This window comes from Lolium perenne, chromosome 4 (assembly GCF_019359855.2).
Source record: "Lolium perenne isolate Kyuss_39 chromosome 4, Kyuss_2.0, whole genome shotgun sequence".
Taxonomy (NCBI): Eukaryota; Viridiplantae; Streptophyta; class Magnoliopsida; order Poales; family Poaceae; genus Lolium; species Lolium perenne.
In genome coordinates, this window is record NC_067247.2 from 296,826,296 (window position 1) to 296,898,069 (window position 71,774).

At 46.4% G+C, this 71,774-nt stretch overlaps 4 protein-coding genes across 4 annotated transcripts; all 4 read right to left on the reverse strand.

Annotated features, from left to right (window-relative positions):
* Positions 1–28,843: 28,843 nt before the first annotated feature.
* LOC127295849 (rhodanese-like domain-containing protein 10) lies at positions 28,844–29,947 on the reverse strand. The gene is made up of 2 exons (XM_051325847.2): positions 29,432–29,947; positions 28,844–29,269 (listed from the first exon to the last, which is right to left on the reverse strand). Exons 1-2 carry the CDS (start codon positions 29,869–29,871, stop codon positions 29,077–29,079), a joined length of 633 nt encoding a protein of 210 aa, XP_051181807.1. The 5' UTR covers positions 29,872–29,947; the 3' UTR covers positions 28,844–29,076.
* Positions 29,948–30,078: 131 nt separating this feature from the next.
* LOC127295847 (phosphoinositide phospholipase C 2) lies at positions 30,079–34,139 on the reverse strand. The gene is made up of 9 exons (XM_051325843.1): positions 33,628–34,139; positions 32,335–32,531; positions 32,076–32,211; positions 31,748–31,999; positions 31,434–31,660; positions 31,184–31,301; positions 30,823–30,975; positions 30,664–30,750; positions 30,079–30,521 (listed from the first exon to the last, which is right to left on the reverse strand). Exons 1-9 carry the CDS (start codon positions 34,057–34,059, stop codon positions 30,231–30,233), a joined length of 1,893 nt encoding a protein of 630 aa, XP_051181803.1. The 5' UTR covers positions 34,060–34,139; the 3' UTR covers positions 30,079–30,230.
* A 9,714-nt stretch (positions 34,140–43,853) lies between these two features.
* Positions 43,854–45,107, reverse strand: LOC139830192 (uncharacterized). The gene has a single exon (XM_071818195.1). The coding sequence runs from the start codon at positions 45,045–45,047 to the stop codon at positions 43,854–43,856; it is 1,194 nt and encodes a 397-aa protein (XP_071674296.1). The 5' UTR covers positions 45,048–45,107.
* A 5,525-nt stretch (positions 45,108–50,632) lies between these two features.
* LOC127295848 (uncharacterized) lies at positions 50,633–54,202 on the reverse strand. Its single transcript, XM_051325846.2, has 2 exons — positions 53,004–54,202; positions 50,633–51,978 (listed from the first exon to the last, which is right to left on the reverse strand). The coding sequence occupies exons 1-2, from the start codon at positions 54,136–54,138 to the stop codon at positions 51,719–51,721; spliced, it is 1,395 nt and encodes a 464-aa protein (XP_051181806.1). The 5' UTR covers positions 54,139–54,202; the 3' UTR covers positions 50,633–51,718.
* Between the last annotated feature and the right edge of the window lie 17,572 nt (positions 54,203–71,774).

The following is a 71,774-nucleotide window of genomic DNA, read 5'->3' on the forward strand; positions in this document are numbered from 1 at the left end:
ACTTAGTGATCGATTGAACCATTTACATACGATGCCAATTCCCTTTGTCACGCGATATTTTACTTATCCGAGGTTCGATCATCGGTATCTCCATACCTTGTTCAACCTCGTTACTGACAAGTACTCTTTACTCGTACCGTGGTATGTCATCTCTTATGATCCAATCATATGCTTGCAAGCTAATCAGATGACATTCCACCGAGAGGGCCCAGAGTATATCTATCCGTCATCAGGATGGACAAATCCCACTATTGATCCATATGCCTCAACTCACACTTTCCAAATACTTAATCCCATCTTTATAACCACCCATTTACGCAATGGCGTTTGATGTAATCAAAGTACCCTTCCGGTGTAAGTGATTTACATGATCTCATGGTCGAAGGACTTAGGCAACTATGTATCGAAAGCTTATAGCAAATTGAACTTAATGACTTGATCTTATGCTATGCTTATTTGGGTGTGTGTCCATTATATCATTCACCTAATGACATAACCTTGTTATTAATAACATCCAATGTTCATGATCACGAAACCATGATCATCCATTAATCAACAAGCTAGTTATACAAGAGGCTTACTAGGGACTCCTTGTTGTTTACATAACACACATGTATCAATGTTTCGGTTAATACAATTATAGCATGGTATGCAAACATTATCATAAACACAAAGATATACTATAATAACCATTTTATTATTGCTTCTTGGGCATATCTCCAACAACACCTTCACCAAGGAAACAGAGCACCCATGCATCACCTTCACAAAGCTTTCCCTCGGAACCACAACAAGAAGTGGACAGAGGTGCCTCTCCAGAATCATGCCCCAACAAGGTTTAATGACCCCAATCTAGTGCCATCATGGTCGGCTCAGACACAAACCAGAGCAAGGATTTCTCCAGGATATGCACCTCAATTGTTAGCCGCAAGACAAGACAAGAAGCTGCATTCCACCAGAGGGGAGGAGCTGTAGGACCGCGACACAACCGGGTGGAAGGCCACCCACGGAAACTCACCCTCGTGCATCAGTGAGGGATGGATCTGGACTCATGGCCCACAAAGCATACCCGTGGTGGAATAGATAGGGCCCCTTGGCCGTGTGTAGCCGGACCTAGGGCAGGGATCTCATCTCCGGCTTGGGATCTAGGAGTGCGCATAGACCAAGGAGCAGTCGCCGGCTAGTGTCCATGAAGGAGATAAACATTGGCCTTCCAAAGATGGGTGTGGTTGCCGCAGACACACGCAGAAATTTGGATCTCTGGGAGGCTAAGTTTGGAAATACAGGGCTATCTCACTAGGATTCCCTGTGACCTTCGGCAATAGGCCCGCCACCACCACGGCGGAGGCCGGCGACAATGCTGGTAGGGAGGGGAAAGATCGGGGGTCGAGGTGGTAGTGCCAGAGTTTCTCCCACGTCTCCCTAGGTCTGAACACATGGGAGTCTCTTCCTCTGTTCCTTACTTTTCGAACTTAATTGAACTCCTGGAAAAATGGGTCTTAGTTTTCAAACTGACACCGTAGCATTATGCTTGACTTCTCATTTTCAAGAAATTTGGAATATGAATGTGTTATTATTAAATTCTCATTCTCATGAAATTTAGAACATTACAAGATTCTGTAAAGATTTTACAAGATTTACAAATGAGGTTTTTTTTCTAAATATGTCCATAGAGAGCTACTCCCTATGTTTCTGAACTAATACCACCACAGGACATGGTTCCATAGGCGCTTGTACTCCTCCATAGGTTTCACATGTCTCACTTCCTCGCCAATGACTTCAATGGTTTTGAAGACTTGTTCTCCTCCTAGATGCAAGATCTTTGCTTGGTTAGCACTTCAAAATCGTGTTTCCCATGGTGAATCGACTTCATAAGTGGGGATGGCCAAAGTATGTGAATGGTAATCTTTGCAACAAAGTTCAATAATAGGGCTGCACCTATTTCTACAATATCGTTTCACCCTCATAGTTGGACAAGCTTGAAATGTTGTCTTGGGCTAGCCGGCATTCAACCTCAAGAATGGATCGTGGTACACTCCTTGAAGGAATGGTGGAGAGATGTGATTAAAAAGGGGGGGTCAAGAAAGTAAGACTTTGGCCTCCCAAGCGAGATGCTAGTCTCATGGGAAAGTTGGAAAGAACGATAGGCATGTGTCTTTAAGAACCAATCGCCATCCTCTTCTCCCTGAGAGAAACACGCCCATGCGATTAGGGTTGTCTCGCCTCCCGTCGGTGCCGCTGCCCATCTGCCTCGCTTATGTGGCCTTCGAGACATGGATGCGGGGTGGATCTCGACCCTCATCAGCGGGAGGGCCCTGTTTTCCTGGTTTTAGGGTTAATGTTTAGTTGGGAGGTGCTCAGGTTGTGGCAGCACCGCCTTGTCCAATAAATTCTCCCTAGCTTTAGCCCCATCTCATCGATAATGTTGACAAGTTTATAGGAGTGGTGTGGTTCTCCGGGACTTCTGCTTGTTGTGGAGATGTCTGGATCGTCAAGGAGGTTCATTGATGGTTATTCCCTCTTCCTCGTCTCCGGGATAGATGTCTTCTTGACATGTTCGGCGTCAGCAACCAACAACGTCATGCCGGCTCGGGGAGGAGCGGTAGCGGCGGCGCGCCGTCGCCACGGTCTTGAGGTTGAATACGAAGAGTATTTCAAGAATTTCGTTGTAATTTTCGCTTTTTGTTGAGATGCTTAGCATTGTTCGATGTTTCATTTAATGCCACTATCCTTTTCGCAAAAGAAAAGAACCGATCGTTTAACGCCAACATGCTCATCACGTAGATCAAAGAGGAGGTCTGTGAAGCCTCGCCGGAGCTAAAGTGCGTAGTAAATATTGTGCCACGGGAGTAGGTGTTATTTGGTCTTACATTTGGGCAAGCTTTAGTTTGTAAGATATCTAAAAACTTCTTCTAAGTCAATATAAAAATATCAATTTATTGCCTTATTTAAAAAAATAAAAAATAGGCGCTTCTACTCTTGGTCTAGATCTTGAGTACAGATGTGCTAAGAGCATTTTTGTGGTTCGGTTAACATATTTTTTCTTACCAAATACAGTATAGATGCAGACGCTTACAAATACATACATGCCCTCACCCGTATGAATGCACACACACCGTTCCTCTATGAGCATCTCCAAGAGACCTAGTCTAAAAAACTAATACGACGGGTTTTGATATTGATGAAGTCACCACAGGTGCCTCGCTATCCACTGAAGTATATTCTATTTTTAATGAGACAACAAAGTGCTAAACGTGAAGTTTGATCCCTCACAGACTAGGTGCTAACATATCTTCGTACTACCAGGAGTCAATAGCGCGCAAATTCAGCTCTCAATTATCAAATCGTTCTAGAAGGAGCAGTAAGATCTCCTGTACACAGAAAACTATGATGTGCAGTCACAGCCTATCAAGTGTTTTTTTTTTTTTGAGACGACAGCCTATCAAGTGTTGAGAGAGTGCGTGCATACCCGATGCACGATGGCAACTTATATCGATCTCGAGAATTTTCTCGCTAGCCAAAAAGCGGTAGGGCGCACTGATGGCACACACGGACACGATCGACGGCACGACCGTCTCTAGCTCCGTTGCAAATATGGCAGCAGCACCGTCCACGCGCACTACACATGGCACACAGTACGCACACCGGCTTCGGTCAGCCCTCTTAGAACAAGTACAATAAGTCCTAATCAATAGTATATTATTGCTTCACTCTCTCCCGACCTAACCTTTTACTTCTCCCCTGACCTAACCTCTCCCCCGAGGCGGCGGCGCCGCCCGCCGTCCCCGGGGAGTTCCCTCCACTCCGCCCTCCTCCCCTCCCCTACAGGCCCCCCTCCTCCGCCGCCGTCGCCGAGGACGCCGCGGGGCAAAGCCCTTGTGGTGAGGCGGCGGTGGCGGCTCGGTCCTCCGTTGGCAGAGCGCAGCGCGGCCTGCGGGAGCGTGTGGGGGCGGCGGCCTACACCCTCCTCCTCCGTCGACTGAACGCAGTGGGATGGCGGTGGCCGGCGGATCTCCGACGGCGGATGTTGGCTGCGGTGTGGTCGGATCTGGGCCGGAGGTTCGGATCGCGATCCATCGCGGCTGCGTCTCGTCAATGGCACGAGGAGGCTTCGCTGGGTCTTCTTCGCGGCTTGAGGACGTCCGGGTCTTCGGCCCGGGCATGGTGGTGGTGGCTGACTTCATCCACCGAAGGCAGTCGGCCAGGCTGGCTGTGTTGGATTTTTCATCCCACTTTCAGCGCCGGCAGCGAGACGGGAGGCATAGTAGCCGGTGAAAACCGAGCCGACTCCGGTCATGGCGGGCGATGGCGGCATCTGCGCCGTTATCTTGTTGAAGGCATCGTCAAGCAACTATCGCTAACCTACTCGTTCCGGCTGCGAGATGGAGGAGCTTGGAAGCCGGCGATGGTGTCGCCGGTGGAGGGTTGGAGTGGCCAGCCCATGATGGTCGCCGACGTGGGGTCCGACCTGAATAAAGGCGGCGGTCCTAGGGTCTCTCTTGCGTGAAGAGGAGGACCTACCGGAGGCCTGGACTTGTGATCTGGCCGGAGTGTTGAGTTCTGGAAGGCTCCGCCGATGAATGTAACAGTGCTTTTGCCTGGAGTTTGTTGGATCGGAGGTATTCGGTCGTGCGCACCCATGTTTTTATTCCGACCGATTGGTTCTGGAGGGAGCGGCGCGAAGCTCTTTTTCTTTGATTGACATCAAGTGACTATGGATCCATGATGAAAGTCGGAAGAAGAGAATTTCATGAAGGCCAGAGGGGAGGACTAGCTAAGGGAGGTTCAAGTCTTTGCGATGTTGAGGGACTTGCTTGGTGTTCCGGGCTTCACAGCAGCGGTATGAAAGTGGGGCGACAACACAGGTGAAGTGCAGAGTCCTACCTTTCAGGGTGAAAACCCAAGGTCTGGCCTTAATTGGTTGTGCCTGGCAATGTCCTTGGTGGAGGCATTTGTTTTGAGAGCGGGGACTAGTATGTAATTCTGGTGTTGTCTTGGCGGTGGATGTATTGTTGTTGTTAGGCCCGAGATACTGTAGCGGGACTTTTGTTTCTTAGTTTTCTTTTCTTGTTTTTGGCTGTGTGCATCCGTAGTGCCATTAGGGTGGTGCGTTGTTGCAGAGGCTGGGTGTAATTGGTATCTTCTTGATATTAATATATTCCCTTTATCGAAAAAATATTATTGCTTAGTTGGAGGAGAGAGAGGAGGAGAGAGAAGAAGAGTGGGCTCTTATGCAAGAGCTAGCTCTAGCACGTGCTCCTAGGCATTTTGTGAGAATGAAAGATGGGCCATACATTGATAAAGTACTACATTTTCATAGCTCACTATTATATGTGTTGGCTCTATATTGGCTATGGATGACATAATACTTAGCTTATAGGCAGCAGCTGCTCTTACGCACGCACACACGCCGGGCGGCGCCGTCTGCGTGGCCTCCAGGCTCCAGCGCGCCCCGTGTTCTTTCCTCCCGCGCGGCGGACCGGCGGCCGGTTGGTCGATCGATCTTCCCTCATTTTTGGTGTGAGAAATCAGCGGAGACGCATGATCGGATACGGAGCTCGGTCACCAGTCACCACGCAGAGCACGCGGCGCGCGTGCAGACGAACATATTGGACGCGAGCGCGACGACGTCGTGTGATCGCGCGCTGCGTATTGGCAGCCGGCCGCCAGGCAAATACTGACGTGCACGTACGTATAGCGAGTGACTGCCTGCGTTTCCACCGGCGCCGCCATAGTCGGTGGGCGGCAGCGGGTATCCGCACGTGTGCCCAGACAGCGACGATAGAGCCATTGAGCCGACGATCTAATTAACATCGGGTGCCACACTGCCACTGCGCCTTTGTGAGATTTTCAGGGTTCGTTTGAACTGATCAACAGGGCTGTGCCAGCAAAATTCGGGCCCTGTGTGAAACTCAAAAATTGGACCCTATCTTACTAGAAAATAGAACTACTGAACAATTATAACGTATATAGGTCCTAGATAGACTTTCAAATCGAAGTACTCTCTCCGCCTGACGCATGGTAAAATTGTCTTATTATAAAAGAAAACATATAGTTTTAAAACCGGCCGGGCCTCCGCTACAACCTTAAAACCTCTATATCTAATGATTTTAATACATTTGAATTGTTTCGGTTTAAAACTAGGAAAATTCTTTTAGAAACTTAACGACTCATAACATGTAAAATTATCCCAATAAGTGTACTTAATTATCTGAGCGACCAAGGCACCGATTCATGGCTTAATTGGAGGATAGGTTAGATGCTGCGCTGGAGCGCCGCCAGCTATCTCGCCCGTGGCGGCCACTCCTCGTCCTCCTCCTCCCCTCCCTTCCACCAATTTCGCTCGTCAACAACAGCAACGACAGCTGCTCCCTGACGACTCGAATCGAGAGCAGAAGCAGTTGTATTGTGCCGTGAGAAAGGGGCAAAGACAGCTACATCAATACCGGTAATATGCATACGAACAAGGATGTTGGTAGCGGTGCAAGAATATGGTGACGGAACAGCGGTGAAAGAAGCTTGTCGTTGTTGAATATAAGCCTAGCCCTTCTCCAACAGATCGGTTTTTTGGTTGAACTGGCTAGTACATGCAATTTCACATGGTATCAGACCACAAGGTCCTAGGTTCAAATCCTAGCCAACGCAGTATTTATAATAAATATTTGTGACCTTCCTAAAAACAAATCCAAGGATACATGTCTAAGGCCCATGGAAGATCTAAAAAAAAGCGAGAGGAGATGTTGAATATAATTGTCTAGCACTTCTCCAATAGATCGGTCCTTTGATTGAACTGGTTAGTGCATGCAATTCTATAGTCGTGACTTTGTAAACTTCAATATTTGCCAACTCAGCCACTAGGAGGTACTCATAGGATGAGCACTGTATGTACGTCTGGTTTGTCTGCATTCGTAGGGCTAGGTGCACCTTCGTGTTTTTGGGCGGCTGCATTGTGTTTTGAAATAAAAACACCATGGAGGTGCAGTTTGACATGGTTTAACAAGCTTGCCACTCCCTCCTTTTATAGATATAAGCTGTATAGCTTTTGGCACCAAAATTAAGAACCGCACGTTGAGAGCAAACTATACAAGATTTTAGCGGGATTGATTCTAGACAATTGACATGATAAAATATAGATGAGTTTTCAAAAGATAAGAAAACGCAAGCAAATCTCTAAAAAGAATATCCACACAAACTGTCTAACATAATATACAATATATTTTAAGACTTTTCTTAAAAAATTATATTCTCCGATTCGTATTAATTAACCTAACTTTATCTAGATATGAAGCTCATACAACCGTGGATTCGCAGCTAACTAACGTGGCGTCGTGGTACATTAGAGTGCGTCGGTGCCGCTTTACACTATGCCTTGATATGCTATCGGCCATCGTTTCCTGGCTGCAAATATCATCGCTGTGGCGATGTTGAGATGTTCCGTTCCCTATCCCCACATGCACGACGGAGTTCCATCTTTCAGAGACTATTTTGTTTTGTTTTTCTTGTTTTTTTTTTTTTGAGAATTTCAGACCCCTTTATTGATCAATAATCATAGGTATACATAAATCTGCCGGGGGGTCTAGCAACCAAACTTGCCGGCCAGAACTAGCGGAAATAAAACTACGTGCCACACAATGGGCCTCTGAATTTGACACCCTATTTTCATGTCTAAAAACTACACTCGTAAAATCCTTCGTCCAAGCCTTGATCTCATCAATGATCACGCTATAGCTGCCCACAAACTCCTCCTTCAGATTTTTTATCACCTGCAAACAATTCGAGGCAATCACTAAATGCCTCAGCTGAAGATCAGTTGCAAGCACCAAAGCCTCCATGCACGCCATGGCTTCTAAGGTGGCAGGGTCCGAGATATCCCGAACCGACACAGCAGAAGCGCCGATGAAAGAGCCTGTTGCGGTCAGAAACCCACCGGCGAGCAGCGACGGGCAACATAGTAGAGCCGGGAACAACTTAGGGCTGCGGCTGGCCCTGGTCCCTCCGAGCGACGGCCCGCAAAGCCTCCGGCACGCACGTCCGATGCTGGTGCAAGGGCGTGCCACCTGACCTATACCTGGTCAGGAAGGTGATGGAGATGCCTCGCTTAGTTTCCTGCATGGCATACACGTAAACATTAAATACGAGCCTCGATCGGCTCTCAGGTTATCCTGTGAATCGGCTCAAGGAGCCGATCCACCCATGATTCGTACGAGGTGTACGAATATATGGTGGTCCTGCTTGATCAAGATAAAGCTAAAACGATCTACGACGATTTAGGGTTTTCACCGCATAATCGGATCATCCTACTCACGATTGGGTCTCGCGGTCACGTACGGTGATCGTAAGCCGATCCTAGACAAGGCCTAAAAACCAACACGAGGTTGATCCCCGGAACATCCTGTCTAGGGCTAGCAAACTACACCCTACGCGTCGCTGGATCCTCCAACCCTTTGTAAGGCCTAACTATTGCAGATATTAAACTAATCCTTGAAGAACAAGGAGCAACCGTAACGGATCGGATCTACTAAATAATGATCAAGCGGGGTGCCGCCCCTACACCTAAGATAGGTGTAAGGGCGGCTAGATGTATAAGGGTTGCACTACGACAGCATATGATACGAAGAACAATGCTAATCCTAACACATCTAAGATAACTACGTTGCTCGCCATAAAAAAGGCTTCAGTATGAGCAACGCATGGTAACGAATAAACTTGTACTGCCTAGATCGCAAGATGCGATCTAGGCAGCATGATGCTTACCCGGAAGAAACCCTCGAGACGAAGGAGTTGGCGATGCGCCTAGATTGATTTGTGTTGAACGATGGTTGTTGTTTATTTCATAAACCCTAGATACATATTTATAGTCCAGGGGACTTTCTAACGTGGGAATAATCCCCACCGTGCACGAGACAAACTCTACCTAACCGACACGTATCCTACTATATTACAGATACACGGGCCAACTAGCCCAAACTTTGCATAACAGGCCAATTCACGTGTTTCTTCCTTGTATATTCTTCAAATCCATCTTGATCGCGGCCCACCTCTGACTCGGTCAAATTCTGATGATAACACATGCCCCCTTGGTTTTGGAATTGATAATTCCAAAATCACTCTGCTTTTTCTTCGTTGGGTCATGTCGTGGCAGAACCGTCGCAGTATCCTTCATCATGATGCCTTGCCTTCTCAACTTCTCCGCGTGACCTGGCAGTTTTTTTTTTCTTTTAGGCACCACTTCCTCGGAAACTGCTGTGGCATTGAATTTCCACCATATCCCCTTTTATTTAACCGCTCCGAACAGTTTACTTCCGCATCCCCTTCGCATTAGCACTCCAAAAACCCTCCTGCGCCACCATGTCTTCTTCCTCCTCTGCTTCATCGGATCTTTCCACCCAGTCCTCCTCTTCCCGCGAGCCGACGCCGGAGCCGAACCAGGAGGAGGTCCACGCGGTGAACACCCGCCGCGCCATCGAAGCCGGGGAGGAGTCTAGCCACGACTTCTCCGTCTGGTCTGAGGACGACAAGTCCTTGACCGACGGGGAAAGTGACCTCCGCTTCCTCGCCGACGGGGAAACGGAGGAGGAGAGCGATGACGATCGCTTCTCCTGCGATGACTTCACCTCCCCCGAGGAGGAGGAGGAGGAGAAGGAGGAGGAAGAGGAGGAGGACGACGCCTCCTCCGACGAGCCGCCGGCCAAACGGTTCTGCCCCTGGCCGGGGAACCTCAGCGACTTCGACAGCGACGACGACGACGCTGACGAGGAGGATGAGGACAATGAGGGCCCGGCCGGCGGCCGCTGGAGCATCGACGACGAGCCCGCCGAGAGTAGCGCCGACAGCGGCGACGACGGCGACGACGAGGGCAGCGACGGCCCATAGATTAGGACCATTAGCATAGGATCAGTAGTAGTAGACGGGGCAATGTATCCCCTAGTACTCCCTTTTGAGAGCAATCAGCTCTTTATGTAAGAAATCTTGCTTATCAATGAAGAATTTCCCCAATTTGATTTTGCCGATTTCCCTTGAGCCAATTTAGCCGATTTCTCCTCATACTGATTTCGCCGATTCGTCCCCTTAGCCAATGCTTACTAGGCCGATAGCAACGCATCGATCCTCCACGATCCATCCTCCAATTCTTCAACTGATGATCTTGAGATCTGGTGGATAATGTAGAGTCTTCAAGAGAGCCTTTGAATTCTTCCAACCAGGCCCAATGGTCTTCTTCGAGCACTCATCATTTTGTGAAGAAGGTTGCGACGAAGGATCAGCCGATGGTACCCCAATCGGCTCCTAAACAGAGCATCTACCAGGCCTGCTGCCCCCCGAGCCTTACTCAAGGCGAGAATACCGGTGAGGATGCACCAAAGCCGATCACCTTTCTTCCCTCGAAAGCCGATATATTTCTTCTGACAGCACTGCTGAACTGGCACAAAGGGTTGAAAACCCAACACGAGAAGGTTCAGGCACCAGAATCGGCTCAAGGCAGCTGAGGAAGCTCTCATTGTTTTACTCCCTCGAGGAAGCAGAAGGCCCCACAGCTGAACTGGACTTGGTGAATATCCGCGCTTTGAACACATAGCCAGTAGATCCTGCGTAGTTATACTAGAGTCGATGGCTGTGCATCGGCTTTGTCTCTTAGTTCTAAAGTCGATGTCCTTGCATCGGCTGTATATCGTGATGCTGATTTTTTTTTACTGGCCGATTTTTCTATCGGCCCCCAACATTTCACTGCACACATGTTCATCTGCACATGTTCGCCTCACATGTTCACCTGATTAGGTGCCCCCCGAGCCGAATCTGTCAGGTAACTGCAGATATCGGCTCTGTAGTTTAGCCAAGGCACTGTATTTGCACGTCGGCTTCGGTAGGACCAATGTCGATTCTTCCTAACTCATCAGCCGACGTAAAACCGCCGCCCAGTAGATCGATGTTGAACACAAGCAGAACATGTGGTGAGGATAATTTTGGCCGATTGCTGGAATCGGCCTCCATATTGAATCGCTCAAATGAAGGTTTTGTAATGTTCCTTCATAGATCTTTGGGGCCGATCCCAAGGATCGGCCTCGCCACGTTTGCTCATCGGTTTGTTCTTGCTACAGGGTCAGGCCAGTGGATAAGACCAACCTAACCCCATCCTGTGTCACGTTGATGTGCTCGCAATCGTCAAAATTGGGTGCCTCGTGTAATCCTGGAGCACTAAACTCCGTCGGAAGGTCGAGCACCATGTTTGTGCCAGCCGATGTCTCATCATCGGCTTTCCTTTGCTTGGGGCGCCACTCCATTTTTCGTGGTCGACCCTCTTCATCCAGGGTTCGCTGAATTTTCGCGGCCAGATCAGGCCGCGCCTTTCTTAGCGTGTGCAGGTATAACCTTTCGGCTTCCTCCAAGCCGCGCAATCGCCGAACCCTACGCTTTTGGGAACGGCTGAGTCCATCAGGGCACCACCTTGGCCGGTGGTACCTATCTTCTTCTTCTTCGTCTTCCGAATCCTCGAGATCTTCCACCCGAGGGGACTCAGCGCGTTTGCTTCGAGGTGGGAGAGGCCCTAAGCGTTGGAACACGGACGCGTTAGCTGCCTCCTTCTTCTTCTGGTTACATTCTGGGCAATTGCCGATTGTAGGCAATCGGCTCATTCCTGAATCCCAGCAGTGTCTGAAGAAGGGGCAGTCCCCAAAGGCCTATCCTCGTCGTCCTGCTCCCTCGACTTTTCCTTGGCACGGCGCTCGTACTCCTCCTCATCGCGATCATGCCGACGATGTCTCCTGGCGTCCCTAGCCAAACGGTCTCTATCATCATCGTCGCTGGATCGTCGGCGTTGGCTATATTGACTCACATACTTATTGAGGAGGTGATCAGAGAGGGGTCGCTGATATCTTATGTTCTTCACTTCTCCCTCTGTGACGTAGCGCTTGCCATCGTGACGGAGCCGATCGCGTGGAGCGGCCTCCTCTGTGTCCTTGCTACGAGAGCAGCTGCCCTCGTCTCCATCCTTGCTGCAGTGGTGCCTGTGTCCTACCATGTTGATGCTGAACGAGGATCCCGGCTGGCAACCTTCGTGGTAAGTGCACTCCACCATGTTAACGGCGGGGAAGGGGTGGGTGTCGAGCTTGATGGCGTTCTGGTTGAAAATCAGACGTCCTTGTTCTATCGCCATTTGGATCTGCTGACGCCACACCCTGCAGTCGTTGGTGGCATGGGAGACCGAGTTATGCCATTTGCAGTATGGCTTTCCGTTCAGCTCCTGTACCGTGGGGATTTTGAGGCCTTCGGGTATCTTCAACTGCTTCTCCTTGAGTAAGAGGTCGAAGATTTGCTCAGTTTTGGTCACGTCAAAATCGAACCCTCTGGGCGGACCTGGTGGCTTTACCCATTTGCAGGACACGGGGGTTGTCCCCCGAGTCCATTCAGCCACTGCTACCTCTTGATCTCCCGTAGAGCCTTCGTCTTCATCTGCCTCAACCAGGACTACCGCACGCTTGAATTTGTCCTGGTACAAGTCCGGGTGGCGCTGTTCATATGTCGACGCTTTCGAACTATGTGCGCCGGTGAAGGGTAGTCTCGCTTGGGAGGCCATATCCTTGATTTGTGAGGCGAGGCCCACCACTGCCAACTCGACTGCTTCTTTTTCAGTCACACGAGCCGAATAACATCGGTTCCTCAGATTTCTGAAGCGCTGGATGTATTCTGACACTGTTTCTCAATGCTTCTGACGTATTTGAGCTAGATCGGCAATGCCGGCCTCGGAAGCTTCTGAGTGAAACTGCATATGGAACTGTTCTTCCAACTGCTTCCAAGTCCGGATCGAGTCCGGTGGCAATGAAGTGTACCACCCGAAAGCCAATCCCGTGAGGGACTGTGCGAAGAACCTCACGCGTAGTGGATCCGACGCTGAGGCCGTTCCTAGCTATGCCAAATATCGGCTCACATGCTCGATGGAGCTGGAACCATCTGATCCACTGAATTTGGAGAAATCAGGGAGCCGATATTTGGGTGGTAGCGGGACCAATTCGTACTCGTCGGGGTACGGCTTGGAATAGCCGATTGTCCTCCTTTTCGGTACCATGCCGAACTGGTCTCTCAGGATCGCATCGATTTGATCCGCGTGTGGGCCGCGGGAGTCGAACTCGAAGATTCGCCGGGGTGGCGTACTTAGCCAGCCATGCTTGTTTTTCCAGCTCGAGCCAACCGCAGGAGCTGAGCTATGGAGGTTCGTCGGGGTGGCATATTTAGCTAGCCACATCCGCTTCTCAAGATCCGTCGCCGACGTTCCTCCCGCTTCCGAAGTCCCTGCTGTCGCGGCCTGGTTTGTGAGTGCCCAGTTACCGCAGTCTGGCACATATGTGCACATGTACCCGTGAGGGATCTCCTTAGGCGCCTCATGCAAGAACTGGCAGTCGCTAGGGTCACCACCGATCTTGTAGACGACGAATGCCGGTTAATTCGGCACTTCTGGTGCTGCCAACGCAAATGGCAGCGGTGGACGGGACTGGAGTGGCATCTCTCCCTGGTATGTCCCGAGAGCTGGTCCTGACGGAGAGTACTGGTGTCTCATGATCTCCTGGATCACCCGGAGAGCGACACGCTCCAAAGTGTTCACCAGGTTCTCAGAGTGGCGGTGCAGCGAGTGAGCCACCATGTAGTTAATCTCCTGACGCAGGGACCTGGTGCGTTCTTCTGACGGGGCGGACAGGTCTATCCCATCGAGCGCACCATCAGGCGAGAACCCCTTCCACCTGATGCCATGTGAACGGGTTCTGTGAAAAGAGCCGATGAGGTCGGCCTCGAGGATAGCTTTGACCTCGTCATACTTCTTCTTGAGCTCGTCGGTCAGATCCTCGTACGTGACTGGGGTGCCGTCCGCCATCTCAGATGTAGATGGCGATGTGGTTGACGTCGAAGATTGTCCCACCGGGCGTGCCAGAATGTGTTGCGGTCAGAAACCCACCGGCGAGCAGCGACGGGCAACACAGTAGAGCCGGGAACAACTTAGGGCTGCGGCTGGCCCTGGTCCCTCCGAGCGACGGCCCGCAAAGCCTCCGGCACGCACGTCCGATGCTGGTGCAAGGGCGTGCCACCTGACCTATACCTGGTCAGGAAGGTGATGGAGATGCCTCGCTTAGTTTTCTTCATGGCATACACGTAAACATTAAATACGAGCCTCGATCGGCTCTCAGGTTATCCTGTGAATCGGCTCAAGGAGCCGATCCACCCATGATTCGTACGAGGTGTACGAATATATGGTGTTCCTGCTTGATCAAGATAAAGCTAAAACGATCTACGACGATTTAGGGTTTTCACCGCATAATCGGATCATCCTACTCACGATTGGGCCTCGCGGTCACGTACGGTGATCGTAAGCCGATCCTAGACAAGGCCTAAAAACCAACACGAGGTTGATCCCCGGAACATCCTGTCTAGGGCTAGCAAACTACACCCTACGCGTCGCTGGATCCTCCAACCCTTTGTAAGGCCTAACTATTGCAGATATTAAACTAATCCTTGAAGAACAAGGAGCAACCGTAACGGACCGGATCTACTAAATAATGGTCAAGCGGGGTGCCGCCCCTACACCTAAGATAGGTGTAAGGGCGGCTAGATGTATAAGGGTTGCACTACGACAGCATATGATACGAAGAACAATGCTAACCCTAACACATCTAAGATAACTACGTTGCTCGCCATCAAAAAGGCTTCAGTACGAGCAACGCATGGTAACGAATAAACTTGTACTGCCTAGATCGCAAGATGCGATCTAGGCAGCATGATGCTTACCCGGAAGAAACCCTCGAGACGAAGGAGTTGGCGATGCGCCTAGATTGATTTGTGTTGAACGATGGTTGTTGTTTATTTCATAAACCCTAGATACATATTTATAGTCCAGGGGACTTTCTAACGTGGGAATAATCCCCACCGTGCACGAGACAAACTCTACCTAACCGACACGTATCCTACTATATTACAGATACACGGGCCAACTAGCCCAAACTTTGCATAACAGGCCGATTCACGTGTTTCTTCCTTGTATATTCTTCAAATCCATCTTGATCACGGCCCACCTCTGACTCGGTCAAATTCTGGTGATAACAGAGCCATCTACATTCATGTAGACAACACCCAGGGCTCCACACTTCGCCGTCTTGGACACAGCCGCATCCACATTCAGTTTAGCAAAACCCGGGTTCGGGGGAATCCATTTTGGGCGCGGCTGAGCTGCACCGCCTTTAGGCTCATGGTTTTTGTTTGTTTTGAGAACATCTTTCGGAGACTGGTGTAACATGGTTGGTCGTACGTCGGCCTTATGAGAAGGGCCTATGTTCTCATGTTAAAGGCCCAACACGAACACTAGAATACCAAATTACCAATAGGCTGTTCATTCTTGGCCCAAGTGTTGACTCCTGTCCAAGATACCTATAGAGCTATCTCTCTAAGCGGGCCGGTCTAGTAAGGATTCTGGTGTCCTTGTTTTTAAGTTTTGGGACCGTTCGGAACCTTCCCGGTTTGGTTTTCCTCTAGTTTTTTTTTCTGTTTTCCTGTTTGGTTTGCTTTTTTATTTTTTTCTGTTGATTCTTTTATTTTTAAAAAATAAGAATTATTTTTTAGAATATGAACATTCTCAAATTTAAATTTTCTAAAATCTGAAACATTTTCAAGTTTGAATACTTTTTGAAATCTCAACTTTTAAAATCTGAACATTTTCAAAAATCTAAAATCTAAATGCATTTCTTCCAAAAAAAAATTGAGAAGAAAACAAATCTTCAATAAGAGCGATTTTTTTATAATGTGGCATTTTAGTCATTAACCAACATCATTACATAGTTCTTCCCGAATAAGTTCCCGGAATACATCAACTGAAAATTTACAAGCTAAAGTCTTAGCAGAACAAGAGCGATTTGAGAGAGAATAAAGAACATGAAAACGTTAAAATGGTCCAAGCACAACATCGCGCCAGGTACGCCGTACGCATAGAGCCGCAAACAGACGCTATAGAGCATCTCCAACAAAGGCTCTAAATCGTGTTCGTGCTAAAATAACCGACGATTTAGCGCGCTGAAGGCAAAAAACAACGCTCCAACAGATGCTATAAAACTGAGCGCGCGGAATATTTTTTAGCGCAGGCGCTAAATTGCGCTATCTTGTGCGGCAAATATACTGCCCAGGTTGCAGCGCGCTGCAAACTCCAATTCACGCGCGAGGCTCCAACCGTCATGAAATCTCACCCGCGCGGACGGAGACGCCGCTGGTTGGCGTGGATGTGCCGCCATGGCTTGGTCTGCCCCCGCCTAGGCTTGCTCCGATGGCATGAACTCCGCTGGCCGCCGCGCCCCGGAGCTCCGCCTCGCCCTGCACCAGCTCGACGACGGCGATGATTGCCCGCAGCTCGCCTTGCTCCCCGCGCGCCCGCTGCCTCACCCTGCCGGAGCTCCGCCTCCCTGCTCCAGCTCGATGATGGCGAGGGCTGCCTGCACCTCGCCTTGCTCCCCGCGCGCCCGCCGCCTCGCCCTGCCGGAGCTCCTCCTCCCTGCTCGAGCTCGACTACGGCGAGGGCTGCCCGCACCTCGCCTTGCTCCCCGTGCGCCCGCCGCCTCGCCCTGCTCCAGCTCGACGGCGAGGACGGGACATCGGCGCCGATGACGCCGCAGAGCTAGCTAGCTACCTACCTTGCAACAACGTCGATTTGATTTCTTGCAACAGCACAGCGGCGGGTAGTACCGTCTCGATTTGATTTCTTGCAACAGGTCGGAGCGGTTCCAGTAGATCAGCTAGCTTCCTTGAGGTTGATCTCACGATTGATTTGTTTTTGTGAAGAGGGCAGGTGCGCTTGTGACTGGAATCGCACGGGTCTAGAAATTGTGTTGATTTTCAGTCTATTTGTTTGGTCCAGTTTGATCTTCTTTTGATATATATATGTGGAAAAAGGTGTTTTTGGCGCTGTATTTTAACGCGGCTGGTAAAGCGCTGCGCGACGCGCGCTGCAAAATACAGCATCCGGTGAAATTGTCGCCTGCCTCGCGCTCTAAAAGTGGATACACCGCGCTGCAAAACGATTTTACAGCGTCAAATTTTACAGCCTCTGTTGGAGATGCTCTAAGAGCGTCAAATACATAAACCCACGGTCTACCCCTCCCCGCCTTTGTTCAATAAATGGTTGGCCCACTTAGGCTCCAATTGTCAGATTTAGGAAGCTTCTAGAAGATATTAACTGTTCAGGTTTTTCTATAAAAAAAAATTCTTGGTTTTCTTCTCCTTTTATATTTGAAAATTTAGGAGAACTTTCTAATTTTAGTGAACACATTCAATTTGTGAACAGTTTTCAAATTCATGAACAACTTTCATAATATTTTGAAAATTCAGAATTTTTAAATGCATGCATATGTTTTCAATTCATGAATATTTCATGAGTTTTTTTGTGAAAACTGTTAAATTCTTGAATGTTATTTTAAAAGCCCTGAATTCATGAGCATTTTTAGAATTTGTGAACATTGTGCAAATTCTCGAATTCGAGGGCATTTTAAGTCAGGATTTTTTTCCAAATTCATGAACATTTTAAATCTCTATACTTTTTTCAAATTCATGAATATGTTTTGAAAACTTGCCACCTTTTTGTATTTGGACAAAAATATTTCACCAAAAATATAACATTAAAAATCGAGACTTTCTTCTAGACAAATTGTGGCAAATGCAAACATAAAAAGAAATGAACAGCACGACCGGAACATCCACGAACGAGTTACTAGGACGACCCACCATGACTACGTGATACGGGGTGGCCTTCGGACACCACCGCCTCAAGACCGACAAGCCCTCCTCGTGGTCCAATGACACGAGCTCGAGCCCAAGCCCTACACCAAGAGGTGAATTCGCTCCTCTCCACGTATGCTTTCGATACCCCTTTGGATGACTTGCTACTTCATGCCAATACCCTATGTTCAATCAGGTACATCGACCAAGACGCAAGCCATGGAGACCAAGCCAATGGAGAGAGAGCTGGAAATGATGAAGATGGAGCTATAGCACCCAGGCCGGAACTTCCGCCCCCCAGGACCGGAACTTCCGGCCAGATGCCCTCAAGATGCCTTCCAGCGCCCAGGAAAAAGGATCCAGCCGGAACTTCCGCTCCAGAGGACCGGAACTTCCGCCCACCGGAACTTCCGCCCAAGTTCCGCCCAAGTTCCGAAAGTCCGCGAAAACCATACTGGATGTTACTGCGGGACAATGGCGGAATTCCGGAACAAGGCCGGAACTTGGCCGGAACTTCCGCACCGACCGGAACTTCCGCCCCTCAGGACCGGAACTTCCGCCCCTAACCGGAACTTCCGCCCATGATGACCGGAACTTCCGCCCCATCGAACTTCAGCAAGACAGCACTTTTCAGCGTGTAACTTAACCCTTCGCCCCCACCTATAAATAGCCTTGTTGGCTCAGATCTGAGATTAGACTTGATGTGAAATTAAACCTGAGCTTAGCTCACCCTTGTGGGAACCCTACCTAGATCTTTGATCTTGTACCCACCCGGGCTCCTTATCGACTCGTGAAGATCTCTTTGGTGACTTCTACCGTTTGTTTGATCTTTTGCTTACACATCTACCTATTTGGTCTTTTGCTTGCACTTCTATCAACCTTCCGGTCTTTTCACCCTTCTAGATCTTGCGAGCTTCGATTTGTCGATCTCTTTGCGGGACTTCTACCGGAAGGTCTTTTCTCGCAACCTCTATCGGGTTGGTGTATCGGGCCAACGAGGGAAAACCGGTTTGTGTGCGTGTGTGTGTTGTATCCCCACGATTCCCCCTCGCGTTCTTCGTGTTCATCGCGTTCATCCACCTACCCCCACGAGTTCCACCCAAATCCGTGAAGATCGGGCACATCCTTGGGCTTAGCCCTCATCATATGGTATCAGAGCTCTTTGGTTGCCACGGATTTCCTAGCCTCTTTTGCGTACCTTTCCTATCGAGAGTGGCTTTCTAGTGTTGCGAAGCATTGCGCAAGCATCCCGACCGTGAGGGTGTGTGTGTGTTGAGCAAAGCTTCGAAGCAAGCTCGTGTGAAAAGATAAGCAAAAAAAGTGTGACATACTTACATAGATAGTAGTATCCTTACATAGTGAGAAAAAGGAAGAAAAATACAAAAAGAAAAAGAAAAAGTGTGTGAGTGACACCTATACACAAAAGAGTCCAAAGCTTTTAAGCAAAAGAGAGAAAAGAGAAGAGAGGCGTCTTGCGCAAATCTTGTTGCTTCTCAATTTTGCAACCAAGCCACGGCCTCTCTTGTGTTAGCGTGACACCGAGCTAGTAGTCTTCGTTAGGACCATTTTGTTCTTGCTCATTTTCCAAGTCGCGCTAACCCCATTTTGTCCCACGCGTGTGTTCCTCCTTGTGTATGCCTTTTGTGATCACCGCCTTTGACTTGTGCCTTTTGGATCTTACCCACTTTTGACAATAGACTTTTCGTTTGGTTCTTCCATTTGGCTTTCCACATCCATACCTAACACCATATAGAGTTTTTGTTTTTGTGTGTGTGCATACATATCGGTTGCCCTCCGACTCGAAACACCTTTTCGATTTTGGTTTGCAAGTTTTGACATTCTTGGTAGTCTTTCCTAACCACCCACCACATAGTTCTTGTTTTAGTTGTAACCATGTCTAGTGGAGAAGGGTACCAACTACCAATGACGCGGCACCAACATTGGATAGCTACTCAAGCCGTCCACGCCAAGCTAAATCAATTTGAAGCCATGCTCAAGGATACCAATGTCTGCTATGAATAAAGAGCTCAAGTGCAAAGGAATGACCTCAACAATCAAGTTCAAGACCTCAATGAGAAGATTGAAACTCAAGGCAATGAGTTGAAGGCCACACTTGCCATACAAGGTCAAGAGACAAGGGAAATGAAGACGGCGTTGGACAACATCCTCCATACACTCAACCGTCAAGAAGAGAGAAGACACCACTCAAGGTCTTCGCGCTCTCATAGTTCAAGGTCAAGAGCTCCTACACCGTCTCGCCATGATTCTAATGAAGACCCACGCCACCATAATGTGGATGTTCAAGTGCTTCACCAACAAGCTCAAGAAGCGGAGCAAGCTCGACTTCGACTTGTCCATGAACGTCAACGCCTTGAAGAAGAGCGCCTTCACCAAGAGAACCTCAATGCTCAATTCCAACAAGAGCAAGAATGCCTTCGACATTATCAAGAGCTAGTTCGAGCAAGGGAACAAGAGCGTCTCCGCAATGAACAACAAGCACTTGAAGAACAAGAGCGGCAACGACAAGCACAAGAAGCTCAAGCTAGAAGACAACGCCTTCATGAAGAGGAACAAAGGCAAGTGCGCCAAGAGCGCCAAATCATCAATGTTGTTCATCCTCAACGCCCTCAAGGTCAAGATAATCGCCGTCATCATGACGACCGTCCTCATGCTAGAAGACCTCCTCCAAGGGCAAGAAATGAAGACTCAAGTCATCACCAAGCATCAAGTGAAGAAAGTGTGATGCCTCGGCGCCCCCGCAACAATGATGATCAAGATGAAGGTCATGGAAGACCACCTCCTCGTCAACAACATAGCAACAACAATAGAGATGCTCAAGGTCCACAACATCCACCTCAACAACGTCAAGACCTTGGTGAAGAAAGACCACCTCCTAGACGCAATGACCGCAATGAAGAGGAAATCTTTGGGAAGCTCAAGTTCACCATGCCTAAGTTCCATGGAGAAGAAGACCTCGATGCATACTTATCTTGGGTTCTCAAGGTTGACAAGATTTTCCGCATACACAACTTCTCCGAAACAAAGAAAGTGGCCATGGCATCACTAGAGTTTGAAGGATATGCAAATGTTTGGTGGGAAGAAGTGAACAAGAAGCGTGACAAGGAAGATCTAGAGCCCATTGATACATGGGAAGAGATGCAAGAAGTCATGCACAAGCGCTTTGTGCCCAACCACCATAAACGCGACCTCTTCAACAAGCTTACTCAACTCAAGCAAAGCTACAAGTCCGTTGAGGAGTACTACAAGGAGATGCACATGACCATGATGAGTGCCAATGTGGACGAGCGAGAAGAGCAAACAATGGCAAGATTCTTGAATGGATTGAACATTCCCGTCAAAAGGATAGTGGAGTTCTTGCCTTACACCAACATGGTTGAATTGCTTCATCAAGCTACAAGAGCCGAGCGCCAAGTGCGAGAAGACATAGCAAGTGCAAAAACAAAGTCCTTCTTCGCCGCATGCAATGCAACAAACACCTCCTCAAGCATCAAGAACACAAGTGCTATTGCTCCAAAGGATCCTCCTAAGCAAACGAAGAGTGCCTTCAAGACAACAAGCTTCAAGCCGGATCAAGCAACTATGTCCTCCAAAGCTTCCACGGGATCTACTAACATCACTTGCTTCAAGTGTGGAGCTCAAGGACATAAATCCTTTGAATGCAAGAACACAAGAGTTATGATAACTCGAGATGATGGAGATGTGGAGTACTTGAGTGAAGGAGAATATGAAGCCTTGGTACAAGCCGCAACCAATCATGAAGATGATGACTTGGAAGACCAAGAGCAAGTACTATGTGTGCATGATGCAAGCCCATCTCTTGTGGTGGCCAAAGTGTTGACAACCCATGCACTACCCAATGAAGATCAAAGGTGCAACATCTTCCAAACAAGAGCCGGAATCAATGGCAAGTCAATAAAGGTTATCATCGATGGAGGGAGTTGCCACAATCTTGCAAGCACCGAACTATGCTCCAAGCTCAACCTCACACTCCGGAAACACCCCCACCCTTACCATGTGCAATGGCTAAGTGACAATGGAAACGTCAAGATACAACATACCGTCTCCGTATCCTTCAAGATTGGTGCCTATGAAGACACCGTTGATTGTGATGTAGTGCCCATGACGGTGTGCCACATGCTACTTGGTCGCCCTTGGAAATATGACAAAAGAGCAAGCCATGATGGCTACACAAATGCCTATAGCTTCAAGGTCGGCGACAAGACGTTCATCGTACGCCCAATGACTCCTAGCCAAGTAATTGCGGACAATGCAAAGGCTTTAGCGAGGGCTAAGGAAGCTACCATCACTAGTGAGATGAGTGGTGAGAGAGAGACCCACCACAAAGAAAGTGAGCGCCACAAGCCATATATGAGTGAGATGAAGAGTGTCCTCATAGCTACCAAGAGTGAGATGAGAGAATTGCACCAAAACCCATCCACCATATTGCACTATGTGCTTATTTGCAAGGGGCCATCTTCGGAGAATAACAACTTAACAACACTTCCTTCGTCTTTGTTGTCTCTTTTGAAGGAGTTCCAAGATGTCTTCCCCGACGAGCTTCCGCATGGACTACCACCGCTTCGAGGGATTGAGCACCGCATCGACCTCATACCCGGCGCCCCTCTACCAAACCGCACCGCCTACCGCACCAACCCCGAAGACACAAAGGAGATTCAACGCCAAATACAAGACCTCCTCGAAAAAGGGTATGTTCGTGAAAGCTTAAGCCCTTGTGCGGTTCCCGTGATCCTTGTTCCTAAACCGGATGAGACGCAACGAATGTGTATGGATTGTCGCCCCATCAATGCCATTACCGTTCGATACCGCCATCCCATTCCGTGTTTAGATGACATGCTTGATGAATTGAGTGGTGCCACGATTTTCTCTAAGATTGATTTGCGTAGTGTCTACCACCAAATCCGCATGGCAATAGGTGATGAATGGAAGACGGCATTCAAGACCAAACTTGGTCTCTATGAATGGCTTGTCATGCCATTTGGTCTTTCAAATGCTCCATCCACTTTCATGCGACTCATGAATCACATCTTGCGACCTCTCATTGGCAAGAGTGTGGTTGTCTATTTCGATGATATTCTCATTTATAGCAAAAATCTCGAGGACCATGTGCAACATGTGAGAGAAGTCTTATGCATCTTGCGTCATGAGAAGCTTTATGCAAACCTTCCCAAGTGCACCTTTGCTCAAAACAAGTTGGTTTTTCTTGGCTTTGTGGTTTCCGCCAATGGCATTGAAGTTGATTCTTCCAAGGTTGAGGCCATCCACAATTGGCCCACTCCTACCAATGTTGGTCAAGTTCGAAGTTTTCATGGACTTGCCGGTTTCTACCGCCGCTTTGTGAAAGATTTCAGCACCATTGCTTGCCCTTTGAATGAGCTTACGAAAAAGAATGTTCCATTTGTGTGGGGCAAGGCACAACAAAAAGCTTTTGATGAGTTGAAAAAGAGACTTACCGAGGCGCCACTTCTTGTTCTTCCAAACTTTTCCAAAACTTTTGAGATTGAGTGCGATGCGAGTGGACTCGGTATTGGTGGAGTGCTTATGCAAGATGGAAAACCCGTGGCATACTATAGCGAGAAGTTGGATGGCGCACGCCTCAACTATCCTATATATGACAAGGAACTTTATGCTTTGGTTCGTGTTCTTGAAGTTTGGCAACACTATCTTTGGCCAAAAGAGTTTGTTATCCACTCCGACCATGAGTCTTTGAAATATTTGAAAAGTCAACACAATTTGAACAAACGTCATGCAAAATGGGTTGAGTTCATTGAGTCCTTTCCATATGTAATCAAATACAAGAAGGGCAAGGACAATGTTGTTGCGGATGCTCTTTCCCGCAAACTCACCCTCTTGCTCACTCGTTTGGATATCAATGTTTTGGGTCTTGATGAAATCAAAGATTTATATGCTTCCGATATTTTCTTTGGCCCAATCTTTGCAAAGTGTTCTAGTGACAAGGGCATCGATGATTTCTATTTGCACCAAGGATTCTTGTTCAAGGGCAACAAACTTTGTATTCCCATGTCTTCGCTTCGCCTTTTGCTCTTACAAGAATCGCATGGTGGTGGTCTTATGGGACACTTTGGACGAGAGAAGACATATGCCATGCTCTCCACTCACTATTATTGGCCAAGAATGTACCGCGACGTGGAGCGCCTTTGCCGACGGTGTACAACATGCTTACAAGCTAAGTCAACTTCCAACCCCTATGGTCTTTATACACCATTGCCTATTCCTCATGCTCCTTGGTCCGATATAACTATGGATTTTGTGCTCGGATTTCCTAGAACCAAATATGGTCATGATTCAATTTTTGTAGTGGTTGATCGATTCTCTAAAATGGCTCATTTCATACCATGCTCCCGGACGGATGATGCTTCACACATTGCTTCCTTGTTTTTTAGGGAAATTGTGAGACTCCACGGTGTACCAAGAAGCATTGTGTCGGATCGAGATGTCAAGTTCATGAGTTACCTTTGGAAGACACTAATGGCCAAGTTCAACGTCAAGCTTTTGTTCTCGTCATCCTCACACCCACAAACCGATGGGCAAACCGAAGTGGTGAATCGAAGCCTCTCCACACTACTCCGCGTCCTTGTCAAGAAGAATTTGAAGTCATGGGAAGATTGCATCCCGCATGCGGAGTTTGCCTACAACCGCGCCAAGCATTCTACAACAATGAGAAGCCCATTCATGGTTGTCTACGGGTTTGAACCACCTACGGCGATTGACCTCCTTCCTCTTCCGCTACATGAGCAAGTAAATATGAACATCGACAAGCGAGCACAATACATGAAGAAGCTACATGAAGATACAAGGGCAACAATCGAGCAACAAGTTCTTCGTCAAACAACACGCCTCAACATGAAGAAAAAGGCACGGATCTTCAATGAAGGCGACCTAGTGTGGATACATCTTCGCAAGGACCGTTTCCCTCAAGAAAGAAACTCCAAGCTCAAGCCCCGAGGCGATGGTCCTTTCAAGGTCCTCAAGCGCATCAACGACAACGCTTACGTCATCGACATACAAACATCCAAGTACTTGGTGAGCAACACATTCAATGTGTCCGACCTCTCACCCTATCATGGCGATGAGGAGAACATAGAGTCGAGGACGACTCTTTCCCAAGGGGGGGGAGATGATACGGGGTGGCCTTCGGACACCACCGCCTCAAGACCGACAAGCCCTCCTCGTGGTCCAATGACACGAGCTCGAGCCCAAACCCTACACCAAGAGGTGAATTCGCTCCTCTCCACGTATGCTTTCGATACCCCTTTGGATGGCTTGCTACTTCATGCCAATACCCTATGTTCAATCAGGTACATTGACCAAGACGCAAGCCATGGAGACCAAGCCAATGGAGAGAGAGGACCGGAACTTCCGGCCAGATGCCCTCAAGATGCCTTCCAGCGCCCAGGAAAAAGGATCCAGCCGGAACTTCCGCTCCAGAGGACCGGAACTTCCGCCCACCGGAACTTCCGCTCCAGAGGACCGGAACTTCCGCCCACCGGAACTTCCGCCCAAGTTCCGCCCAAGTTCCGAAAGTCCGCGAAAACCATACTGGATGTTACTGCGGGACAATGGCGGAATTCCGGAACAAGGCCGGAACTTGGCCGGAACTTCCGCCCCGACCGGAACTTCCGCCCCTCAGGACCAGAACTTCCGCCCCTGACCGGAACTTCCGCCCATGATGACCGGAACTTCCGCCCCATCGAACTTCAGCAAGACAGCACTTTTCAGCGTGTAACTTAACCCTTCGCCCCCACCTATAAATAGCCTTGTTGGCTCAGATCTGAGATTAGACTTGATGTGAAATTAAACCTGAGCTTAGCTCACCCTTGTGGGAACCCTACCTAGATCTTTGATCTTGTACCCACCCGGGCTCCTTATCGACTCGTGAAGATCTCTTTGGTGACTTCTACCGTTTGTTTGATCTTTTGCTTGCACTTCTACCTATTTGGTCTTTTGCTTGCACTTCTATCAACCTTCCGGTCTTTTCACCCTTCTAGATCTTGCGAGCTTCGATTTATCGATCTCTTTGCGGGACTTCTACCGGAAGGTCTTTTCTCGCAACCTCTATCGAGTTGGTGTATCGGGCCAACGAGGGAAAACCGGTTTGTGTGCGTGTGTGTGTTGTATCCCCACGATTCCCCCTCGCGTTCTTCGTGTTCTTCGCGTTCATCCACCTACCCCCACGAGTTCCACCCAAATCCGTGAAGATCGGGCACATCCTTGGGCTTAGCCCTCATCACTACGTGTGAACCTCATAGCTAACGCTATGCGGTTGATTCCTATTTGACGCTCAACGCGTCTGTTATCTCTAGGACACGCACCCTCCATCGTACCAGCATGCCATTGTTGGGTTGGCCTCATAGGTGGTGGTCATTAAGAAGAAGATGAGCATGAGGAAGCAGAAGATGACTCACCCACCGCCTCGAAGATGGGGTGGCTAGAAGCAACGACGTCGGTACAAGCGAGAAAAGAACCTCCCCGAAAACAAGGACGACACATCTGTTTGCGGCGTCATCGGCGGAGGGAAGGAATGGAACTTAGAGTTCTGGGTAGGGAGGTCGGGTTCGAGCGTGGGGCTCATCAGAATTCGTTCTTAGGTTTTTCGGTATAGGATGTTCGCTGGAGACATCGGAGGTAGAGAGTTCAGATGGAGGTCTAGAATGGCGGAGGACCCGTGAAGGCGGCATCTCCTGCATGGGTGGGTGGGAGGCATGGCGGGAGAAACACGCCACGGGTAGCTGCAACAAGCAGTTAGGCTAACGGGGGACCAAGGTGCTGGTGTGGTGGGGTGGTGGAGACGACCGTGTGGGGATTGAAGGTAAAAGTTGACCGCGTTATGATGGTGGGTTTTGGCACACTACATGGAGAGCGTGCATCGAGACCTTAGCCGACGGGTTTAGAACATCTCCACGGGAACACGAGGACACAAAATCGCCAGCCCAGCGGACGGACGCAAACGGGCCGAGGCAAGGAAACGACCCATTACATGCCTAAATTTGGGTTGGGAACGCGTCTGCGCGGACCGCGCGTGTGTCCTCCCGCTTCCGCAATGGACCACCCACAATTGATTCACAAATATAATTGGACCGATAGGGATTTTCATTAATACTTGGCAAAAAATAACCCATCTTTATATAGGGAGGGTTAACCTAAACTACAACAGCCCTATCTACTTGTTGTCGTACGCCCTGCCATGGCCGGGCTTACTTGCAGCCGCGTCGCCGGCCCCAACGGGGCCCAACATGGGCCCCAAGCCTCGCGCTCCTGCTGTCCGCGGAGGCGATCCACATCGTTTCAAACAGTTCGTCATGAGGAAGTTAAATTTTGAACGAAAATACATTTGCATTCGTTATATGTTCAAATTGAGGTCGATATTTAGTATCTATACACAAAATGTGTTGTTTATATACATGTAGCTAGGTCAGCTACAACTAAAATGAAACGTAGTAAAAATGAATCTACTAAGAATATCCCGTTGCGTCTCCCAAACCGTTCCCCAAACGGCGTCGGATTGAGCATTTGGGGGACGTGTTCCGTTCGTGCCGCGTTTGGGGGATATCGCTCCCCAGTCGCGTCCCCCAAACGCCGCCCCCAAACATTAAAATACTCTTTTTTTGTTTTTTGTAATTTTATTTCAATAAAGAGAAGAAACATTCCATAAACTAGCTAATACATAATTGGGAAGGTGGTTTACACAAAGACATAGTTTGGACCATGGTTTTCCACAAACTAATACATAGTTTGAACTATGGTTGATACAAATATAAAACATTACAAAATAACTAAATCTAACTAGGTCGGGCATCGAAGGTTTCGTTTGTTCACTGCCAAGAAAGAACACTCGAGGGCACATCCAGTCACCCAAACTGGAAAATCCAGCTGTTGACGGTGCCCCTATTGGTTCTTCCGAGGAAGAACAACCAGAAACCTCCGTGCATATTTTCGCTGCGAAGAAACAACACTCATCAGTCGTCGTCCTCCTCGGCGCTGTTGCCGTGGTAGTGCCGGCGGCAACGCGTCTCGTCGAACACCTTGACGCTCATGTCCCTCTCGCCAAAGTAGGAGAACATGAGCACGAAGCCGGCTTCGAGGCGGTGGTAGCGCGCGAACTTCTCCCAGCTGATGTGGAGGTACATCTTGCCGCGCGCGTCGTAGATCACGTCCACGATCCACCGGCAGCAGCCGCAGACATCCAGCCGATGTGTAGATAGACGACGGTTAGGTTAAAATTCAATGTGCCGCTGACGCGTCGGTCCCGCCACTCCGCGCCTCGCTTTTCGGTGTGTCCGACGTCCCCGGAGCGTCCCCTGTGTAGCGGGGATGGGCTCAGGGCGCGAGACACCGTACCAGGCCGCGCCGGACAAAAAACGGTTTTGGGGGACGCGGCTAAAACGTTTTTTTGTCCGGCATGCCCCAAATCCCTTTGGAGAACGGTTTGAGGGTGCAACTAGAGATGCTCTAATGTGGATGAGTGGGTGGGCAGGCCGGTGAATCCCGCGTTTCCAGATACAAACTAAAAGAAACGGCACAATATTATGTTGCGGGTGCCTGCAATAGAAATAGAAACCGTCTGCGGGTGCAATCAACCGTCTGTGAACACAAAAGTTGTGGGCCATGGTGAGATGAAGCTACTCCGCAAAAGAATTTGGAATCGGGCAAACATATACGAATATCTTGACTAGATTCAGATAAAAAAATTCAAACGGGACACGAAATTGCCATTTAAATATTTGACTAAACCAGAAACTGTTCATGGAAAGTGATTCGTAGCATTAATACATATCTTTTTCGTGTTTAACATATTTCAAACCGATCCACCGTTTTATAGATCGGAAAGGACTAAAATAATGATTAGTGGCAAGTTTAAGTAGATATCCAGCCATGAAGGTCCACTTTCGCTCTCTTCAGATCGTGCCTAGGAAGAAACGGCTGAATCCAACGTTCCTCTTAAGCCATGTTTTGCCTACATCTAAGCTGCTTTGAGACCATGTTGTAAAATATTTTTTGTTATGGGCTACCAAACAACCGATTTTTGACCCATCACATGTGAGCTTGTCCATTGTGAGCAACCAATCACACCCTACTTCATGGTTGATCCATCGTGGTGCCAATGTAATGTACTGAATAGTGGAAGAAGGGCAGCCTAGAGAGTAGAACTTCGTAACTATTGATGGATCTACCGTAGTACAATATACTTGAGCCAAGCAAATAAAGCAAATCGAGAGGAGAGGATAACTGATCGAGTCGAGTAGTGTGAGCGCCATGGCATATTGGCATTGCATTCCAAGCTTCTCACTGTACCACCCGCAGCAGCAGCAAGATCTGGAGGAAGATGTAGGAAGTTCCCCCGATGGTGGCGTACCGGAGCTTGCTCTCCCCCTCCACGTCGGCGAAGTCGCCGTCGACGGACTTGCTGAACCCGCCGGCGAGCCACCCCACGTTCTTGTACCCGTCGTCGTGCAGCATCCTCACAGCAATCAGCGACCTTGAAACAGTTGGCGAGCCAGCGAAAAGCTTCATCAGTCAACATGTCCAGGAAAACAAAATGTATATATATATGCATCGTGCGTGCCACTCAGCTATTCCGTTTATCACCGCAGCGAGCAAAGCTATGATCTTTGACTAACTGCTACACTAGTTTACTTGCCTGAGGCCTTCGCCGCATGCGACGAGCAGCTTGGCGTCCTTCCCGGGGACGACGGCGGCGACGTCGTCGAGGAAGCGGTTGTTCATCTTGGTGAAGGACTGCCCGGTCCAGAGCCCGATGTAGCCCAGGTGGACCCACTTCTTGAGGAGCGTCACCGGGCTCATGTCGTCGTCGGATATGAATAGCGGCACGTGGACGGAGCCCCGAACAGCGGCGCGGCCGTGCTCCCAGGCCGGCCGGATGTCCAGCAGCTGGAAGCCCTCGGCGCTCATGGCCTCAGCCGCGTCCCTCGGCCGGACGGCCTTCACCGCGCCGGATTGCACCAGCTCCTTTGCCCCTCCAGCCCACGACTTCGCCTGCGCCCTGACACGAGAGCGAGAGACGCCTGTGGAGGCGGAGGAGAAACAGGCGGCCGCCGTCGCCGCAGCACCCATTGCCATGGCCACCACCGCCTGGTTTAGTCAGCTCTGCTCTTCCCCGCGCTTGGTACGCACCCCTGCCTGGGAAGGATACGTTTCCAGGTGTCTTATCCACATGATTTTCTAGGTTCGATCAGCACCGTTGGGAAAGCGGGGTGCTTACATTCTTGACCGCACGATCACTCTAACAGAGCAGACGGCAACGAGACCCAGCCCAAGCAAGGCGACTATGAAATTTTGTGATTCTTCTAGAAGTCAAAAATTCTTAGATCTTAGACAAATCGATCTATCTAGCTAGCTATCATTTCACAGCATGATAATACAACATGTGTTCATGCACAGCACATGCTCACCGAGCCTGCCGGCCAGCCGGGAGCTGGCTAGACGAACTCGAAGCTCATGAGGAGCTTGACGCTCTTGAACTTAAAGCCCTGGTGGTCGAAGAGTGGCACGGTGCGGACCCCTGGCCACAGCTCCGACACCGGCAGCACGGTCTGCCCGCCGAAATCATCCTCGTTCACGTCGTACTCGTGCACCTCCACCCGGACCAGCGCGATCTCCGGTACCGTCAGCTGGAAGGTGAACTGCTCTTCCCACACCGGGACCCAGCTATCCTCCACGACTCTCGTCTTCTTCATCGTCGAGTCTGACGGAACTCCGGCAATGCCCACCTGCTCGTTGAGGGGATTTCGAAAAGCAATCAGCAATGCGTCAGGTTTGGTGTCACTCAGTTTTATCTTTAGTTGGCTGTGAGTTAATTGTATTAACTTGGCACGTCAAATTGCATTCAAATTGCAGTGGTTCTGGCAATACCTTTACATAGAAATCTGGAGGAGAATATGAATCGAAATGTGTCTGCTTAAAGTCCTGCTGCCAACCGTCACCCATGTACACTTTCACCTGAGGAACAAGTAGCCAAGTGAAACCCACTTCTACATTTCAGATAGAAAAGCAAAGGAATGTGTTATGTACCTTGAGTGTTGTCTTCACTGGTAGATCTGCTGTCGGATCGAAAACCTTTCCATCCGGACAAGTTTGCATCAAGAAGTCTGGTTTCTTCACATAGCCACAGCCTCCATTGGCTTTGTAGAATCCATTCATCAACCAAAGGGCTCTTCCATATCCCTGCAAAAATAAAATGTCAGGCCTTATACTATCGACAACTGAAGAGCACACAGTTAGGGACCATCATAGCAAATAGCAGAGGAACTGTTTCCTTAAGGAAAAAATATGCACCATAACGCAACCAATTAAGGCAATTCATCCCCAGAAACTAGACATCTGTAAGCTGTAGGAATTCAGTCCAACTATAATCTCTTGCTAACATCATAACCTGCATATTGAACGCCACCATTTGAGCACCATGCACCCAGCCTAGAAATGGATTGTAGTTGGATGAATTGAAGCGGGTTCCCTTTGGGTATATCCTCAGTAGATTTCTTTGCGTAAAGCTGCTTGTAGCAAACAGGATGAGCACTTCAGTAATAAAAAAGAAGTGGATAAACATAGTTTCAATGCACAAAAATGCAATAGTATGATTGTCTCCCTCCAATGTTTGCTGAGCAATTCAATAGTAGACGGACCTCACTATGTTGGGACCATGGCGTGCTGCCACTTTTGCAAGTTCTTGCTCGCTCAAACTTAGACGCCTAACTTTGTCTGGGTCACTCTTTAAGGCGTCAACAACAGAACCCTTTGGCTTTCCTGCCTTGATAGTAATCAGGTGCTTATACTCCAGTGGCGCATTCTTGCGGGCTTTCTTCTCATCTTCATCCACATCTCTTTCACGGTATAATAGATCGTCCTGATGCTGTTAGAGCACCATTTTGTAAGTCCCGACATACAAATGTTGAGGTAAAAAAAGGAAGAAATGTTTTGTGTAACTTTAATCAAGTACCTTGTTGGCATCTTGCAACTCATCCTGAATATCTGGAACTTCTCTGCCCCATGCTGATTCTTCATTTTCTCCTTTGCTAAATTTTGGCACTGTACCTCTATCTTTCATAGTGCCACCCTTTGCTTCAAGGTACTCCTTTGGGGGCTTCGTTGACAGGAGGACACGCCCCTTCAGTGCTTCCGGTGAAGGAAATTCTTGAAGATGTTTTGATTCAGGATAGTACAGGATATCTCCAAATACTTCAAGGACCATCTAAATAGAATTCAGAACTAGGCACGAGAGAATCAAATGCACCAAGATGTTAATCATATAAAGAAAATACAATTACCTTAGCTACTTTTGCCTGAAGATCAGATGTAAGGTGGTCTTCTAATGTAATAATAACAGGATAGGGAGATGCAACAAAGGCATATTCTTTAATGGATGTCAAACATTTCAAAAGTGATACTGGGGCCGTAAGTGTCCTGCGAAGAGTCAAAGGAAAAGAATGAAGTCATAGCATATGGAGTAACCTTTGTAGTACAATTTACTTGCAACAACTTGATGTTGAAAAATTCTCTCTTCAAGGAAGGATTTGACAAGCGTACCTTCCATGGAGAATGTCAATGTCATCTTTAGAAGAATTTGGCCACATGTCTAATTCAATTACACGGACACCTATTTGTAGTGCCTTGATGATGGGAGCATCACTACAATCACTGCTAAGTTGATTGCCAGTAAGATATGAGTTGTGTCCGGTGTATATGAAATAATGGGACAATGGTGCATTCATGTTGTGATGGACCTGGGGACACGAGATTTACAGTCAACGGACATCTCAAACAATATTGCACAGCACACTCTAAGTTATATCAAAATTCAAAACGAAGCTTGTCATGCTAGCCGCAACAGATAGTTACCAGTAAATAAATAAGAGCAAATAATGGCAAACAGAATATTTACATAAAGCTAGTCACCAGACTTTGGAGAAATTCAGTTATTTTCTCTACTAAAGTGGTATCATTGATTCAGTAATACAGCCATCAGCTTCCTGCACGCGATGCATCATGACACAACATTCCAACAGTTAGGCAAGGCAATGCAGTGACGTTTCAGAAACAGTTAATTGGTATGCATTTGTGTTTTGTTACAGTTATGCTAGATAGTTTTTTTTTACAGTCAACAGACATGTCAAACCACATAGCACACTCCAAGTTACATCAACATTCAAAGCGAAGGTTCTCATGCTAGTCGCAACAGATAGTTGGCAGTAAATAAATAAGAGCACATAATGGCAAACCGAATATTCAGATAAAGCCAGTAAATAAATAAGAGCAGATAATGGCAAACAGAATATTAGCCATATCAGAGTTTGGAGAAATTCAGTTATTTTCTCAACTAAAGTGGTCTCCGTAATTCAGTATAACAGTCATCAGCCTGCTGAGCATGATGCATCATGACACAACAACATTCCAACAGTTGGGCAAGGCAATGCAGTAACGTTTCAGAAACAGTTAATTTGCATGCATTTATGTTTTGTTGCAGTTGTGCTAAATAGCTTTGATGCAGCATCAAAACATCTCACACTAGAGTGGACATTTGCACCACGGTTGGAATTATGTTTCGGAACCAAGCAAAACAGGATTTCTGTGTCATACACATGATCCTTTGATAGCGCCAATGGCTGGAAATATATATTCAAATGACAGAGCAGTTCGCCAAGCACAAATTCCTTTCGAAATTGCAGTAATCGGTGATGCGGCAAATGCCGCCAATTCACCACATTGTGTAAACTGCGTGTGGATGCACATCCAAACCCACAATTGAGTAATTGACACGCACAAAAAATAAATAAAAAGATATATGTCAGGCGACATTTGGGAACACCAGCGGATTGCTACCTTGGCCTGGCGGATGGGCGGGTTGAGCTCCTCGGAGAAGAGGAAGCTGTGGAAGTCGTCGACGGTGAGTGCCGGCTTCCCGAAACGCGGGGTGCGGCTGCGGCCCTGGAGGATCCGGTCCACGATCCGCTCCGCCGCGTCCATCTCCGCATCGCCGCCGGCGTCCGGCTCCCCGGTGGCGGCGAGGTAGCGGCGGAGCTCGTCGACGCCCATGTACGGCGTGCCGCCGGAGAAGCGCGAGAAGAGCGTGCGCACGTCCTCCGGCGTGGACGCCTCGCCCGGCGCGAACCTGCGCGTGAAGAAGATGCAGCACTTGTACGTCCCCATCTCCGCCGCCTCTGCCTCGCCGCCCGATCCCCCTGGATCGCCAGGTTTTCTCTCCTGGTTTGCTCCCCGGCGTGTGGGGGTGGGCGGATAATTTTTCCTCTCCATTTTGGGATTCCTCGTTCCCGCATTGCGAGTTTTTAGGGGCGATTCGAAGGTGGCGTCCGGCCTGGGGGTGGAAGGAGAGGACAGGAGACGGAGAGGCGAGTTTTAGAAGTTTAATTAACTAATTTAATTTAATTAAATAATGGGGAGGAAACTGACAGGTGGGACTACTACTAACGTTTCTCAGTACAGCCTAGCCGATAAGGGTATAAATGGATATGCCAAGAATCTTGAGTCCATTTAAAAAAATCCATATCCGGTTCTTTTCTGCGAAAATTTCAATAATACAAAGTATTCTAAAAGTAATAAAAATTACAAATAAATTATTGAACCACCTAGCGATGACTTATTAAACAGGAAAAATAAGGATAACCAGATAGCACCCCATATCATTGATGGCATTATCCTTCCGGAGCCCGAGGCCTCTTCATCTTTAATGAAGGATGGTCACCCGGAGCTAGTGGCCTTTACAGCGTTGGTGGCGGCCCTCGCGGCCTTGCGTTTTTTCTTAGCGTTCGTAAAATTTCGCGTCATTTTAGATATAGCTTTTTTTTTAGAATCAATACGATGTTTGGTGGTTAGGAGGGTGGTTGTACCCCCAGCCCACCAGAGTTCAAACCCTAGGTTTGATATATGTGTGTTCCATAAATGCGGAATAATCATTCAGTGGGAGGCGACGTTCCCGTCGACAGCGAGACATCTGTGGTGACTTTCGTCAATTTCAAAATCCAATCTGCCGGCTCAGTCTTCTGGAGGTGCTCATAGGAGTAGGGTGTGCGTGTGTGCGTTCATAGGAGTGCGTGTATGTGAGCGTCTATATTTGTACTGTGTTTCTCAAAAAAAAAAAAAAATAGCTTCCTTCTGTTCTGGGTAGTGTGAGCTTGCCATCCATGTCGCACAGCTTCTACACTACGCCATGCACCCTGCATACTTGCTCATGATGCCATGTCGCAGTGGATACATCCAATCACCCTATGATCTTCCAGCTCTTCCTCCTGCCGCCGATCGAGCTGCTCAAAATACTTGAGGTCAAACGAGGAGGGGGTCTCATAAGGTTGATCTTGGCCAGAAGTAGTTGTAAGACTAGTCATAGTGGGGAGTAATATATAGTGTTGTAATGCATATGACATTACTCTATGTTACTATCTTTATAATACATACTAGTAACTTAGATGTAGTATCATGCATGAGTATAGTAATTAGCTTGTATAATCTATCTTGAAAAGTGTGATGTTATGGTAACATACTGTAGCTAGTTAACACAATCATCTCTTTCTTCATTTAATATGATGTCATGTCATCAATTTGCATATAGTTAGCAATGCATGTAGCTCTATGTTACTACCTTAGTTACTCCTACTATAAGTAGTCTAATGATACGCTACCCTTATATATAGTGTTGGTAATTAGTGACAATCCCTATAAACAAATATTTTCATTGGGTTTATACAAAGGAATATTTCATAACTAATGCTTATAGTAGATGTGTTGGATTTAAGTATGGAGGTCATGAAAATAAATATATGCCTTAAATGTTGGCATCAAAATCATTTGAAGAGAAGAATGTGATATGATTAAGAAAAAGAAATGAAGAAAACCTTGAGTAGTATTTTCCTTGCCAGTTGTCATGGAACAGTGCGTTTGCAATTGCAAGTGCATTGTAAACTTTGGGAGAATCAGAAAACCAGCAACTTTGGGCATATTGACAACTCCCGCTTATAAAGATATTAATAACAGCGACATTCACTGGGCAACAGCATATCAAATACCAAGTGATCTGACAAAACAGCACCAAAAGGGACTTGCATTCTTTCAGAAAGGAGAACCGTCGATCAGATGCTATATGCAAGCATTAACTATAAATGACTACTATCAACTGCTATCACATCTCAACAATCCAGATGTTCTCAACACTTTCATCCCCATCAGACCTACGAGGAAAGTGCTTCTCTACATCCCATACAGTTGCACAGTCTCTCTCAGCATTGAACGTGATAAAGTCCACAAGCTGGGGAAATTTATAATCCCAGTGATCATCTCCATTTCCAATCTCGTCATTCTTACTGTTCTCCAATCCACCATGGTGTTCTTTGTCGATAGGGTGGTAAATCTTTTTATGTCCGCAGGTACAAGATCTACACCCACCTACATATTGTAGAAAGAAGAATTAGTAGAAGAGCTTTTCACAACAGAAAATAAAAAAATAATAGAACGTTTCAAGTATCAACAAAATTATAAAACCATGTAACTGGTTCATGAAGGTTCAGCCAGCCAATATAGCTTGCCTGGAGGAAAATGGCAAATAACCTAACAAAAACAGCTGCATTAAGATTGACAAAACAAAAGAGTCTTGATCTCCAAGGCAAACCGAAGGCAGGTGAAAGGGGAATTTAGTACACATAAAGGAAATTCGAGACTAGAGTTAGCTTAGAAATATCTAGAGATTTATATTGGCAGCACTGCGGAGCAAGGAAGACTACATGAAAAAGTGACACATCAATGTGTATCATTCGGTTCGAAAATGGTAATTGGAGCAATGAACTCCTTACTGTGAAGGTTTCCCTTTAACTATATATCTGGATTGTATATTATGAGCGAAATTTGCGAAGCCAGGGAACTGGCACCATTTTGTGTCTAAGATCCCCAGAAACTGCAGTGTCCTGGGCTGGTGCTCTGGGCATAAACAATTTTTTTGATAATCTGTATCACTCGTGACCTGTCAGGGAGTATGACTTGTTCTGGATACATCTAGATGGCACTATAAAACAGAAGCATGAAGCATCCCGCATGTTTCAGTAAATAATTGATTCCTATTTTTATCCGTGAATTGGCAGTATCTCTATAGCTAGAATATAGTCATGTACATGCAAGTCATGACAGGATTAACTCTTTTTATGCATGAATTGGCAGTATCTATAGCTAGAATAGCCACATACATGCAAGCCATGACAGGATTAACTCATTGCTAGCAATGAACAATTCATCCGCATTTTGATTCTCTATTTTTATCCATGAATTGGCAGTATCTATAGCTAGAATAGCCATATACATGCAAGTCATGACAGGATTAACTCATTGCTAGCAATGAACAATTCATCCGCATTTTGATTAGGAAAATGATCCGTTGCCCCCGGGGGATAAGGCTCTCCCAGCCCCCGGATCCCCAGCCGCCGGATCAACCATTTTGATGGTTAGATTTGTATGTAGCAAAAAAACACCTTCGGCAGCAAAAAATCAGACCCGGCAGCAAATGACTGAAGCAAAAAACGGTTCGTTCAGAAAAAGAAAAGTAAAAAGGCTGGGCTCGCTGGAGACCTCCCCGGAGATCACGTAGCAAAAAAAATATGATAATGTAGCAAAGATGAAAATCATCAAAGACATCGCCGGAGACAACGTAGCAAACATATTATCACGATGTGATGCTATTTTTTTTGCTATAATTTTTTTGTTGTTTTGCTACTTTAATTTAAAAAAATTGCTACGAGCTCTCCGGCGAGATCTCCGGCGAGGTCTCCGACGAGCTCAGCCTTTTTATTTGATTTCGTAACTGAACCGTTTTTTGCTACAATGTAGCAAAAGCGGGTTATTTTTTGCTGCCGGGAAGTGTTTTTTGCTACATTCAGTAAAAGCAGATCTGGCCGTCCAAGATGGCCGATCCGACGGCTGGCGACCCGGGGGCTGGGAAATCAGATCCCCCGGGGGACGCCCAGCAGTTTCCTTTTGATTATCGTGGATCTAAGAGCTTATAGCAGATTGCAAAGTATGTAGGACAAGAAGGATCAGGAATACTTCTGTAAGACTGTAATGGAAACTATGATATGGCTAAGACTGCAGCACGGTACAGTAGTATTTTTGAGTATATGCAGTTAATTTCAACTGTAAATGAGACCATATATAGTTAAGGTTATTTTTTAATTCATAGCATACAACTGTGCACAGATTGAGATGTTGATACATGTATTGTACGGAGAACTGATATTAGAAATAAGCTTCAAGAAGAGATCAAAATGTCATAGGATAATGGTGGAGAGGGAGAGAGCAATATACATACCAATTGTAGATGGTTTGATTGGGCAGCACAAGACGATGTCCTCCTCGAGGAATTCGTCATCTTCACCCATGGGTGCAGTTGCTTCGGCGAAGAAGCAAACGGGCAGCTCACCAGCAGCGTCCTTTAGCCGTGCCAAGAAGTTGATGTGCCAAAAGGCTTCCCCACGAATGAACATGTGCGAGCCCAATATGAAATGGAGCTCGTAGTGTTGATCTGTTTGCTGAGCATATTTGCACAGTGCAGCTTCAGTCAGTTGGCGTGAGAATTCCTGGGAATATCTGCAGCCGTCAATGCGAGACTTGATTATGGCAGACACCCAGGTCGTCACCAGTGGAGGAGGGGGGGCAGAGATCTCCTGGAATCGGGGAGGGAACCAGCATGGCGGAGAGGCGATCGAGGTCAGGAGCGAAGAGCACCTGGTTGACGCGAAGAAGCATGTCGGCAGTATGCTCAACTTTGGGAAGGACCGAGGAGGAGAAGTACGCCATGGCGCGCGGCACGGGATGGTGCGTGGCCTCGGCGGCGGCGAGAAAGGTGGCATACTGGCATGGGTGGGCGACAAGGCGGAGTCAGAGGCGGAGGCGACGGCTTGCAAGAGGTCGGCCCTGGAGAGATGTAGGTGCCAGAGCGCGTCGGCGCGGGAGAGGGAGGGACAGAGTTGGAGAAGGAAGGCGACGAGGCCCTCGAGGGAGCGGTGGGCGGCGCGGGCCATGCATTGGGGGCTGATCTCGAGCACGTCGCCGAAGTGAAACTCGGTAGTGGGGCGGCGGGGAAAGGCGGTGTCATACCAGATGGCGTTGACGAGGATGATGTCGACGGAAGAGAAGGGCTCATCGTCCGGGCAGCACTAGCGTCATCGCCGCTTTCCTTGCTAAAGGTGTTGCTTGATATGCGGTGCTTCGATGGGCTAGGAGTGTGCTGGAATTCTCCGGGGGCGCAGCGGTTGCGAGTCGTCTTCATTCTCTCGAGCTGCCGGTGTTGGCATTTCTTTCCTTTTTTTCTTTCTCTTTTGTTTCTTTTGGGCTTCGTGGTGCTGCGGCACCAACGTGCTTGTTGTATCGGTTGGTTGTTATATTAATATAGTGGGGCGAAAGCCTATTTCGAGAAGGAATTTTCTGCTCTTACGGTAAATCACTCGGGTGAAGGGGAAGGAAAATTGTTTCCATCAAGACAACAACTAAGTTAAAACTGTAGTTAGTACTATACAGTGAGGACTTCGTTCATAACAGTTAGGACAGCTGGTATCGCTTGTATGACCAAGAGCATCACGGTAATTTAACCAACACTTGCACGCTTGTTCTGAACACCACGAGTACGTATACGTTGATTTGCCTTGTGCATCTACTGGAAAGCAGGTGAATCGTTTGTCTTGGTGCTTACAGTACTGTAGAAGCTATCCATGTAAGCAATACTAACCCCAGAACATTTGCCAAATGGATTGATCAGATCCAAGCATGAAAATGTTGCTTCAAATACAGCATGAGATTAAAAAAATGCGTGATTTAGTTTTTTAGGGAACTAACTTAAGGAGTAGTTTTTTTTATTGCCAATTGGCATATGGAACAATGCGTTGTCGTGGTGCTTACAGTACTATAGAAGCTATCCATGTAAGCAATACTAACCCCAGAACATTTGCCAAATGGATTGATCAGATCCAAGCATGAAAATGTTGCTTCAAATACAGCATGAGATTTAAAAAAATGCGTGAATTAGTTTTTTAGGGAACTTAGTTTTTTGAATTGCCAGTTGGCATATGGAACAATGCGTTTGCAACTGCAAGTGAACTGTAAACTTCCGACAATTAAGGGAGATTCAGAAAACCAGTCAGTTTGGCACATTTACAATCATAACTTTAAGATATTAATAATAATACTCACTAGGCAACATCGTGTCAAATAGAACACAGACATATCAAGTAGCAACATTCACTAGGCAACATCATGTCAAATAGAAACACAACATATCATACAAAACAGAACAAAAACATCATTATTCAAGATAGGCACTAGCAGTCAGATGCTCTATGCAGTCATACTATATAAATTACTACTGCTAACTCCTATAATGCTTGACGGATCCAGAAGTCCTCTACGCTTTCATCCCCGTCAGAACTCTGAGGAAAGCTCTTCTCTACAGCACATACAGTTGCACAGTCCCTCTCGGCATCGAACGTGATAAAGTCCACAAGCCGAGGAAAATTATAAGCCCAGTGATCATCTCCATTCCCAATCTTGTCAGCATCATAGTCCTCCAATCCACCGTTATGTTCTTTGTTGATAGGATGGTTGATCTTTATGTATCCGGCACTACAAGAACGACACCCACCTACATGTTCCAGAAAGAAGAATCAGCAGAAGAGCTTTTCACAATAGAAAAGAAACAAAAATATACTCCGTACAAAACTTCAAACAGCAAATAAAATTACAAAACGATGTAACTTGTTCAATAAGGTTAAGCTAGCCGAGATAGTAAAGACAGTTGGACGGGGACTGATAAAACAAAATGGAGTTTGGATCACCAAGACAAAACGAAGACAGGTGGATGTGGAATTTAGTTCGGGATACCATCAGAAAGAGTAAATGTGTGACTAGAATTAGCTTAGAAATACTGAGGGTGACTCGAGACGGAAATGGCGGCACTGCAGAACAATGAAGACTACATGAAAGGAGCCAACGCATCAATGCGCATTCGGTTCGAAAAATGGTATTTGGAGCAGCAAAAGTAGTTAACGTGAAGGTTTCCCTAAAATTGTCTATCAGGACTGCATGTTATGAGCCAACATTGCAAATCCAAGGAACTGACACCATTTCGTGTCTAGATCCCCAGAAACTGCAGTGACTTGGGCTTGGTGCTCTGGGCGTAACAATTTGTTTGATACTATGTATCACTCTTGACATGTTTCAAGGACAACGAATTGTTCTTATATATACATCTTGATGGAGTATATAGGTTTCAATAAACTTGTCTAATATTTAAATTCCTATTTGTATCAGTGAACTTGCAATAGCTGAACTTGTAAATTATTTAAATCCCTATTTTTATCTGTGAATCTGTTGCTAGAGTCAACCTTCCAAGTCATGACAGGATAAATAAATTAATTGCTAGCAATGAACAATTTATGCGCATTAAAAAAACGTGACTTGGGGGTTAAACAGCCCTCCAAGCAGTTTATAATAAAAGAATTTAGGTGTGTGCAAACCGAGAGTGGGTGCTGGCATCCGAACTCAAGGTCGGATGGGCATGGTAGGTATCAGCACCTCCTAGCCATCCGGGCTGAGCCTCGGTTCAAATATGTGCGCATTCTAATTCTCACTGAGCTAAGAGCTTACAGCTGATTATATATATATCTATCTATCTATCTATCTACTAAAAACATAATACATGGTTCCAAAATAGAGACGCTACGTTAAACCACATTAATCTAATTATTCTATCAGTTAGATCTAAAATTTAGGATTTAAGGTTTTACGTAACATATACTAGTAGTATGCAAGACAAGAAGGGTCGGCAATAGTTATGTAAGTGTCTAAACTGCAGCACAATACTACTGCTAGAAACAGAATATGTAGTAGATCAAAATGTTGTAGTAGGATAATGGTGTTGGGAGACCACATACATACCAATTCTAGACAGTTTGATTGGGCAGCACAAGACGATATCCTCCTCCAGGAATTCATCATCGTCAGGTTGCAAGCGGGGCGGGTTGCGGCTGCCCGCCAGAGAGTCACGCGGGGCAGCGCATGCTGTGCGGACCGTCGCGGAACGCCGCATCATTCCGCTGGAGCTGGCGCGGGACACAGCTGCACACCGCACTATCCCGCGTCATCCCGCATCACGCGCGGAGCATACTTGGCGCGGCACAGAGCAGCTAGCTAACTAGTGACTGATCGATCGGAAGCCAATGCTTAGAGCAGCTAGCTAAACAGATTGGAAGTACGGTACATGCAAACAATACTTGAGAGACTTTTTTTTTGAACACGACTTGAGAGACATTTAGGGAACAAAATAACTAAGTACCATGCAATTTTAGCAACTGCTGGAATTTTGAACAAAACAAGGTTGATTGCAACAAAGCATGCATGGAGAGTTGTCCAGTAACTAGGGCATCTCTAGCGGGGTATCTCTAGTGGGGTAACTCAAACGGACTAACCTGTTCGCCGCGATCTATCGTCCACCAAATTTGGAAAATCGACGCGTCGGCCCAGACAGGCTGTGGACATCGTTGAGCTCAAGCACCAGCGCCCGACCTCCGACACCGCCCGCATACGCGGATCGTACCGCTACCTCCACCACAGGCTGAAGCCGTCGCGTGCCTTCGCACAGCGCAAGTCGCAGTACTACCGCGACCTGGAGGCGTTGAGGTCGCGAGATTCGCCGCCGGGCCGCTCGATCTGCAGCGACCTGGAGGCGTCGAGCTCCAGCGTGCCGCGTCGCCTCGCCTTCACCGAGGGGTCTAGCTCGAGCGCCTCCGCCCTGTCGCCGCAGTTCGATCTCGGTGACTACGCGAAGGACGACGACATCCCCACCCTCGCCACGAAGCTCGAGCTTGCCGCCCCCGCGCTGATGACCGGCGACTTCGTCCCCGATGCGGCCCTGGGCACGATGACAAAGCTGCTGGAGGAGAAGAGCTGCCGCGACGCAGAGAAGAAGGCGGAGTGGCTCCGCGAACAGGCGGTGCAGGACGCATGCTACATCCCGCTGCTGACGCTCCTCCGCCAGCTGCTGCTGACGCAGGTCAAGGGGGTGCTCAGTGTTGTACATATACGAGATATGTGTACCATTTTGATATTCTTGATTGCCTCGAGACAAATGAAAACAGTAACCAACGGAAGTCGCTAGTTGCACGTCATCTCTGAGGCATAGTTGTACAATCGTGAATCTTGCACAACACTATCATTAAACACAAAAACATTATTTTGGTTTTATTCAACTTTTATTTGAACCTTATCACTTGAATTTGGGTTAAACCATAATGTTCTAACATGTAAATAACGAACACGCCCCCGAGCGTCGCAGGAGCGGGAGTTCTTCAACGACGCGAACCTCGAGCACGCCCCCGAGATATCGCGCCAGCGAGCGGCCACGGAGGAGGCGGCACACCTCCTCTTGGCGGCGGAGCAACATAAGCTCATCGAGTTGAATGCTCATCGCCACGCCGAGGTGTTCGCCCGCGAGCGAGCGAGGCTTCTCGACAAAGGCTGGCAGCGCGGGGATAGCATCGCCGGCAAGCTCCTGCGACGCCGGCCGCCATGTTCCACTGCCATATGCGCGAAGCAAGGACGGAGAGGTGGGCACGGACGCAAGCGGCAAATGTAGTCGATCTGTAAGTGTACTCGTATGTTGTACTGTACTTGGATGTTCACTTAAAAGTACTCCCTCCGATTCATATTAATTGACTTCAATATGGATGTATCTAGAACTAAAATGTGTCTAGATACATCCATATTTGAGTCAATTAATATGAACCGGAGGGAGTAGTTTGATTTTTGTACTCACGTACTTATATTACAATGTACTTTCAAGTTTAATCTGAACATGTTTCGCAAAAAAAAAAAAAATCTGAACAATACATATATGCATGGTTGCTATAATTGAACCGCGGGGCAAGTACGGATTGCTGCATCGTTTTCGTGCCTGTACGCGCAGGAAGGAGTACAGCGCGCGGCGTGGGGAGACGTACAGCGCGCGGCGTGAGGAGACAGTGCAGGCCTAGCGGGACAGTGCAGGCCTAGCGGGCCTGACCGCTTTATCCCGCACCTACCAACGCGGTCGAAGTTGCGGCGCCGCGCGGGTGAATTTCGCGGGGCGGCCTTGCGGCGTAGCGGGCAGTCCCGCACCACTTGACAGCTGAATCGTCACCCATGGGTGCAGTTGCTTCGACGAAGAAGTAGATGGGCAGTTCACCAGCGGCATCCTTTGGGCGTGCCAAGAAGTTTGTGTGCCAATAAAAGGCTTCCGATCTAAAGAACACATGCAAGCCACAAAACATATGGAGCTCGTATTGTTGACCTGTTTGCTGAGCATATTTGCGCAGTGCAGTTTCAGCCAGTTGGCGTGAGGTTTCCTGGGAATCTCTGCAGCCGTCCATGCGAGACTTGATAATGGCGGCCACCCAGGACGTCACCAGTGGGGGAGGGGGGCAGAGGTCTTCTGTAATCGTGGAGGGAACCAGCATGTTGGAGAGGCGGTCGAGGTCCGGGCCCGAGAGGAACTGGTTGACGCGGAGAAGCATGTCCGCATCATGCTCCACCGTGGGAAGGACCGAGGACGCGAAGTACGCCATGGCGCGCGGCACGGGATGGTGCGCGGCCTCGGCGGCGGCGAGAAAGGTGGCATGGGTGGGCGCCAAGGCGGAGGCGGAAGCGGAGGCGATGGCTTGGGAGAGGTCGGCCCTGGAGAGATGGAGGTGCCAGAGCGCGTCGTCGCGGGAGAGGGAGGGACAGAGGTGGAGGATGCAGGCGACGAGGCCCTCCAGAGAGCGGTGAGCGATGCGGGCCAGGCATTGGGGGCTGATCTCGAGCACGTCGCCGAAGTGAAACTCGGTAGTGGGGCGGCGGGGAAAGGCGGTGTCATACCAGACGGCGTTGACGAGGATGTTGTCGACGGGGGATAGGGGCCCGTAGCAGTGGCCGGCGATGAGGACGCCGCGGGCGTGCGTGCTCCAGAGCCGGGCGGCGGGCAGGCGGGAGAGCGCCTCCAGGTAGAAGGTGCGGATGAGGTTCAGCAGCCTGAGCCTCAGAGCGCGAGGGTTCCGCAGCGGGGCAGGGGCCGCCTCGTCCTTCTTCTCCTCGTTGGGTTCGGAGGAAGGAGGGGTTTCATGTGGGGCGGCGCCGTCCTCCGGTATACCACCAGATGGGCTTGTTGAGGGGCTTTTGTTAGACGAATCGGCGGCGGCCTCCTCGATTTCTCTGTGGCGGCGGCCACCCATGGTGGTGGTCATCGTTGGTGGCCGGCGGCGGCGCGGCGCTGGCGATTTGGTACGGCACCCGACCGCCCGTTAGAGCATGTCTAACAGACCCGTAAAAGGGGCAAATCCGTATAATAACCGCCGATATACGGGTTTCGGCTCTACCCGGCCGTCTAGCACGCCCCGTAAAAACGGTCCCCGCATCGTTTTTTGCTGTTTTCAATTACGGGGCGGGTCGTCGCCCCCTACTTGTGCGGGGTGGGAGCGGGGATAGAGGGCCAAACCGGTATCGCCCACTCCACTGCGCGCGAAGGGTTTCGCTGAAGCCAACCGCCGCCGCCGCCGCCCGATCTCCTCCGCCGCGCCCTTCCCGGCCGGATCCCGCTGCCATGGATCGTCCGCAAGAGCCGCCTACCGCCGGCGATGCATCTCCTCCGGCCGCGGTGGTCGATGTCCCCGTCGGAGGTGCGCCGAACGCCGGCGTGGTGTCGGCCATGATCTCCGCCACCATCCTGTCGAAGAGGAAGAGGTTTCCGAAGCAATTCTTCGAAGCTCCTGCGGCGGCGGCAGCTTCGCCGGCCGCAGCTTCACCGGGCGAAGCCCCGCCGGCTGCCAAGAAGGCGGGCAGGATGAAGACCAAGGCGGCCGGGCCGAGGGGCGCCGCGCCGGCCAAGGTGCGGACAAAGGCAATCAGCCGCATCGGCCTCGCGCCTCCACCGCCCTCCAAGGCCACGCCCTCTCCTCCCTCCGTTCTGTCCGATGCGCCGCCCGCGCCGCCGCCACCCACCATGGACGTAGACAAGGTGTTCGATCTTGAGTCCACAACATCCTACATGGTCATGATGATGCGCACCGACGGCATGGACGAGGATCAGCTGGCGTGGTGGAACGAGACCAAGGCGGACATCATTGCGAGGAAGAAGGCTGCGCGTCAAGCTCGTGCTCAAGGTGAGTCTCCGGCGAGTGGTGGCGCCGGTGGCGATGGACTCGTTGATGGTTGATCACATTTGGGAACTTCCGTGGCTTGAACATTGCCTTTGATCGCGTTGTGATGTTAAAACTATGAATTATGCATCACATATTTTGGATGTGCTATGTTTGATGTGAAATTGGTGTGCAAATTGATGTCTAAAACCCTATTTTGAGGGGCCGGAAACTCGGACGAGCTAGCAGAACCCGTATCCCTATTCTGTTTTACGTTGTGGGGATACGGGTTCTGCTAGCTCGTCCGAGTTTTCGGCCCGTGAAAACCGGATACAGGGCCCTCTACTCGCGTTTTACAAGGCGAAAAAATACGGGGCTGTTAGACATGCTCTTAGTCTGTTATTATACGGAGTAATTTGTAAGCAGAGCATTGTTCGTGACTCGGGAGAAAATCTATCGACCCAACGCTTGCTTTATTGTACTACTTGGATTAAGGGCATCTCCAGGGGCGCCACCTAAATGGTCGTTGAGCGACCGTTTTCGTCCACCGTGACCGGAAATGCGTCTGGTACCACCTTCAACGGGGCGCAAAGTGACCGGGCCGTCCGCGGAGATGTAAACCTGGTCCAAATATGCGTCTGGGATGCGTCTCTGGCGGACGCAGAAAGTGTCCGCTCGCGTCTGGCGGACGTTTTGTTTGGCCCACCAGGCAGTGACGCAGCGTCGATGCGTCTTCTCCGCCTGTACTGCCGCCGAGGCGTCGCTTCGGCAGTCTGCGGCCGCGTTAATTGCGATGCCGCGCGGCCGTCGCCTACCTCTGCGCACGTCACTACTAGGAAAAGGCTATAGATGGAAATAGGCCTACCGGCGCACCAGCAAACCCATGCGCCGGTGGCAAATAGTGCCGGCGCACCAATATGTCGCCGCGCCGGCGATGGAGGCTTAATGCCGGCGCACAAGCAAAAAAGATGCGCCGGCGATAAATTTCAAAGAGGACCAGACCAGCCCGAAAAAATCTAACCCCTTACTGCCGGCGCATCACCATGTTGGCGCGCCGGTGGTAAGTTTCTTATTGCCGGCGCTGCAGTAGAATGGTGCGCCGGCGGTAAGGGCAGCCATAATTTTCCCTCTACACCCCCCCCCCCCCCCCCCCCCCCCCATGGACCGCCTTTTCAGTTTTGAAAAAAATAAAAGAAAATGATAAAAAAATTAAATCCTTTGAAATGCCCATGTAATATGTCATCTAGGTTTAGTGAAAATTGAAAAAAAAAATGACTTTTGATATATTATGCAAAATGGCGTCATCTTTCGGTAAAACGGGTTTTCTGGTTGCATACGACCTCCGATGAAAAACTTTTTTATATCAAAATCGATCTACTCGAAATTTCCTATTCGAATTCAACTGCCTACGGTCGTTTGGACAAAAAATGGATTCGTCAATTGGAAAACAGAAACAGGACTTTTTTCATGTTTTAGATTTTGATGAAAAAAATTAAAAAAATACCCCCGGCGCACCACCCTACTTGGTGCGCCGACAGTAACAGGGGCTATATATGCCAAACCAGCCCGACGCACCTTCTCTCTCTTCCATTTCCCCCCATCTTCTCTTTCACTTCTCCTTCTCCTCTCTTCCTCCCTCCGGCCACCTTCTCTTCTCCTCCACTATTCCCCCTCTTCTACCTTCTTACCCCTCTAATCCCTCCAGCGAGCACCTCCTCAAGCTACTCACCGGAGCACCTCCTCAAGCTACTCACCGGCGAGCACCTCCTCAAGCTATCTCACCGGAGCACCTCCTCAAGCTACTCACCGGCGAGCACCTCCTCAAGCATCTCGCCGGCGAGCACCTCCTCAAGCATCACCTCCTCTCAACCCCACAATCACCGACGATCACACCGGCAACCACCTCCTCTTTCTAAGAAGATGACCACCGTGGCGGCGGTACATCTCCAAGGCACGACCTAGAACTTGACCGACGACCTAGAACACGACCGACCTAGATCTAGATCTAGATCTAGATCTAGATCTGGATCTGCTTTTTTTTGAATCCTGGAAAACATAGCGCCGGCGCACTAGGCTGGTGCGCCGGTGATAAATCGAGTTACCGCCGGCGAACTAGATGGTGCGCCGGCAATAAGCCTTTATCACCGGCCCGTTCGTACCGGCGGGCTTTGGTGCGCCGGCAGTAGCCCAAATAGGTGCGCCGGCAATAGGCCTTTTCCTTGTAGTGCGTAGTAATGGCGATGCCACGCGTGGTGCGGCCGTCGCCCTGCCTCCGACCTATATAAACAGGGGCGCGAGCATCTCATCTCCTCCCCACAAAACCCTAGCCGCCGCTTCCGCTCAGCCCTAGCAGATCCGCCATGAGCAGCGCCGGACGCGGCCAGGCTGCCGCGCCTCCACCTACACCTTCACCTCCCACTCCACCTCCCCCGGCCTCGAGCTCCGACGACGAGTTCGACTCCGAAGACAGCACCGATCTCCTCCACCCGGTCAGGGACGCCGCGGCCCTGGCTGAAGCGGAGAAGGAAGCAGAGGAGGAGCGGGCGGCCCATGCGGCGATCGACGCCGAGCTGGAACAGCGCAGGCTGGCGGCCGCCGCTGCAGCAGAGGACTCCGACTCGGAGATATCTTGGTCCTCCGATGACCCTGATGCGCCTACGCCGGAGGAGAAGGCGGCGGAGCAGAGGGCCATCGTCGAGTCTTTCGAGACGCTAAATGACAATGCCGCCAACGCGAGGCTGGAGCAGTGCCTGCAAGAGGACGCGGCGGCGCACCGAGCCATAGCGACCGCGCGGGAGGCGGCGGAGAAGCAGGCGACGGAGCGACGCAACGACGGTGTCGGCCCGTCAGGAAGCAAGTAGTCTAGGCATATAGATCTCCTTTGTATAGTTTTTATGCATTCATATGTACTACTTTGAAAGTTTTTAACTATGTTACAATTCAAAAAATGGATCGCCCCCGGTGGGAGCACACCCAAACGCAAACGGACGTGCGGATAAAATATGTCCGTAGAACGACGCAAACGGACGCTTGCGACCATTTTTAGGCGTCCGAAATGCATCGCGCAGATCTAGGAGAAGGATGAAATTTTCGAAATTTGATTCAGAACGGATACAAATAGGATTACGTATTACTCGGTGAAGGTAATAGTAGTACGTAATTAGCTTGGAACTACAACAACTCGTCGAAGGTGAAACAGACGGTAAGGAAAAAACAAGTTGTACTACTAAAAGGCTTTTGTTGACCGAAAAAATTATAACTCAGCGTCACAGCTATAGCGTATCTGACGGAAGATAATGATCAAAAATCAAAATACACCGAGATGCGATCTACTGACCTCCATTACAACGACAAACTGTTTTATTTATTTTTGAAAACAAGGGCAAAAGCTTTGCTCATTTCTATTCACTAATGTAATAATACAAGACTTTTTAGATTATATGCTCTTTGTCGCAAAAAAAGACTTTTTAGATATGTTATTAAAGTGAATTAGATATGAACTAAAATAAGTAAACCTAGACACTAAAATATGTCTACATACATGTATTTATGAACATGCTAATATACCTTACATTAGTAATGGATGAAGTAATGAAGAAAGGAGAGTAGCACAACAACTAAAAGTGTCTCACTACAATATTATCCTACTCTCGCAGCATCAAATTACTCGTACACTTGCGCCGGCTAAAACCCAAATATTTACCTCATGCCTAATCTTCCATAGAATCACTGATGGAACGTGCTTGTTTTTGAAGATCTTGTCATTGTGCTCAGTTCAAATTTCACACGAATCGAGGAGAATGAAGGAAGCCAAGTCTTTGGCTTTTTCATGGTACACCACCAAGAGGAGATAGATTGCGTCAGCCAAGCTTGAAGGTCGACAAGTGAAGTCCGAATCAATCCTCGATTAAGAACCAAAGTTGTGTGGTATATACCTACAATGAAGAAAGATGTGTTTCACTGATTCTGGTGCACGCTTGCAAAGGGGGCAAACACCCCAATTCGTCCAACCCCTCCCCTCGAGGCAGTCGACGATCCAAAGCCTATTTTAAATAGCTAGCCAAGCGAAGAGTTTGATTTTCAGGGAACCCAAAAATTTCCAAAGCGAGGATCTTATAGGTGAGAAGGTACTCCATAGAAGTGAGCCTTGTATTGTATGCGGTTTAAGCAGAATATTGCCCATTTTCGGTTAGATTCAATTGATATAATCCACCACTCAGTCTTGAAGGTTAACTTGCCCACGTCAAGTCTAAAGCGTAACATATTGGTGGGTGTGGTCAACGTTCATGTTGATCTTGGAGATCCATCCTTCATTATTTGGAGCTTGTTTAACATTTTATCTTCCGCTTCCCAAAATCTTGTAGATAAGAGGAGCAATATCTTTAGACTTTCCGCCATTGAGCCTCCCAAAAGAGAGTTTTCTCTCCATTTCCAACAAAGTTGTAGGGCAGTTTAAAAAAACTCCATGTCCATAACATTGCAAGGGTTTCCCAAACCAACACAAATCTTTGTCGAATCCTTTCACTCAAGCCATGGTCATCTCAACCGAAGCCATGGTCATCTCAACCGAAGGGCTCCAGTAAAGAAATCGATGGACACTCAAACCACCAACATCTATCGGTGGCTGCCCACAAAAAAGTCCTCTCAATCTTCTTAATGCTATGCAAGGTGTTGGGAGAGACCATAAGCTATGTCAAGTGGTTTTTTTTAGTACCGGCAGCTCTTTATTGATTATTTGAAACATTCAAAGGAATACATAAACCTTCTACAGGTTGAAGAAGCCAGAGCCTATGACTACTCTAAAGACACAAAATTACGAGCTAGTCGGTGAGCCTCCCCGTTGAAGCTCCTTGATTCATGCCTAAAAACCAATGAGGTGAAGGAGATGGAAGTTTCCTTGATCTCACGGATAACAGCACCATAGCAACCAAAGTACGGATTATGGAGGTTCTTGATCACTTCCAAGAAGTCGCTCGCCACACAGATATTTTGGAGGTCGTTGACATCGTGCGCCAATGCTTGAGCCTCACGGCACGCCATTGCTTCAAGCGTAGCTGGACCGTAGGATCCCTATAGAGTGAGAGCTGAAGCTCCCAAGAATTCACCTCCCTCGCTTCTGCAGACTACCGCAACCGATCCTTGCTCCCCAGACCGCGCCACCATGGCATCTGTATTGAGGCCGGAGCCTATGCTAGATCTTGCAGAAAGTTTCTGGCGAACAGAAATGTGGACAAGGGACTTTGTTGGTCACCATCATGTATAAGCCATCGCCGAGCAAACCATATAGCCCAGAGGGCTACCACCATTTCGACAAACTATGCATGGTCAAGAGTCCTGATCATGGAGAAGATCCATTGCTTCTCCGGCGGTTCCTCAGTCATACACATATGCTGAGTAATCTCTTCGTTTACTAGAGCCCTAACACATTTTGAGATTGTGCAATCAATCAAAGAATGCCTCCATGAGTCTGCTGCCCAACAAATTGAGCAAGACCTTGAGTATGTCATTACGGTGATGACGAACATCACCAGTTGGTAGAGATTGTTGAGCAAGCTGCCATAGGAACAATTTCAGTTTAGAGGGCACTTGCACCTTCCACATTTTATGCCACAATTTCTCTTCTGCTGCAGTATTTGATCCAACTGGCATTTCCCCTAGCCAGTCTTAACATCTTTTCTTTGTGGTAACAAGCAATCGGTAGATTGATCTGACAGATGCTACTCCAGAAGTGAGTATATGCAACCATAACTATATAAATTACTACTGCTAAGTACTCCGTATCACATTTCACAAATCCAGAAGTCCTCGATGCTTTCATCCCCGTCAGAACTCTGAGGAAAGCTCTCCTCTATAGCACGTACAGTTGGACTGTCCCTCTCAGCATCAAACATGACAAAGTCCACAAGAGGAAAATTATAGTCCCAGAGATCATCTCCATTCCCAATCTCCTCATCGTCATACTCCTCCAATCCACCGTTATGTTCTGTGTCAACAGGGTGGTCAATCTTTATGTATTGGGCGCTACAAGCTTCACAACCACCTACATGTTCCAGAATGAAGAATTAGCAGAAGAGCTTTTCACAACAGAGAAGAAACAGAGATATATAACAGTTCAGATAGTAAATAAAGTTACAAATCCTTGCAACTTGTTCAATAAGGTTAAGCTAGCCAATATAGCTTGCCTGGAGGAGCATGGCAGAATAACATAACCTTGCAATAAGCCAATAACAACAAGACACCTTTCTATTTTATTTACGAAAAACAGTTGCATATGGACTGATAGAACAAAATGGAGTCTGGATCACCAAAACAAAACAAAGGCAGGTGGATGTGGCATCAGTTCGAGAGAACATCAGAAAGGGTAAATTTAGCTTACAAATACTGAGGGTGACTCAGCTTGAACTATTTAGAGACGGAAAATGTCAGCACTGCAGAGCAAGTAAGACTACAGGAAAGGAGCCGACACATCAATGAGCATTCGGTTCAAAAATTGGTATTTCGAGAATTTACTCTGAAGGTTTCCCTAAAATTGTCTATCCGGATTCTATACTATGAATTTATGAGCCAGTGTTGCAAAGCCAGGGATCGGACACTATTTTGTGTCTAGATCCCCAGAAAATGCAGTGACTTGGGCTGGAGTGCTATGGTCATAACAAAAAGTTGATGCTATGTATCACCTTGACCTGTCAAGGAGTATGACTTGTTCTTGATGGAGTTTAGGTTTCAATAAATTTGTATAATATTTAAGTTCCTACTTTTATCAGTGAACTTCCAATAGCTGCACTAGCTTGTAAAATATTTATATTCATATTTTCATCAGTGAACTTGCACGATTACTTAATTGCAAGCAATGGACAATTTATGCGCATTTTAATCCTCGTGGAGCTAAGAGCTTATAATAAATTGCATAGTATGTTGTACCACATGGAGGGTCAGCAATAGTTCAGTAATGCAAACTGAAACTATGTCTAAAACTGCAGCATATAGTATTACTGCTAGAAATTGAATATGTAGGAGGTCAAAATGTTGTAGTAGGATAAAGGTGTTGGGAGAGAGCATACATACCAATTCTAGACGGTTTGATTGGGCAGCACAAGACGATATCATCCTCGAGGAATTCATTGTCGTCACCCATGGGTACAGTTGCTTCGGCGAAGAAGTAAATGGGCAGCTCACCAGCGGCATCCTTTGGCCGTGCCAAGAAGTTGATGTGCCAAAAGGGTTTCGGTCCGAAGAACACATGCAAGCCACAAAACATATGGAGTTCGTAGATTTGACCAGTTTGCTGAACATATTTGCGTAGTACAGTTTCAGCCAGTTGGCGTGAGGTTTCCTGGGAATCTCTGCAGCCGTCCATGCGAGACTTGATGATGGCAGACACCCAGGTCGTCAGCAGTGGAGGAGGGGGGCAGAGATCTCCTGGAATCGGGGAGGGAACCAGCATGGCGGAGAGGCGGTCGAGATCAGGGGCGGAGAGCACCTGGTTGACGCGAAGAAGCTTGTGGGCATTATGCTCAACAGTGGGAAGGACGGAGGAGGCGAAGTGCGCCATGGCGCGCGGCACGGGGTGATGCGCCGCCTCGGCGGCGGCGAGAAAGGCGGCATGGGTGGGCGACAAGGCGGAGTCAGAGGCGGAGGCGACGGCTTGCAATAGATCGGCCTTGGAGAGATGGAGGTGCCAGAGCGCGTCGTCGCGCGAGAGCGAGGGACATAGTTGGAGGAGGAAGGCGACGAGGCCCTCTAGGGAGCGGTGGGCGGCGCGGGCCATGCATTGGGGGCTGATCTCAAGCACGTCGCCGAAGTGAAACTCGGTGGTGGGGCGGCGGGGAAAGGCGGTGTCATACCAGATGGCGTTAACGAGGATGTTGTCGACGGGAGAGAAGGGCCCGTAGCAGTGGCCGGCGACGAGGACGCCGCGGGCGTGCGTGCTCCAGAGCCGGGCGGCGGGCAGGCGGGAGAGCGCCTCCAGGTAGAAGGTGCGGATGAGGTTCAGCAGCCTGAGCCTCAGAGCGCGAGGGTTCCGCTGCGGGGCAGGGGCCGCGTCGTCTTTCTTCTCCTCGGAAGAAGAAGGGGTCTCATGTGGGGCGGCGCGGTCGTCCGGCACACCACCAGATGGGCTGGTTGAGGTGGTTTTGTCAGACGAATCGGCGGCGGCCTCCTCGATTTCTCTGTGGCGGCGGCCATCCATAGTGGTGGTCATCGTTGGTGGCCGGCGGCGCTGGCGGTTTCTTTACCGCGCCCGACCGCCCGTTAGTATGTTATAAGGAGAGCATTGTTCGCTACTCGCGAGAAAATCTATCGAGCCAACGACGCTAGCTTTGTTGTACTACTTGGATCTTGGAGGAGCAGGAAGACGCGTTGATCTGGGAGGAGGATGAAATTTCCGAAATTTGATTCAGAACGGATACAAATAGGGTTACACTTCTAGTTTACCAATTAGCTTGGAACTACACCAACTCGGCGAAGGTGAAGGAGACGGTAAGGAAAAACAAGTTGTGCTACTCAAAGCTAGATTAAAACAGTGAAAGTTTATAAATCCCATGCCATCCTTCTTTTTTGATACACATCTTTCACCAAGCAAATAAGTGCATATGTTTATGATCATCCTCATCTCTCCACCTTGAAGAGCTTGAAAATAAAATACGCAGGCATTACCTGGATCATCACCTTCAGTAATACCTTCTTACTACCATAGGATAGAAACTTCTCCTTATACCCTGCTAACCGGGCAATAACTCTCTCAATAAGATGCAAGAAACAATCAGCTATGTCCACGCCTATTAAAGGAGGCAGGCCGAGGTACTTATGTGTTACAGCTTCAGTAAGAATGTTCAACTCTAAACATACCTCTACTCTTGTTTCAACTCTTATGTTTGGACTAAAGAAAATGCTCTATTTTGCTTCACTTGCCATTTGCCCAGATGAATCATAATAATCTTGCAAAGTCCTCCTGAGCGTCATAGCATTATGTAAATCCGCTCTCATCAAAATGAGAGAATCGTCTGCAAACAATAAGTGTGAGACCACCGGAGCCACTCTACACACTTTAACTCCAGTCAGATTCCCTATATCCTCCTCATGTTTTAGTAAAGTTGTCAATTCATATCCACATAAAAGAAATAAGTAAGGAGAAAGGGGACCCTCGACGCAACCCCTGTTCGGGACAAATTGATCAGTTTCCTTCCTATTGAACCTCACTTGGTACTTGACAGAGCCCCAACGCATGACATAATCAATTCGATCCATGTAACATGAAACCTTAATTGAGCAAGAATCTTTTTCAGAAAAATCCACTCTACCCGATCGTATGCATTGTGCATATCCAATTTTATTGCACAAATGCCATATTTTCCTTCTTTCTTTTTCTTTATTGTATGATATGATTCAAAAGCCACCAAGACGTTATCCATGATCAAACGACCATGCACAAAAGAACTCTGAGTTGGGGAAATAGTTTCCAGAAGAATAGTTTTCAATCTTGCCGCCAAAAACTTTGAGATCACATTGTAAATAACGTTACACATGCTTATAGGCCTATACTGTGTAACCAACTCAGGACTCTCCACTTTTCGTATCAAAACCAATGTAGTGTTGTTCCAATCATCAGGTACTACACCTGAGTTTATTGCCAACAAAACTCATCAATCAGCTCCTCCCCAAGTAAGCTTCAGTATCTTTTATAGAAAATGGCATGTAACCCATCAGGGTTCGGCGTCTTCAAATCCCCGATATTAAACATGGCTTCTTAACCTCCCCTTTTGTATAAGGAGCACACAGAAAATCATTTATAGCCTCAGAAACACATGGATTTACCTTATTGATGACCTCTTCATTAGGAGCCTCCACCTCAAAAGTAAAGAGGTTGCTAAAGTAACCATTGATATGGCTAGAAAGATCACCCCATCCTTCAATCCAATTCCCATTCTCATCCTTCAATTTCTTTACGAAATTCCTCTTTTTTCCTACCCGTGACAAAGCCATGAAAAGAGGACGTGTTCCGGTCTCCACCTTTCAGCCAATTAGCCCCACTTTTTAGATCCATTTGATTTCATCCTCCTCGTGTGTATTCTCAATCTCTAAATGGATTTTTTTGTTGCATTGATGTTGCTTCATCTGAAAGAGAATCGCTCACAACCCGGTCAAGATCAGATTGGAGTTCCTTCAACCGTCACTTCGTCTCCCCTAAAACCTTCTTATCCCATGCATGCAGGGCCACATGGACCTCTCAAAGCCAGATTTCCCGGCCCACCACCTTGGGCTCTCTCCCATGCTGCCCTCACTATATCATCAAAGGAGTCCTCCATCAACCACTTTGCCTCGAACATTTTTTTCCCACCATGATTCCTCAATTTCTCTTGATCCATATACTCGTAATCGACAGTAATATGCCGCTGATCAGATTTCCAGAACTCCTCATTCACAACCATAGCAAGAGGAAATTTGTCCCTCCACCGTTGGTTCTCTACAGCTCTATCCAGGTGCTCTCTAAGTCTACCTTGCCTCCATGTAAATTAGTCTCCCGTAAACTCCATTTCGCATAAATAACTATCAACCAAAGCATCTCGGTGTTGTTGCATACGCCTTTGAGGCCTCAAACTTCCTCCCTCCTTCTCCTGGTTAGATAAAATTTCATTGAAACTCCCTAACATGACCCAAGGGAGATCCACCATACTATGGAGATTTCAGATATAGTCCCATGATAGATGCTTGCTATCACCACTTGGTTCCACATAAAACCCCGTTATTCTCCAACTATTATCTGAATTTTCATCAATACGGATGTCCAGAAAATTTGTGTGGATCTCCGAAGAAGTAAGATTCAACCCGGTCCTCCACAACATCATCAATCCTCCGCTTCTCCCGTCTCTCGCTGAAACAAGCATGTGATCATACCCCGGCTTACTCTTCATGTTTTCCGCTCTTACTTTCATCAGATGAGTCTCGGACAGAAAGAACACATCCGGTTTCAAACGCTTATGTAAATCCAAAAGCGCATTAAATGATGCAGGTTTGTTTAACCCATGGCAGTTGGATCCGCAAATTTTCATTGCGCCCGGTGGTCACCCTCGAGGGATGCCCCCGATCATGTACGTGTGCTTGATGCAGAAGTGCCATCAACTTTCTTATGCCTTTTGGTTTTCTTTGAATCTAGAAGTTCGTCCTCCTTACTCCTCTTATCATCGTCCCCGTCTACCACCATATTGGTATTAACATTGCCAAAGTTCCTGGCTCAACATCCTTATCAAAAGAAAACCTTATTTTTTGCATTGTTATATGCATCAGCCATAACTGCATCTACTTTCTTGATCGGGCTAGATGCGGTGTCCTCAAGGTCGGGCTCAATCATTTCCTCTGCATTATATTTGTTCTTCTCCAGGTGCTCGCGCCAGTCGACATAACCACCCCTTCCACTGCCAATCAGATCACCAAAACCTCCCCTTCCCGAGCTACCACGCATAGCCCGTCCACCAAAACCTCGATACTCTCATGCCACCACGAGAAGAGCTTAAATTATGGCCACGCCCATATGCATAAATCAACTCTCCAAATTTCAGCCTCCTCGCATGTACTACATCACCACACTCTTTGTAATCATGTCCAATCAACCCACAGGCATAGCAAATCTGGCCTAGCTTCTCATATTTCACAGCATATATGAAGTGTTTTCCTCCAAGAATTATTGACATAAACCTGGTTAAAGGTTTGTGAACATCATGATTCACTCGCAGACGGACAAAATCTCCTCTAAAACCTCCCGATGGGATCATCTCTACTGCAATAACTTTTCCTACAGAACGTGCTATCATTGGCTTTATCACGTTCTCCTTCTTGTATGCCTCAGGCAACTTGTGAATCTGGATCCAAATCGGCATGAAAACAAGTTGCACCAAGCTATTATCCGAGAGACCATTGTATGGGGCGAGAATAACCGCCCACTCTCGAAACAGCGAAGGCCTCTTCTCCATCACTTTCTCCAAATCTGCCAGATAGAAGCACTGGATTACGAACAAGTTCTCTCCCACCGCCCCGATTTTGATCTCCCATGAAGAATTTCAAGCAAAGTGCATATGTTGGAAGAAGGCTTCGTGACTGAATTTCTTTTGACAGAAAACTCTTACAACAGCTAGCTGTTGACGCGTAAAGCACACGCCCGTTGGGAACCCCAAGTGGAAGGTGTGATGCGTATAGCAGCAAGTTTCCTCAGTAAAAAACCAAGGTTTATCGAACCAGTAGGAGATGAAGGCCACGTGAAGGTTCTTGGCGGAGGAGTGTAGTGCGGCGCAACACCAGGGATTCCGGCGCCAACATGGAACCTGCACAACACAATCAAAATACTTTGCCCCAACTTAGCAGTGAGGTTGTCAATCTCACCGGCTTGCTGTAAACAAAGGATTAAATGTATGGTGTGGAAAATGATGTTTGTTTGCAATGAGCGGCAGAGGACAATGATTGCAGTAGATTGTATTCAGATGTAAAAAAATGGATCGGGGTCCACAGTTCACTAGTGGTGTCTCTCCAACAAGAAATAGCATGAGGGCATAACAATGCACATACATATCATGATGACTAATATGAGATTTACTTAGGGCATTACGACAAGGTACATAGACTGCTATCCAGCATGCATCTATGCCTAAAATGTCCACCTTCGGGTTAGCATCCTCACCCCTTCTAGTATTAAGTTGCAAACAACAGACAATTGCATTAAGTATGGTTCGTAATGTAATCAACACAAATATCCTTAGACAAAGCATCGATGTTTTATCCCTAGTGGCAACAGCACATCCACAACCTTAGAACTTTCTGTCACTGTCCCAGATTCAATGGAGGCATGAACCCACTATCGAGCATAAATACTCCCTCTTGGAGTCACAAGTATCAACTTGGCCAGAGCCTCTACTAGCAACGAAGAGCATGCAAGATCATAAACAACACATATATGATAGATTGATAATCAACTTGACATAGTATTCCATATTCATCGGATCCCACAAACACAACATGTAGCATTACAAATAGATGATCTTGATCATGATAGGAAGCTCACAAGATCTAACAATGATAGAACATGAGGAGAACACAACCATCTAGCTACTACTATGGACCCATAGTCCAGGGGTGAACTACTCACACATCACTCCGGAGGCGATCATGGCGATGAAGAGTCCTCCGGGAGATGATTCCCCTCTCCGCAGGGTGCCGGAGGCGATCTCCTGAATCCCATGAGATGGGATTGGCGGCGGCGGCGTCTCTGGAAGGTTTTCCGTATCGTGGCTCTCGGTGATAGGATTTTCGCGATGGAAGGAATAAATAGGCGGAAGGGCAGAGTCGGGGGAGGCACGAGGGCCCCACCCCATAGGCCGGCGCGGGCCCCTCCTTGGCCGCGCCGCCCTATGGTGTCGGCGCCTCGTGGCCCCACTCCGTATCTCCTTCGGTCTTCTGGAAGCTCCGTGGAAAAATAAGACCCTGGGCTTTTGTTTCGTCCAATTCCGAGAATATTTCCTGTGTAGGATTTCTGAAACCAAAAACAGCAGAAAACAGGAACTGGCGCTTCGGCATCTTGTCAATAGGTTAGTGCCGGAAAATGCATAATAATGATGTAAAGTGTGTATAAAACATGTGAGTATTGTCATAAAACTAGCATGGAACATAAGAAATTATAGATACGTTTGAGACGTATCAAGCAACCCCAAGCTTAGTTCCTACTCGCCCTCGAGTAGGTAAACGATAACAAGGATAATTTATGAAGTGGCATGCTATCATAATCTTGATCAATACTATTGTAAAGCATATGAGATGAATGAAGTGATTCGAAGCAATGGTAAAGGCAATGATTAAACAACTGAATCATATAGCAAAGACTTTTCATGAATAGTACTTTCAAGACAAGCATCAATAAGACTTTCATAGGAGTTAACTCATAACGCAATAAATTCTTAGTAGAAGGTTTTGAAGCAACATAAAGGAAGATATAAGTTTCAGCAGTTGCTTTCAACTTCAACATGTATATCTCATGGATAATTCTCAACACAAAGTAATATGATGAGTGCAAATAAGCAAGTATGTAGGAATCAATGCACACAGTTGACACAAGTGTTTGCTTCTAAGATAGAAAGAAATAGGTAAACTGACTCAACATAAAGTAAAAGAAAGGCCCTTCGCAGAGGGAAGCATGGATTACTATTTTTGTGCTAGAGCTTTTCATTTTGAAAACATAGAAACAATTTTGTCAACGGTAGTAATAATTCATATGTGTTATGCATAAGACATCCTATAAGTTGCAAGCCTCATGCATAGAATACCAATAGTGCTCGCACCTTGTCCTAATTAGCTTGGATTTACATGGATTATCATTGCATAGCATATGTTTCAACCAAGTGTCACAAAGGGGTACCTCTATGCCGCCTATACAAAGGTCCAAGGAGATAGATCGCATTTGATTTCTCGTTTTTGATAGATCTCAACTTAGGACATCCATACCGGGACAACATAGAAAACAAATAATGGACTCCTCTTTAATGCATAAGCATTCAACAACAGATAATATTCTCATAAGAGATTGAGGATTAATGTCCAAACTGAAACTTCCACCATGATACATGGCTTTAGTTAGCGACCCAATGTTCTTCTATAACAATATGCATACTCAAACCATTTGATCATGTGATACATCTCAAACATATCTATAATTTCTTATGTTCCATGCTACTTTATTGATGATACTCACATGTTTTATACACACTTTATATCATATTTATGCATTTTCCGGCACTAACCTATTGACAAGATGCCGAAGAGCCAGTTGTTGTTTTCCGCTGTTTTTGGTTTCAGAAATCCTACAAAGGAAATATTCTCGGAATTGGACGAAATCAACGCCCAGGGTCCTATTTTTCCACGAAGCTTCCAGAAGACCGATTGATATGAAGGAAGGTAATATTAAATATCAATTCCCTCTCAAGAAAGGTATGGAACACTTCCCTAGAAAGAGAATGAAATTACCTTTTGATTCTATCATTATAACAAATTATGATGTTGATGCTTCATCTCTTGATAATACTTGATTCACACTTGCTGCGCCTAGCTGAAAGGCCTTAAAAAAAGCGCTTATGGGAGACAACCCATGATTTTACTACAGCACTTTTGTTTTATATTTGAGTCTTGGAAGTTGTTACTACTGTAGCAACCTCTCCTTATCTTTATTTTATTGCATTGTTGTGCCAAGTAAAGTCTTTGATAGTAAGGTTCATACTAGATTTGGATTACTGCGCAGAAACAGATTTCTTGCTATCACGAATTTGAGTAGTATTCTCTGTAGGTAACTCAGAAAAATCTGCCAATTTACGTGAGTGATCCTCAGATATGTACACAACTTTCATTAAATTTGAGCATTTTCATCTGAGCAAGTTTAGTGCCCCAGAAAAATTCGTCTTTACGGACTGTTCTGTTTTGACAGATTCTGCCTTTTATTTCGCATTGCCTGTTTTGCTATGTTTGATGGATTTCTTTATTCCATTAACTTTCAGTAGCTTTATGCAATGTCCAGAAGTGTTAAGAATGATTATGTCACCTCTGAACATGTGAATTTTTGATTATGCACTAACCCTCTAATGAGTTTGCTTTGAGTTTGGTGTGGAGGAAGTTTTCAAGGATCAAGAGAGGAGGATGATACAATATGATCAAGGAGAGTGAAAGCTCTAAGCTTGGGGATGCCCCCGTGGTTCATCCCTGCATATTTCAAGAAGACTCAAGCATCTAAGCTTGGGGATGCTCAAGGCATCCCCTTCTTCATTGACAAATTATCAGGTCACCTCTAGTGAAACTATATTTTTATTCCGTCACATCTTATGTGCTTTACTTGGAGCGTCTTTATGTTCTTGTTTTTGTTTTGTTTGAATAAAATTGGATCCTAGCATTCATTGTGTGGGAGAGAGACACGCTCCGCTGTTGCATATGAACACATATGTTCTTAGCATTACTCTTAATGTTCATGGCGAAGGTTGAAACTGCTTTGTTCATTGTTATATGGTTGGAAACAGAAAATGCTACATGTGGTAATTGGTATAATGTCTTGAATAATTTGATACTTGGCAATTGTTGTGCTCATGTTTAAGCTCTTGCATCATGTACTTTGCACCTATTAATGGAGAAATACTGTAGAGCTTGTTGACATTTGGTTTGCATGATTGGTCTCTCTAAAGTCTAGATATTTTCTGGTGAGGGTTTGAACAACAAGGAAGACAGTGTAGAGTTTTATAATGCTTGCAATATGTTCTTATGTAAGTTTTGCTGTACCGGTTCATACTTGTGTTTGCTTCAAACAACCTTGCTAGCCTAAGCCTTGTATTGAGAGGGATTACTTCTCATGCATCCAAAATCCTTGAGCCAAAAACTATGCCATTTGTGTCCACCATACCTACCTACTACATGGTATTTTTCTGCCATTCCAAAGTAAATTGCTTGAGTGCTACCTTTAAAATTTCATTCCTTTGTCTTTGCAATATATAGCTCATGGGAAAAATAGCTTAAAAACTATTTTGGTATTGAATATGTACTTATGTATCTTATTTCTTAATAAGTTGGTTGTTGAGCGATAACCATGTTCCTGGGGACGCCATCAACTATTTCACCTTTGTTGAATATCATGTGAGTTGCTATGCATGTTCGTCTTGTCTGAAGTAAGGGTGATTTATCATGAGTTGAATGGTTTGTGTATGCATATTGTTAGAAAAGAACATTGGGCCGCTAACTAAAGCCATGATCCATGGTGGAAGTTTCAGTTTGGAAATCAATCCTCAATCTCTTATGAGAATATTATCTGTTGTTGAATGCTTATGCATTAAAGAGGAGTCCATTATCTGTTGTCTATGTTGTCCCGGTATGGATGTCTAAGTTGAGAATAATCAAAAGCGAGAAATACTTATAAGCCTTAACAACTAAGTTGTCAATTCAGCTGCACCTGGAAAAGCACTAGTAGCAGGGGTGATGTGAAAGCAGCAGTAATATGAGAGCAATAGTAATAGTAACACAACAGCGGTAACAGTAACACAGAGGCGATGGCACCAGAAAATAGTTGATACTACTTCCAATGACATATAGAACGAGTATATGATGATGAGAGATGGACCGGAGTTCCCAGCGATCTACACTAGTGGTAACTCTCCAATAACAAGTGACAAGTGTTGGGTGAACAAATTACAGTTGGGCAATTGATAGGATTGAAAGCATTAATATAGAACATCAAGATTATTAATCATGTAGGCATGTTTTCCATATATAGTCGTACGTGCTCGCAATGAGAAACTTGCACAACATCTTTTGTCCTACCAGCCGGTGGCAGCCGGGCCTCTAGGGAATCTACTGGCTATTAAGGTACTCCTTTTAATAGAGCACCGGAGCAAAGCATTAACACTTGGTGAAAACATGTGATCCTCATATCACAGCCTTCTCCTCCGGTTGTCCCAATTTCTGTCACTTTGGGGCCTCGGGTTCCGGACAGCAATATGTGCAAACAACTTGTAGATACAATCTAAGCAATAATTATAGAGCTTAAATCTAAGATCATGCCACTCGGGCCCTAGTGACAAGCATTAAGCATAACAAGATTGCAGCAACAGTAACTTCACAAACTTTATAGATAGACTAATCATAATGTATCATCCATCGGATCCCAACAAACACAACACCGATTACATCAGATGAATCTCAATCATGTAAGGCAACTCATGAGATCATTGTATTGAAGTACATGGGAGAGAGAGTACCAACTAGCTACTGCTAGAACCCGTAGTCCATGGGGGAACTACTCACGGAGCATGATGGAGGCAGTGGCGTCGATGGAGATGGCTTCCGGGGGCACTTCCCCGCCCCGGCAGGGTGCCGGAACAGAGATTCTGTCCCCCGAATTGGAGTTTCGCGATGGCGGCGGCACCCCTGGAGTCTTTCTAGAGTTTCGTCAATTGGTATCGTGTTTTTAGGTCGAAAGGGCTTATATAGGCGAAGAGGCGGCGCAGGAGGGGCACCAGGGCACCCTCCCCATAGGCCGGCGCGGCCAGGGGCCTGCCCGCGCGGCCCTATGGTGTGGGGGCCCCAGGCCTCCCCTCCGACTCTCCTTCGGTGTCCTAGTCCGTCTCGGTGAATTATGATGTTTGGTCTTCGTTTCGTCGAATTCCGATAATATTGCCCGAACAGCCTTTCTGGAACCAAAAACAGCAGAAAACAGGAACTGGCACTTCGGCATCTTGTTAATAGGTTAGTTCCGGAAAACGCATAAAAACATTATAAAGTGCGAGCAAAACATGTAGGTAATGTCATAAAACAAGCATGGAACATCAGAAATTATGGATACGTTGGAGACGTATCAGCATCCCCAAGTTTAGTTCCAACTCGTCCTTGAGTAGGTAAACGATAAAAAGAATAATTTCTGTAGTGACATGCTACTTACATAATCTTGATCAATACTATTGTAAAGCATATGAGATGAATGCCGTGACTCAAGGCAATGATCTATAGTTGCTAACAAATAGATAACATATAGCAAAACTTTTCATGAATAGTACTTTCAAGACAAGCATCAAAAGTCTTGCATAAGAGTTAACTCATAAAGCAATAAATTCAAAGTGAAGGCATCGAAGCAACACAAAGGAAGATATAAGTTTCAGCGATTGCTTTCAACTTTCAACATGCATATCTCATGGATAATTGTCAACATAAAGTAATATGATGAATGCAAATAAGCAAGTATATAAGAATCAATGCACAGTTAACACAAGTGTTTGCTTCTAAGATGGAAGGAAGTAGGTAAACTGACTCAACATAAAGTAAAAGAAAGGCCCTTCGCAGAGGGAAGCAGGGATTAAATCATGTGCTAGAGCTTTTCAAGTTTTGAAATCATATAGAGAGCATAAAAGTAAAGTTTTGAGAGGTGTTTGTTGTTGTCAACGAATGGTAGTGGGCACTCTAACCCCCTTGCCAAACAGACTTTCGAAGAGCGGCTCCCATGATGTAGTTTATTTTTATTTTTGGGTGACACTCCTTCCAACCTTTGCTTTCACAAGCCATGGCTAACCGAATCCTCGGGTGCCTTCCAACAATCACATACCATGAAGGAGTGTCTATTTATTTTAGTTTTATTTAGATGACAACCTCCCAACTTTTGCTTTCTCAAGCCATGGCTAACCGAATCCTCGGGTGCCTTCCAACATTTCACATACCATGGAGGAGTGTCTATTTGTGATTAATTGGGGTGGGAACCCCGTTGCCAGCTCTTTTTGCAAAATTATTGGATAAGCGGATGAAGCCACTAGTCCATTGGTGAAAGCCGCCCAACAAGATTGAAAGATAAAACACCACATACTTCCTCATGAGCTATAAAACATTGACACAAATAAGAGATGATAAATTTTGAATTGTTTAAAGGTAGCACATGAAGTATTTACTTGGAATGGCAGGAAATACCACATAGTAGGTAGGTATGGTGGACACAAATGGCATAGGTTTTGGCTCAAGGTTTTGGATGCACGAGAAGCATTCCCTCTCAGTACAAGGCTTTGGGCTAGCAAGGTTGTTTGAAGCAAACACAAGTATAAACCGGTACAGCAAAACTTACATAAGAACATATTGCAAGCATTATAAGACTCTACACTGTCTTCCTTGTTGCTCAAACACTTTTACCAGAAAATATCTAGACCTTAGAGAGACCAATCATGCAAACCAATTTCAACAAGCTCTACGGTAGTTCTCCACTAATAGGTTTAAACTACATGATGCAAGATCTTAATCATGATCTACTTGAGAACTCAAAACAATTGCCAAGTGTCAAATTATCCAAGACAATATGAAGCATTTTCTGTTTCCAACCAAATAACAATAAATGCAACAGCTTCCAACTTTTACCATTGAACATTAAAAGTAAAACAAAGAACAAGTGTTCATATGAAAAGCGGAGCGTGTCTCTCTCCCAAACAAGGATTGCTAAGATCCGATCTTATTCAAACACAAATAAAAATAAAAGCATACAGACGCTCCAAGTAAAGTACATAAGATGTGACCGAATAAAAATATAGTTTCAATAGAAGAAACCTGATAAATTGTTGATGAAGAAGGGGATGCCTTGGGCATCCCCAAGCTTAGACGCTTGAGTCTTCTTGAAATATGCAGGGATGAACCACGGGGGCATCCCCAAGCTTAGACTTTTCACTCTTCTTGATCATATATCATCCTCCTCTCTTGACCCTTGAAAACTTCCTTCACGCCAAACTTCTCATAAACTTCATTAGAGGGGTTAGTACTCAAAAAAACTTTAATTCACCTTAGTCCTGTAGTGACACATTGAAAGAACTCAATAAAATATTAGCTACAGCTCTCCACGTCTAGAAAGCCTTGCTTAAAGTCCACAAGAGACAATGCAAAAAAACAGAGACAGAATCTGTCAAAACAGAACAGCCAGTAAAGATGAATTTTTAAGAGGTACTTCCATTGCTCATATCAGAAAACTCAAAACTAATGAAAGTTGCGTACATATTTGAGTAACACGCACGTAAATTGGCAGATTTTTCTGAGTTACCTACAGAGAACCATGCCCAAATTCGTGACAGATAGAAATCTGTTTCTGCGCAGAAATCCAAATCTAGTATCAACTTCCTATTAGAGACTTCACTTGGCACAACATTGCAATAAAATAAAGATAAGGAGAGGTTTCTACAGTAGTAACAACTTCCAAGACACAACAAAACAGTAGCAAAATAAAGACATGGGTTATCTCCCAAGAAGTGCTTTCTTTATATCCATTAAGATGGGCTCAGCAGTTTTAATGATGCTCACATAAGAAATAAGAGTTGAAGCAAAAAGAGAGCATCAAAAATCAAATTAAAAACACATTTAAGTCTAACCCGCTTCCTATGCATAGGAATCTTGTACACAAATAAATTCATGAAGAACAAAGTGACAAGCATAGGAAGACAAAACAAGAATAACTTCAAAAGTTTCAGCATATAGAGAGGTGTTTTAGTACCATGCAAATTTCTACAACCATCTTTTCCTCTCTCATAATAATTTTCAGTAGCTTCATGAACAAACTCAACAATATAACTATCACATACAGCATTCTTTTCATGATCCACAAACACATAATTTTTATCAAGCTCAAAAATAGTGGGATCAAAACTTTCAAACCCACTTTTATCAATAATATAACAAGATGATTGATCAATCTCAAGAGATATGGGACTCATACATGAAGTCAAGAACTCTCCAATCCCATTTTCATTAGTAGTACAATTAATATTATCAAGAAACATAGGACCATCATCTAGAGCTTTATCATAAACATTTTCCAAGCAAAATTCTTTAGTACCATGCATTTCGACATCAGGCACAAACAAAACATTATCATAAGATTTATCAAAGTAGCATCGATTATCGTAGATAACAGTAGCATAATTATTCTCACAAGTTTTACTCATAGGAAATATTTCAAGAGAATCCACAGGAACATAACATTCAACCTCCTTTGGTAAGCATGGAGGACAATCAAATAGTGTAAGAGATAAAGAGTTACTCTCATTAGAAGGTTGGCATGGGTAGCTAATCCATTCTTCCTCCTTTTGTTCATCACTCTCCTCTTCTTTTTCATCCAATGAGCTTTCAGGTTCATCAATTTTCTCCTCTTTTTTCATCCAATGAGCTTTCAGGTTCATCAATTTCTTCTTCCACAGGTTCCTGCAAATTGTGAGTGCATTCTTGTGCATTAATGAGTCTCTCTTTATAGTCAATGATATAAGGATTATCACTGTAACTTTCTATGCAAAAATTAAGGATAGAAGAGACATAATCTTCAAGGTCCTTACAAACAACACAAGTTTCATAATTTTTAGCCATGAAGGATTCGATCTCAGAAGCTCCCGTAAATAAGACAAATTGTTCTACCTCTTCGAACCTAAGATGAATATAGTTATTCCAATTATAGTTCTTAATTAAAACTTCTTCACTAAAGCCACATTGGAATTTAAGATGTTTAGTATCCTGTTGAGAGCAACAGTTTATATCATGGCGTTTAAGCAAGATTTTAGCAATTGTATTCAATTTTTCTATCACAACACTCATCACTTCACCCGCTCTTGATTTCTATAATTATTATATAATTCTATAAGCTCCAACATGGTTATGCGTTCTTCCATAACGACAGTTTTTAATTTTTCGATTTTTCAAATTTTTATGGATTTTTGGGTATATGAGAAAAGTAAAACAAAACAAAAAGAAACTAAGCAAAAGTAAACTAAGAAAAATAATACTAGACAGAAATAAACTAAGCAAAAAGAAACTAAACAAAAGTAAACTAAGCAAAACAAAATAAAATAAAATAAAAATAGAGAGAGAGGTAGAGTGTACTCCACAGGTGAACTTATGAGTAGAGCTATGCCTCCCCGGCAACGGCGCCAGAAAATAGTCTTGATAACCCACAAGTATAGGGGATCGCAACAGTCTTCGAGGGAAGTAAAACCCAAATTTATTGATTCAACACAAGGGGAGGTAAAGAATACTTATAAGCCTTAACAACTGAGTTGTCAATTCAGCTGCACCTGGAAAAGCACTAGTAGCAGGGGTGATGTGAAAGCAGCAGTAATATGAGAGCAATAGTAATAGTAACACAACAATGTAATAAAGAATACGTAGGCGATGGCACCAGAAAATAGTTGATACTACTTCCAATGACATATAGAACGAGTATATGATGATGAGAGATGGACCGGGGTTCCCATCGATCTACACTAGTGGTAACTCTCCAACAACAAGTGACAAGTTTTGGGTGAACAAATTACAGTTGGGCAATTGATAGGATTGAAAGCATTAAGATAGAACATCAAGATTATTAATCATGTAGGCATGTTTTCCATATATAGTCGTACATGTTCGCAATGAGAAACTTGCACAACATCTTTTGTCCTACCAGTCGGTGGCAGCCGTGCCTCTAGGGAATCTACTGGCTATTAAGGTACTCCTTTTAATAGAGCACCGGAGCAAAGCATTAAGACTTGGTGAAAACATGTGATCCTCATATCACAGCCTTCTCCTCCGGTTGTCCCAATTTCTGTCACTTTGGGGCCTCGGGTTCCGGACAGCAATATGTGCAAACAACTTGTAGATACAATCTAAGCAATAATTATAGAGCTTAAATCTAAGATCATGCCACTCGGTCCCTAGTGACAAGCATTAAGCATAACAAGATTGCAGCAACAATAACTTCACAAACTTTATAGATAGACTAATCATAATGTATCATCCATCGGATCCCAACAAACACAACACCGATTACATCAGATGAATCTCAATCATGTAAGGCAGCTCATGAGATCATTGTATTGAAGTACATGGGGGAGAGAGTACCAACTAGCTACTGCTAGAACCCGTAGTCCATGGGGAACTACTCACGGAGCATGATGGAGGCGGTGGCGTCGATGGAGATGGCTTCCGGGGGCACTTCCCCGTCCCGGCAGGGTGCCGGAACAGAGATTCTGTCCCCCGAATTGGAGTTTCGCGATGGCGGCGGCGCCCCTGGAGTCTTTCTGGAGTTTCGTCAATTGGTATCGTGTTTTTAGGTCGAAAGGGCTTATATAGGCGAAGAGGCGGCACAGGAGGGGCACCAGGGCGCCCTCCCCATAGGTCGGCGCGGCCAGGGGCCTGCCCGCGCGGCCCTATGGTGTGGGGGGCCCCAGGCCTCCCCTCCGACTCTCCTTCGGTGTCCTGGTCCGTCTCGGTGAATTATGATGTTTGATCATCGTTTCGTCGAATTCCGAGAATATTGCCCGAACAGCCTTTCTGGAACCAAAAACAGCAGAAAACAGGAACTGGCACTTCGGCATCTTGTTAATAGGTTAGTTCCGGAAAACGCATAAAACCATTATAAAGTGCGAGCAAAACATGTAGGTAATGTCATAAAACAAGCATGGAACATCAGAAATTATGGATTCGTTGGAGACGTATCACATCACACCTTCCTCTTCGGGTTCCCAACTGACGCGTGCTGTACGCATATCAAGCTCTTTTTCTGGCGCCGTTGCCGGGAGATCAAGACACGCTGCAAGGGGAGTCTTCCACTTCCAATCTCTTTACTTTGTTTTTGTATTGCTTTATTTTATTTACTGCTTTGTTTGCCTTATATCAAAATACAAAAAAATTAGTTACTTGCTTTACTTTATTTACTATCTTGATTGCGTTCTCCATATTAAAAATACAAAAAAATTAGTTACTTGCATTTACTTTATCTAGTTTGCTTTATTTACTATTGCTAAAATGGGTACTCCTGAAAATACTAAGTTGTGTGACTTCACAAGCACAAATAATAATGATTTCTTATGCACACCTATTGCTCCACCTGCTACTACAGCAGAATTCTTTGAAATTAAACCTGCTTTACTAAATCTTGTTATGAGAGAGCAATTTTCTGGTGTTAGTTCTGACGATGCTGCTGCCCATCTTAATAATTTTGTTGAACTTTGTGAAATGCAAAAGTATAAGGATGTAGATGGTGACATTATAAAATTAAAATTGTTTCCTTTCTCATTAAGAGGAAGAGCTAAAGATTGGTTGCTATCTTTGCCTAAGAATAGTATTGATTCTTTTTTTTGCGGGGAAGAATAGTATTGATTCATGGACTAAATGTAAGGATGCTTTCATTGGTACATATTATCCTCCTGCTAAAATTATATCTTTGAGAAGTAGCATAATGAATTTTAAGCAATTGGATAATGAGCATGTTGCTCAAGCATGGGAAAGAATGAAATATTTGGTTAAAAATTGCCCAACCCATGGACTGACTACTTGGATGATCATCCAAACCTTTTATGCAGGATTGAATTTTTCTTCGCGGAACTTATTGGATTCAGCTGCTGGAGGTACTTTTATGTCCATCACTCTAGGCACCGCAACAAAGCTTCTTGATAATATGATGATTAATTACTCTGAATGGCACACGAAAAGAGCTCCACATGGTAAGAATTTAAATTCTGTTGAAGAAACCTCCTCCTTGAGTGATAAGATTGATGTTATTATGTCTATGCTTGTGAATGGTAGATCTAATGTTGATCCTAATAATGTTCCTTTAGCTTCACTGGTTGCTCAAGAAGAGCATGTTGATGTGAACTTCATTAAAAATAATAATTTCAACAACAATGCTTATAGGAATAATTCTGGTAACAACTATAGGCCATATCCTTCTAATAATGGTAATGGTTATGGTAATTCTTATGGGAATTCTTACAACAATAATAGGAATGTACCCTCTGGTCTTGAAGCCATGCTTAAAGAATTTATTAGTACACAAACTGCTTATAACAAATCTGTTGAAGAAAAGCTTAGTAAAATTGATATTCTTGCTTCTAAGGTTGATAGCCTTGCTGCTGATGTTGATTTTTTAAAATTGAAAGTTATGCCTAATAAAAATAAAGATATTAAGTCATTTGCTACAGCAAACTCCATCGAAGTTCAAATTAATGAGAATATTAGATTGATGGCCGAATTGCGTGCTAGGTGGGAAAAAGAAGAAAATGCTAAAGAGAATAATGTAGCTAAAGTTTGGACTATTACCACCACTAGTAATGATAATGCTTCACATATTGCTACACCTCCTACTATCAATGGTAAAATAATTGGTGTTGGCAATGTTTCTACTCCTAATGCAAGGCTTGCAAAACTGCCTGAAACTGCTAAAACTGCTGAAATTGCTTGTGATAAAACTGCTGAAATTTTTCAAAATATTGGGGACAATGATCCCATTGCTTTAGATCATAATGGTTTAGATTTTTATGATTCTCACATCTCTGAAGTTATAAAGTTCTTACA

Coding starts and splice junctions, on each gene's coding strand:
- LOC127295849 (XM_051325847.2), bottom strand. CDS start 29,871: ATGGCAATGGGTGCTGCGGCGACGGCGGCCGCCTGTTTCTCCTCCGCC. Junction 29,270..29,431: donor GCATGCGGCGAAGGCCTCAG/GCAAGTAAACTA, acceptor AACTGTTTCAAG/GTCGCTGATTGCTGTGAGGA.
- LOC127295847 (XM_051325843.1), bottom strand. CDS start 34,059: ATGGAGAGGAAAAATTATCCGCCCACCCCCACACGCCGGGGAGCAAAC. Junction 31,302..31,433: donor CATGGTCCCAACATAGTGAG/GTCCGTCTACTA, acceptor TGCTACAAGCAG/CTTTACGCAAAGAAATCTAC. Junction 30,751..30,822: donor CAGTGAAGACAACACTCAAG/GTACATAACACA, acceptor CTTGTTCCTCAG/GTGAAAGTGTACATGGGTGA.
- LOC127295848 (XM_051325846.2), bottom strand. CDS start 54,138: ATGACCACCACTATGGATGGCCGCCGCCACAGAGAAATCGAGGAGGCC. Junction 51,979..53,003: donor AATCAAACCGTCTAGAATTG/GTATGTATGCTC, acceptor TGGAACATGTAG/GTGGTTGTGAAGCTTGTAGC.
- LOC139830192 (XM_071818195.1), bottom strand. CDS start 45,047: ATGACCACCACCATGGGTGGCCGCCGCCACAGAGAAATCGAGGAGGCC.